General features: G+C 39.4%; 2 protein-coding genes across 4 annotated transcripts; both read left to right on the plus strand.

Annotated features, from left to right (window-relative positions):
* Window positions 1–802: 802 nt before the first annotated feature.
* Window positions 803–38,719, plus strand: EPRS1 (glutamyl-prolyl-tRNA synthetase 1). Of its 3 annotated transcripts, XM_053973568.1 has the most exons (34): window positions 803–892; window positions 3,147–3,231; window positions 7,636–7,735; window positions 9,598–9,754; window positions 10,887–11,026; window positions 11,671–11,771; window positions 13,011–13,137; window positions 13,334–13,526; window positions 13,906–14,077; window positions 14,594–14,827; window positions 15,855–15,939; window positions 16,290–16,349; window positions 18,733–18,843; window positions 20,355–20,491; window positions 21,204–21,411; window positions 21,844–21,956; window positions 22,586–22,703; window positions 22,800–23,174; window positions 24,028–24,258; window positions 24,930–25,178; window positions 25,742–25,972; window positions 26,323–26,588; window positions 27,601–27,652; window positions 28,534–28,743; window positions 28,889–28,961; window positions 29,736–29,815; window positions 30,143–30,244; window positions 30,805–30,960; window positions 31,079–31,276; window positions 31,640–31,813; window positions 34,052–34,212; window positions 35,659–35,737; window positions 38,006–38,070; window positions 38,344–38,719. In XM_053973568.1, exons 1-34 carry the CDS (start codon window positions 847–849, stop codon window positions 38,492–38,494), a joined length of 5,040 nt encoding a protein of 1,679 aa, XP_053829543.1. In that variant the 5' UTR covers window positions 803–846; the 3' UTR covers window positions 38,495–38,719. The 3 variants fall into 3 exon arrangements, with proteins under 3 accessions (XP_053829543.1, XP_053829545.1, XP_053829546.1); XM_053973570.1 differs by lacking the exon at window positions 24,028–24,258 and having other exon boundaries at window positions 804–892; XM_053973571.1 differs by lacking the exons at window positions 24,028–24,258; window positions 24,930–25,178 and having other exon boundaries at window positions 804–892.
* Window positions 38,720–55,441: 16,722 nt separating this feature from the next.
* SLC30A10 (solute carrier family 30 member 10) lies at window positions 55,442–63,873 on the plus strand. Its single transcript, XM_053973885.1, has 4 exons — window positions 55,442–56,031; window positions 56,462–56,545; window positions 60,006–60,242; window positions 60,991–63,873. Exons 1-4 carry the CDS (start codon window positions 55,518–55,520, stop codon window positions 61,464–61,466), a joined length of 1,311 nt encoding a protein of 436 aa, XP_053829860.1. The 5' UTR covers window positions 55,442–55,517; the 3' UTR covers window positions 61,467–63,873.
* The last annotated feature ends 7,361 nt before the right edge of the window (window positions 63,874–71,234 follow it).

Below are 71,234 nucleotides of genomic sequence, written 5' to 3' on the forward strand. Positions count from 1 at the left end.
TGAAAACTCGGTGACACAGCATTTTGTAATTCATTCCAAGGCTCCAGAAGGTGGCTGGGCACTGGGACAGGCTCTCCAGTGAAGTGGTCACGGTGCCAAGCCTGCCAGAGTTCTAAAGCGTTTGGACCACATTGGACAGGGCCAGGAGTTGAACTCAATGATCCTTGCGGGTCCCTTACCACTCGGGATATTCTAGGACTCATTTGACCCGCTGCATAATTCGCATGTTTGTCAGGAGTTTAACAAGTGACATCCTACAAAACCAGAGGAGTGAAACCACCGCACTCAGACGTCTCGGTGCGTGTTCCGCTGCTCGATTTGGATCATCACACATAAAAAAGGGGCTGGAGGCATCTCCACGGTTGCTGCCAGACATACAGCTAAGGGCTTTGGCAGGCAGCGCCCGCAAAGCCCTGGGGAAGGCTCAGCCAGAGAAGCCGTGAGAAGGGAAGCACCGGCATCTGGTTTGCTGAGGGGCAGGGCAGCCCTCACCCAGCACCGGTCCCTCATCCCGGCCGGCTCCCCAGGGCTCCACCGGCGCGGCCGAGAGGGCTCCGTGCGCCGCCCGCTCGTCACCTCTGGGCGGCTCCGGCCTCGCCGCCTCCTCCGGGCGGGCTCCGGGCCGCGGCAGCGCCCAGCAAGACTGACCGGCGCGAAAGAGACACACCGGGCACCCTCACCTCCCGCTCCACTGCCTCTACAGCTTCTCCCGCGGAAGTGACGAGCGCTTCCCCCGCCCCGGGGCGGGTCTTGCCGGGCCGCCCGGGCCGCACTGGCCCCTGCCGAGCTGGCAGCGCTGCGCGCCCCGCCCCGCTGCCTCCCTCGGTTCCGGCGCTGGCGGCGGGAATGGCGGCGCTGAGCCTCACCGTGGACGCGGGCAGTCCCCCGCTCGGTAAGTGCGGGCCGGGCCTCGCCCCGCGCCGCCCCGATCCCGCTCTACCGGGGGGTTCGGCGGGGCTCTGTCCCCTCCCCGCCTCCCTCGCTCCCTCCCGCCCGTGTTGCATCATGCGGCGCCGGCCGTGCCCGCGTGCGGGGCCGGGCGAGGCAGCACCGGGGGCCGTGCCCGTCCTTCCCATTCCTCCCGTCCTTCCCATCCCTGCCGCCCTTCCCGGGGCCGTGTGCCCGCTGCGGGTCCCTCTGGACAGCTGCTCGGGCCGTGGCGGAGCGGCCGGCACTGGGCATAACTCGGGCTGCAGGAACTCGGGCACGGGTGCAGCCTCGGGTGACTTGGCACGTTGAGGCTGAATGTTCAAGGCAGCCCTAGTTCACATCGCCTGTTCGTGAGCTCTGCAGCTGTGCTGCTATCTTTCATTTTCAGTTCTAATTTGCTGCTAAAATTCTCTGGGGTGCTGGCTCGAAGTTCTCAGTTGCTCACTGCCCTTCGATGTTATTTTGCCTTTAAAAATGTGAGAATCTCCTTCATTGCACTTCCACCCATCTGGAAACAATCTTTTGTATGTGTTCTATGAAATTTCTCCATTTTGTTATAGCTGTTCAAAATAAATTTTCTTCCTATTCTTCGTCATAGCTTATTGATTTCTTTTTCGTGCTGTTATTCCCAAATGCATTTCAGACTTGAATGCAACTTGCATGATTGCTGATTCAAGGTATAAAAACATATAAGTTTTAAATAAAATTTCTCCTGAGACTTGATTATACTGATTTGCTAGAAAAGAAAATGATACAATATGAGTTATGATTAACATCAGGTTTAGAGGCTTTGGAGACTTACTTTCTTTGACAACTGGTGTGTGGCACTGGAGTTTTATTTCAGGAGATTGCATGATTCTGTCAGAAATATTATATATTACAGATGAAACATTTATATGAAGGAGACAAGCACACTCATCTTACTCATCCCTACTTCGTATTCTTCATCATGTCTACTGTGCAGTGGGAAGAGTGTAGTAGTTTTTAATGTCATCAGTGTTAATTACACAGCTTGGTGCACATAATACTTGTCATTTTCAAAGCATTTCCGTGCATATTATTAAAATACTTACGTGTGTTACTAACATATTGCATAAGGGGTGTCATCCTGAATCTCACAGTTGGATAGCTGAGGGATGAGAAGAAGAACCTTGACTTACTCTTAATGCCACAAGAGGGTTTTCAGCTGAGCAGAGGTGAGAGCTAGGGAATTCCTAGCTCCAGTGGTTTGTATTTAGGCCAGTGTATTAATAGCTTATAGTATCATCTGCCTTGGTAACTGGAGTGTTGTTCTAGGGAAGGTAAAGTGCACAGCACACTGTGGAGGCTGTAACAGGTTAGGTGCCTTTCTAGACCTAGAGTACAGTCCTTGTTTTGCCTATGCAAAACCTTGCTGCCTTTGTACGTGAGTCTGAGCAAAGTTAAAGAACACAAGCTCCTCTGCTTATGCTCAGCAGGCTGAGTCTGGAGCAGAGCCAGTGCAGAAACGCAGCCAAGTGAGCTCGGTGCTTTGTTTGAGCTGCTGTGTGGTACTGTAGAGCCTCGAGATCAGAGCAGGTTTGCATCAAGGCTCTTGGAATGTGGGCAGAGCTGTCTCCCAGTCAATGATGTAGCCTAAAAACTTCAGTAATTCTTCTTTTTCTGGAGGCCTTTTTTTACTGTCACTGGTAACTACTTTGAGAACCCAGTGTAAGCTTCCTGTGCTTTTACATGGATAAAGTTTCTTGGCTTTGAATGGCTAGTCTTTTCATAAACTTTAAATCAGGTTAAAAACAGTCTCATCCTTGTTCAGAAAGTGCTGGTATATTCCGTAATTGATCTCTTTTGATGCATGTGTCAGGGCTGGGATGGAGTACATTAGTAATACTGTTCAATAATTAAGAGCTTTTTGATTACATTCTCCTCGTATACTGGGGGACTGGACTAATTTTTACCATACCCTTAGGAAGCAAAATGTATCACAGCTGACACTTGCTGAGCTCACTGCAGATCTCTGTGTGCTGGACATTATCAATTTGAAGCTGTAAGGATTGCCAAGAAGAAGCCTCTTGCATATGAGACTGAACATTGATTTTTTTGTTTCCCTGGGCATTCTCACTTGAAGGAGTCAGTTCAGTCACCTGGTCCTAGTGGATAGGAGATGTAAGTTGGTTGTAACTATGAAAGGTATCTCTCCTGGAAGGAAGTTCAGTATCTTTTTCTCTTGTTATTTCAAGGAGCTCTGCTGACAGTGGAGCATGTGAAGAATGATGTTGAAATTTCAGTGCAAGAAGGCAGAGAAACCATCCTCTCTGTGTCCGAGTAAGTGACTTTGCATCTCTCCTTCTACCTTTGGGTCAGCAGTTTTAAAAATCACATGGTTGTAGCATTGACAGTAACCTTTTGAGGTAGGAGGAACAGAAAAAAACCACAGTTTTATTCATCATTGCATTACTGATGTCTCTAGCACAGGCAAAACATTTACAGTATATTCTGAACTAGATCTTTATGGAAAAAACTTTTTATTTACATGTACCTATGTATATTTATGCTGTACCAGTCACTTTACTGTTCAGGACTTTTTGTGGTGCCATGGATTACCAACAGCAAGGCTGTTTTATATTAGAGAGGTTTGATATATAAGATTTCTTGGACTTGTACATGTGTGGTGGGCTGAAATTTGAATGTTTAGATGGCATTATTTTAGGCTCCCTCCTGAGTGTGTGTAAGCAAAAGCATGATGTTATGTCAGGAAAGTGCTAATTAACTGTGCAGCGCTATCCTGTGTATCCATCTGCACACTGTAGAAAGAATATTGGAAATTTTTGTAGTAATCTGTTGTCTGTCCTTCTAAAAATACTCTGCCATTGGAATGGATAACTTCAAGTTTGGGGCATGAAGATGGTTTTTACAATCTGAGTAAGATCAAATGCCTATCAGAAATGCAGGACTAACACTGTTAGTTTTGGGAAGCTGCATTGTCATCTTCAATTCCATGTGAGTTAAGACATCTGGATATATCAAGAGGAGAGATCCTGCTGTCTGACATATCAGTGGAAACTCTGGCATTTAGTATCTGCACTAAGGAGCATATTTGTACATATGAGCATTGCAGTTGTAACTTAAAGTATGGTAACACCATGATGAATTTGGAATTACTGATGGTAACTGTACTTTTTGAACATTGATTGTTTTTTTGAAGATTGGGGGGAATCTATTGTTCACAGACTTGCTGACAAACTCTCATTTTGTGAGTTAATTCAGTAGAAGATGCTGTTAGAGCCACCAATGCATCTCAAACTGGAACACCTGCTTGTCTGTAGAATGGCTATAGAAGCAACATATTTCATTTTGTATTGCAGTTACAGACTTGCTCCTCATAAATTAACACCAACTGAGCATTTCCATGTCTTCTAACCTTAGGTAATAAGCTTGCCACTATATACATATATTTGCAGAAAATCAAAGCACAGGAAGATTCACAGCCTTCAGTCATGGCTTTTTTACTGGTTGCAAATATTGTTTTCTGTTTAAAATGTTATACCTGAACTCAGATAGGGGTTCTTGCATAATCTGATATTGCTTGTTGTCTTTTGCTGTGCCTAATGATAGCACTGAATTTGTGGTTTTGAATGAAAGCAAGAGAAATATGACAGGTTGTATTGGGATTTAATTGGTACAGCTTTAATAATCTTCAGTGTGTGTTTTGCACATGTGGGATACAGCTTACATAACAGAAAGTTAATTGGATATTTTTTAATTGCCGGAGAAAGTTTTCCCCTTAAATAGCCTTAGTCAGGTTTAGATTTTGTTTTTCTTTGACTGTTTGGGCAGTGTATGGATATATGTATTAAAATATATACATATATATATATATATATATATATGTATATATGTATTTATACATATATGTGCTCCTGTGACACTTAGAATATTTTTAATCTATATAGTTTGCTTTGAAATAATATTTATTTCATTAAATAATTTAGCGTTGCCATGCCTTCTTCCTACTGTATTGCAAAACCACTCATTTTGGCTGTAATGGAACTTGTCAGAATTGTAACGCAAACACTCTTTTTCTGCACTTTGGCCCTGGGTAGATAATATCTAGAATCATGGGCCCATCAGATGGAAATTTTTGTGTGTTAGTGTCCTCTTATCCCTGGCATTGGCTTATGTTCAAGAAGTTATTCCAGACCTCAGTATTGCATTAATTTTCCCTTGCTTGCTGTACAATAATTTTAAAAATTGATTCTGTACCTTAAAGTCCGTTAAAAGTATATCTGCAATGTGAGAGGCATCAGCTGAACTTGTATCTCAACTAATGCTTTTGCTAAATGGATTTCATGGCATCAGTTCTGCTGAAGCATCGTGTTTTGGCATGATGTGAAAATCACTTGGGATGTTTCAGATTTTGGTTTTTTTTGGGGGGAATCCTTTAGTTCTAATGACTTCGCTTGAACAAGAAAGAACATTTTATTTGTGATTCTTCTAGGTTTGATTTTGAAGCTCAGTTAAAATCTGGTGACAAAATTTTCAGCTAACTAGCTGAAACTTAGCTGTCAGCCAGCTACATAAAAGGTTTATCGCTCATTTGAGATGATGAATTTTATTTTAAAGGTTATTTTTGAAGACTTCGCTTCAAAATTTCATGTAGTAATAGCTCCTAAGCAAGCTACTCTGCTGAGTGCTGATGGCTTTATGGAGAGTTTTGGTGTACCTGTGTCTTGTCAAAACAAGCTGCAGTACAGCTTTTGTGTGGTGAGCACATGCACATTTCAGAGTAGTTATTCCTCCTAGGCAGATCAAGCAAAAGCTTTTTACAAATCAGTTCAACATTGATTTATTATGGTTGGAAATAATTTGTGTTTTGGGGTTTTTTGTATTATGTGTTTGCTTTTATTTTTTGATCCCTTTTTCCCATCTTGTCTTCTTGAACATTTGCCCTGGTGTTTAATTATGTGGCATTTCATGTCACTCTCAATAGCCACTCTCTGCCTGTAACATTGCATTGTCCCTATTCATTCTCCCTTACTTAACCCTGGAGTTAACAAGCACTGGCTGCAAAGAGCCTTTTATAACTTTTCCAAAGAGGTCAGTTAGTGATGTTTGGGTGGGAGTATTTTGTTTTTCTGAGGAAAATAACAACTATTAAAGCATAAGTAAGATTTTACTCAGAATAACATTTTCCCACTTCATACATGTATTCAGTTTTGCTTGAGTAATCAAGAGGTATTTGTTTTGGTATGAACTAGTGAAAACAATAAAAGTGCATTTCACAGATTTTCAAGTGAAAATGTGTTGGAAATGTTTTGTTTTTCTCAGTTTAAAAAAGTTTCCTTAAAATCTAATAGTGGGAAATTAGAATAGGACACACTTTCAGTTACAAAGTAGGGTGTAATTTAAAGACCCTACTGTGACTTTTGGTTTTAGTTATATTTTATGGATATTTTATATATATACTGGATCCTAGATGCTTGGAAAGCAAGCAGAATTCAAAACAAGCAAACAAAAAAAACCCTCCCAATGAACTATATTCCTTAGGTTTTACTGCAATTAACCTAATGAGACTGGCTGGTCCATTTTTACTAAAAATGGGACACATTCTGTATAATTTCCAGAACTTTTATTGATTTTTGCAAGGCTTGAGGGCTATCAGAATTCTTTTAATTTTATAAAGGACACAGTAGGTAAAAAAGGAAATAGAGAGCAATGACAGAACGGAAGTGGAACTTTGGTTGGACAAGTTGGAGTATAGAATTTAGTCCATTGAATTGAGTAAATGTTCAAAAGAACACTTACAGAGACTCCTTTTGTTGATATCAATGCTTGATTTAAAAGCAATTGGAGCTCTGTTTTTGCAATCTGCATCTACGTGGGACTGTAGAGTAGAGATGAGTATTATCCAGAGACTGATGCTTCTGATGCATCATTCTTCCAAAGCTCTTTAGTAAATATTAATTTATCTTACATGAACTGGAAGCTAGATTTCTGACAGTGTGCAGCTTTTTTTGATACTGTACATAACGTAGAAAAGGGACATGAAAACAGAGAAGTACTACCTGGGGAGAGCCTTTCTTCTTCAGATCTGTTGAGGACTTTCGTAAGTGGAATGGGACAACAAATTCAAATTAGTCTACTATCTGGAGAAGACTGGGTAAAAAAACATACAGGCAGGCAAGTTTGTTCACCAGGGGATGGTTTCTGTGAAGTGTGAATTGAGTAAAGTGAGTAACAAATGAACAGGGATTTTTTTTCCCTGCTAGCCCTTTAAACCATGATGAAAAACTTAATTCTTCTGTTGATTGACTAGGAATCCTCTTCAAAGTGATCCTTCTTTTATGAAAAGAAAACAAATAGTGATTAGCTCCTTATAATCTGGAAAATCTGTAGCTCAGGTTATACATATGAATTCTGTTAGATATGGAGAGAGTTTTACTATTTGAAAGAATAATCAGAGTCTTATTCTTATTTTAGCTTAAACAAAATTCTTTCACGTTTAGAAAGTTATTATTCCACCTGGTGATAGAAAAGCAAGGACTTACTTATTCTTGTGCTAGGTTTATTTTATTTTTGTTTTTCTACTCTGGTGACCTGGTACCTGTTGGCTCGCCTGGAAGTTATTTTGTGTTGGCTTTGCACATTTTTCAACTATGTGTGTGCAATTAAATTTGAACTGACTGGAGGTAGTAATTTACCTTTGCCTTGCCCCTCTCTTTTTTTTAGGCAAGTTTCATTTACTGATGTGAATTCAATAGCTCGGTATCTGGCTCGAGTTGCTGCCTCTGCTGGGTTATATGGCTCGAATCTGTTGGAACACACTGAGGTGAGAAGGAATCACAGAATCATAATATGTTTTCGGTTGGAAGGGACCTTAAAGAACATCTATTTCCAACCCCAAAGACCATCTCTTTCCCATGGGTAGGGATACTTTCCACTAGACCAGGTTGCTCAAAGCCCTATCCACCTTGGCCTTGAATCATGCTCTTGTCTCTTGGGATTTTTTTTTTCCTTTTCCCTTTTTCCCTTTTTCTCTTTTGGCCTGTTCTTAGTTTGGGTTTTTTTTTTTTGACCTCGTGTCTATTGTTCTGCATTTTACTGTTTGACTGAGGTTCCAGCTATGTGGGATGCTGAGGGGTTTGTTTTGCTAAGCTTCCTCCTGCATATAAAGAAATATAAAGACTAAGAAATCTGTATAAAATATAAAGACTATGAAATCCGAACTTTGGAAGGGTTGCCCTTGCCCACCCCTGCAACAGCAACTCCTAAGCAGACAGCTCACTAATATAAAGTAATTCAGGTTGGAAGGTAAAACATGGTATTTTCCCTCCTTACTTTCTTCAGCTCTGTTGCCATCAGTTGCTATCTTGTAACACTTCAGCGCAATACCAAGGAACACTGTGTGGCATTGAAATGTTGAAGTAGTTTTTGCTGTGTATGATGGACAAAATCCTGACCCCAGTTTCTTCCTAGGTCTAGCTCAGAATAATCAATCATATGCTGCATTTTAAATTGATAACTGAAACGAGCAGACAAATTGAAATTTATTCCCTCTGAAATTTGGAAATTTGGGGAGGGATTGAAGGACTTGATTCAGGTCTTTTCTTCTTGAAGCCAGTGGTAATCACTCTTCAATCACTCTTCAGCCCTCATATCTGGTCTCAAGGGAAGTGTTGTCTTAGTACTTTGCCTGTGATGTGTTAAAAAGTTGTAAGTTATCTTGTGGCTATTTAAAATTTCTGTCCAAATCCCTTGTTTTTAAGTTAAGCCCAGACCTCAGCAAGCACATTTTCAGAGCTGGTATTTCTGATACAATACTTCTTTTCATTTCTGCCTCTTTCCAAAATAATACTGTACTTGGAGAAGTTCAGGGACAGCTGCATTTGTGGTGCACATATTTTGGCATGGAACTGCAAATGACTGAACTGAATTCTGTGGTGGTTGTAATTACATCTGTGCCTGCCACGTTGGCTTGAATGTTGGAAGGATTCCCATTGCAGCTTGCAGAACACTTACACATGAAATAGGACCAGAGGAGTAGAAGAGACACTCAGTTTCTTGCAGGACTGAGAGACTTGTTTATAGACAGGACTACATTATTAACCAGCCTAATTCTTAATTTTTTTTTTTTTTGTGCTTATGTACAAAGATAGATGGAAAAGACTTTTGCAGGAGCGGGGAGTAGGACTTGTGAAGGTCAGGGGTTTGATTTCTTCAAATCTAAAAGGAGATGAGGAAGAGAAAATAGAGACTGAGGGAAAATGGATATACTAACCAGCAGCAGCGCCAGGAAGAGGAAATAGATCACAAATATGATATGTAAATAGCTAAAGGACAGTGATGTTTTTTATATACTTTTGTGATAAGTGAGTACCTAAGAACTGCTTATTATTTTACCAATGGGAATAACTTCAGTGAAGTTGATGTTTTCAGCAGTTTGAATTCATGCTGAAGGAAGCAATTAAATTTCATCTTTTAGTGAAATTCTGGGTTTCTGGGTGAATTTTTCAGTATAATTTATTTTATACATTCTTTCAACATATGTTATGATCTGATATATTTAATTCTAATGTTCCTGTTAATATTTTCTATTCAGCTGTTAGATCAATTGAATATTATTCAGTTATTTAACAAGCTTAATTCTCATTCCTGTAGTAACTTTAACTATCTTTTGTCCCTTCAAACAAGATTGACCATTGGCTGGAGTTCAGTGCTACAAAGTTATCCACTGCCAGCCAGTTCCCTTCAGCCATCCAAGAGCTCAACCACTGTCTGTCTCTACGGACCTACTTGGTGGGAAACTCTTTGAGTCTTGCAGATTTGTGTGTCTGGGCTGTACTAAAAGGTATTGGTTTATGATCTCTGTTTCACTGGCTTGCAATAGCAATATATTGATACTCAATCAATATACATCAGGAATCCCCAATTTTTCTTCTTCGTGGATGCTAGTAGTGGCTCCTACCTGTATCACAAACTGTGTACTGTCATGCACACTGCTGTGACCTGTGGTGATGGCAATAGCATAGCTTAAGAAATCCTGGATTTCTCTTTTTTAAATTGTTGTTACATTTGGAAATTTATAAGTTGTAATCCCTAGGTGGAATTTTTTCTAACTTCTTTTGTATTAATAATTGTAAGAACATCTTTTATTACCTGTTGCGTCAATATGAAAATGTGCAACGTAAATTATATGCATAGACCTTTTTGTGACATTATCTTAGCAGAGGAAATTTCTTCGGTGTTTACATTGAATTATTAAAGGAGGTAGATGTTACTCTGCAAAATACCCTTTAGAGGTTAAAGAAGATTTGAAGATCTGTTTTTATGGATTTGGTTTTTATTTTCTCTTAGCTCTATATCTAAAGGTGATAAGTGACAATATACCATTCAGTATAACCCAATTCCACTTGAAAGTAAAGGGCATAATTAAGATTAAAAGCTAGTAGCTTTTGGTATTTTTTCAAAGTTGCTGCTCTTAAGAGCAATCTGAAGGGAGTGTCGTTTTTTTTTCCTCCTTTTCCCCATCAGAATCCTTCTAGTGGAGTTGTGTTCCTTGGAAATTAGATTGAGGGAATACAGCCCCTCAGAAATAAAGGGGGTATTGGCACATGTTTCACTTTTGATAAAGCTTAGAAAACATCAAATGTAAACAAAATAAAAGGATATCCTATATTTTTGTCTTGAAATAAAGTTGCTATAATTTTGAGGTGGATAATACAAGGAAAAATGTGTGTTGACTATTCCCCCTCACCTTCAGCCTTGATGAGTCCAAGAAGGAATGCAGTATGTTCTTGGTTTGAAGAGAATTTATTTAATTTACTTTTGAATCGCTTGTGTCCCCATGACTAAATCTCTGCAGAAGAGAGAGTGAGTAGATTTTTAAAATCATCTTTTCTTAGTCTCAAAAAGCTGCTGTTGATAAAAATAATTTTATTTTTATAATTTAATAATTTGAAAACTTCTTTGTTTTCTAACAGATAATAGTACGTGGCAAGAGCAGCTAGAACAAAACAAAGCTCCTGTGCATGCAAAGCGATGGTATAGCTTCCTTGAGGTACAACGTGCTTTCCAGTCAGTAGGAGCCAAGTGGGCTGCTGGTACACCAAAGTTTAAAATGGTAAGGTTTACTCAGATCCTCTGGAGAGAGTAGCTTTATTTCTGTGAATACACTGCAAGATTTTTTTTTCTTTTAAATTAGGGAATTAAAAACTGAAAGTAAGCAGTTTTACAGTGAACTAAACTTTTGTAAACTCTTGTTTACAGCTAAAGCTGTCGATTTCAAATTTAGAAAGGCATGAGTTTTCTAGTCCTGTGTTTAATTGGAATCGTGGAAATATGGCACCTCTTCTTTTAATCAGCACTGCTCTTTAGATATATTGTTTGCTTTTTCTAAAGACAGTTTGAGATCCTGATAGAATTTCAAAGATTGCTCTCTTCAGTTGACTGAATTTGTTAATCATATTCAGGTTAAGAACGCTAAGATGCAAAACCTTAACTAGAAATTGTTTCCTTCTATGGAATAAGTTAGACAACTTGGTGTGACTTTTCAGTCGTGAACAAGATTTGAAGACAAAATAACTTAAAACTCTAGAATTAATCTTTTTTTGGAGTGCCTTGAGTAATGTGAAAGTTGTGAAGAGATGATGCAGTCCAATATGGCAGCGTGTAGGTTTGAAAGGAGACTTTGATACAGCAGTTATTATCTAGAGTTTTAGACCTGATTTTATAGCTAATACAATCTGTAATTATGTCTTTTTCAAGGCAACAGAAAAAGAAAAGAAAGCAGATGTTGGGAAGTTTGTTGAACTTCCTGGTGCAGAGATGGGAAAGGTCATTGTGAGGTTTCCTCCTGAAGCAAGTGGGTAAGAAACATGAATACTTTGAGAAGGTTCTATTTTGTCTTAAAAAAAAGAAAAAGTGCTTTAGTGAGGATGTTAATCAGCTTCTCAGACAAGGCTGTTAAACCTCTAGTGGAGCTTTTTCTCCACTAGAGCTGTTTGTTCACTTCTCCTCTGTACTACGTTGCGCTGTTGCCTCAACTTGGAATAGGGAGTTTAGTTGTGAGGTGATGTTGTGCTGCTCAGCACTGGGATGAGGACAAGCAGGAGGATGGCATTTGTATGGATAATGGATGTGTGTGCCCTGCCAGGAGCTATGAGGTGGACATGCAGTCCTTAGAAACTGGGTCAAGAGACTTGGTGCTTCCCAAGGAAGCTTAGATTTGAGAAAGATGTGTGGGATAGACTTCCTTGGGGAAGCTTGACACCAGATGTATAATGGAGGGCCAGGGGTCCAGACTGTGGAATACCAAAGCACAAACTCCTTAAAAGACCACACAGAGGAGATGTGATGAGCCAGTATAATAAACTCAATTTTCGGCTGGCTTTTCATTTTCTGTTTCTTTTTGGAGTTGCCTGATGGCCTGTAAAATTTCCATGATTGAATTTGTTCATTGAACTTGCTGTTCAGCATCACATGACTTCTGTAGTTGTGTTTCTTACTCTATTAGTCCAATATAAACTGTTACACAAATACTGTAAATTATGTATATGTATGTCTATAACATATATTATTCTCAACTTACTTTAGTAGTTTTTAGTGTCTTAATCCTGGTCTTTTAAAACACTTCTTCAGGGACATGTTACTGTCTTGCGTTTGCAAGAGATTTTAATTTTGTGGATTTGGGGATTTATATTTAGTTTAAAATGTCAGTAGCTTTATAGTTTATATTAAAAAATACACAGCAATCAGAAAATTCCACTCTTGTGAATGTGGTAGGTTCAGATTATCTTGTAGCTGCTACTGGGTATCATCAGCAGTTGGTTTAAGTTAGTCTGTAAAAATGGAGATAATTGCAGTCCAATCTTTATATCCATAGCAACACTCTAATTTATCGATTTAGTTATTTTTAACAGTTAACTACTGAATTTGTGGTAGAAGAAACCTAATCTATTTTCATAAACATGTATTTCAGCAAATATTCTAGGTTTGCTGTTTGTTACACTTCGATATTGCTTTCCATTCTTTCTCCTTCCCTCACAAATAAAGAAGTCTAGCTGAAGTGGTTCTGGGGTATATATTTACTTTTAATTTCCTTTTAGATACTTGCATATTGGTCATGCCAAAGCTGCCCTGCTAAATCAGCACTACCAAGTTAATTTTAAAGGAAAACTTATTATGAGATTTGATGACACAAATCCAGAAAAAGAGAAAGAAGACTTTGAAAAGGTATGGTAAGATAGCAGAGTGATTATAGGCTGTGAAAGAATAAGTGCATGCCTCTCTTTTCTTTCATGCTTATTCTTATGCCTTATCCTTCCTGGACAATGGAGCATTAAAAACACTTCATCTTACATGAAGAGGATAAAGATGTAAGAAAACTACCTTTCCTGAATATTACAGTGTATATTTTCACATTTGGCAGGTTATTCTTGAGGACGTTGCCATGCTGCATATCAAACCAGATCAATTCACATATACCTCAGATCACTTTGAAACAATAATGAAATATGCTGAGAAGCTTATTCAAGAAGGGAAGGCATATGTGGATGATACTCCTGCAGAACAAATGAAAGCAGAGCGTGAGCAAAGAGTGGAATCTAAACACAGAAATAACTGTAAGATATTTTAAGCTTTGGTTTTGCTTTCTTACCTTTTTGATTTGGTATCAAAGCTTGATTTTTATTAACGAATATGAGTGAGATTACTAAATTGCGCATCTTCAAGGTCCTTATAGGGACTTGAAAGCATTTAGTGCTTTGTTCTGCAAGGCTGGATGGATTAAGTATACATTTAGACCAGGGCAGTAAACTTGGGTATGTATGAATTCATCACCATTCATTACCATTTAAAAAATTCAAAATGTAAAATGTGTGAAAATAAATTCCAGTGTCCAAAGAGGGGGGTGACACTGATTTTTGTTATGGCAGTAATGAAACTTGATTCTGTATGAGCTTCATAGCACCTTAGAAAATGGTTTCTTTTTGTTGTTCTTAGGTGTTAATAAAAATCTACAAATGTGGGAAGAAATGAAAAAGGGAACAGAATATGGACAAACTTGTTGTCTACGAGCAAAAATAGATATGAGTAGTAATAATGGATGTATGAGGGATCCAACTCTTTATCGTTGTAAAAACCAGCCTCACCCTCGGACAGGAAGTACCTACAAGTACGTCCACTTTCTCCTTGTGTAGCCTGTAGCTTTTGCTATTTTCAGGGCATTTACAATTCCTTAGTAAAGTTCTTTTAGTACTTGGAACCTTGCTAGCATTTTTCAACCAGAATATGTGATGAGTCTCTTGACTTTCTGAAACTTGTGCAAATTACTTTTAAAACCTGTGAGATGGCCATCATGGTCAACAGTGAATATTATTTCAGTTTTGGTCCTTATATATGTTTGAAAGAAACGTTAGCAGTGTAGGGTTGTTTCTTTAGGCTTGAAAATTAAGGCTGTGATCAGTTAATTTCTTGAAGGCTTTCTTCACCTTAAAAATGTATTGCCCCCTGGATCTTTCTGTGGACAATTCATTGTGTATTGTGTTATTTTAGTCTTGATCTGAAAGTTTTCTGGATCACAGCTTATAAATATTTATAATACATGGATATAAACTGCACTCAGTTTAAATGTTTAGATGTGAGGAAAGTGTTATGTTCTGCCCTGCTAATTAAAGATCTTTTTCATCAGGGTTTATCCCACGTACGACTTTGCCTGCCCCATTGTTGATAGTATTGAAGGCGTCACACATGCGCTGAGAACAACTGAATACCATGACAGAGATGAACAGTTCTACTGGATTATTGAGGCTCTGGGCATAAGGAAACCATATATATGGGAGTACAGCAGGCTAAACCTCAACAACACTGTGCTCTCTAAGAGAAAGCTCACGTGGTTTGTCAACGAGGGCCTTGTGGATGGATGGTATGTTCCATGGCTGTAGGTCAGCATTGTTCCCTAAGGTTCTTGTGACTGGCACATTCATTTTTTCTGTGGATAGTTTGAATGAATATTTAAACAATATTAAAAAATATAGATTAATTACACTGGCTTCTATATGTACAGTGTGTCTGTTTCCTACTCTGCAGTAGCTGTGTAGATACATATTCGTGTCCTGTAATAAACATGAGGCAGCTTATTTTTGTACTCTGGCTCTTGCTGTGGGTGGCATTTACATGTTTTCCACTCTTGAGTCATTGTTTGTTGTCATTGGAGTCATTCCTAAACAATGCCAGAAGAGGGCCTGGATTGCAGTGTTTCTGGTCCTGTCCATCTAGTCAAATCCATCCCACTTCTCTCCCACCTGCCCTCACCCTCCTTCTTTCTAATAATTTTTTCAGATTAATTCGATTTCTGCAAGACAGTGTTTGGTAGACTAGTTGTCAGTTGAGTTGGAAACTTAGATTCCTAGTTTATGCATGGAGCCACTTGACTAGAGCCAAATTTTATCCTTTCCTGCCCCTGCCTGTTTTTTTTCCCTAGAGGTGTAGCTGGTCTTATGATGGTTTTAACCTTTCCTTCCCTAAGCCTCCTTGTTAGGTCCTCAGCAAGGTTTGATTCATGTTCCCACCAAATTCAAATGTTACACTGCAGATCAGGCCTTTTTTTTTCTTCCATAAGAGAAAAAAAATCATAGAATTCTATCACTTACATCAAGAAGGTAGCATTGTTGCTTCTTTCCAGTAACATTTTCTGGGTGCCCTTGGAAGGGAAGTAATGGATAGGGACACTACTTTTACATTGCTAGTTTTTGAGAGACCTAACCTTCACCATACATTTTGTATGGATAAGAGCTCAGTCTTCTCAGTTAGGTGTTGTTACCTAGCTGTGAGTTCACAAAGTAAAATAGGGGCTGTGCCTTTTGTGTGTGGCAGTATTAGTAAAGTTCTTGATAAGTGAAGGATTTAGAAAATTTAGCGTACGGCACTAATGGAATACCTTTTTCCACTAGGGATGACCCAAGATTTCCCACTGTGCGTGGTGTACTGAGAAGAGGCATGACTGTTGAAGGGCTAAAACAGTTTATTGCTGCTCAGGTGGGTGTTTTCTTCTGATTCTTTGAATTTCCCTCGATAAGTTTCACAAATTTTTGTGAAGCTTCACTTAATGTACTTGTCACTGGGAGGTTTCTGCTTTTGAAGCTTTGCTACTTTCACGTGTATTGCTTCAACAATGGTAGCACCTGTGAGTAGGTGTTGGCAAAATGGACTTGCAGGTTTTTTACTTGGAGAGGGTTTATTTTTCAAGCTCAAAAACTGTTTTTGATGCAAACAAACCATAGAGGGTTTTCAGTTTAAAGAATGTTTTAAATGTTGTTTTAAATTAATCTAAGAGCTAGAATATTTATATTAATGTGGTGTTGGTTTGGGGTTTTTTTTCAATCCAGGGCTCCTCTCGATCTGTTGTGAATATGGAGTGGGATAAAATCTGGTCCTTTAACAAAAAGGTATGTGCTTATTCGGATTTGATGCTACTCCTGATATCCTCTTTCTAGGATATGTAGAGAATCCAGCGTTCATTGGAGTGCTTATCACAACAAGTAGCAGTTGCAGTATGCTGCATCATTTGGCACACTGTCAGGAAAATGGAATGTTCCCCCCTTCTAACCTGAAGAAGCACTAATCCTATTGATTCTCCTATACCAGTACTTACTTGCCTTCCTTAGTAGTACGGGAAAAGATAATGGTGTTTGCTGTAAATCTGATCTGAAAACTGCATTTCATTTTTCTGCTTTCAAGCTGCGAGCTATCTGTAAGAAGGTATTACTTAATGCTTTTTACCTTAGCATATAGCTTACAGTGCTGTAAGCATACATAGCATAAGCTATCATTTTGCAGCTTCATAGCACAGTCACACTTGCTTGTATAACAGGAGCTCTACAAACCCACTGAAAATGCATTATTCCTAGTTTTCAAAGGCTGCTCACCTCTGGTTTGGCTGATTTGTCAACACAAACACAAATTTTCCCCAGTTTGGTTCACGTTGGCTGCGTTCCCGTTCTGTGGCAAAAGGACGAACGCACTACGTGCTCTGCCTGGGGAGATCAAGCCAGCACTGCTGGAGTTTCTGACTGAATGGCAAATCAGGAATATTGCATCTTGACATTATGAGTTGCTTTTTGGCAGCAGATGCTTGGACACTATAATAAGGCGATTTGTTTTCATGAGGATTGCATATTTTGTGTGATTGTGGAAACACCTGTTATTTTGCATTGGGATTCCTGCTTGGTTTTGCTTAGATAGCACCCAGATCTGTTCATTTAAATAGTTTTTGCTTGTCTGGCATGTGTCTTGTACTTCTTCATGTATTTTGCATTTGATTTGCTACATGCACATAGGTTTATGAATTGGTTCTTTCTGTTGCTGCATAAATATATTTATGACTGACTAACAACTGGTTGGAGGGGAAGAATTTGCAATGGACTGTCAAGGCTCATTTTTTTTAAATTGGCTTTTAAACTGAGTTTCTTAGACCTCTGACTCTGTACAGCACCATATTTATTAGCCAATTTTATTTACATGTGGCTGTGCAGATTGAAAGCTGTCTGCAATATGAGAAAAACCAGTTGGCTGCTTACAGGTAGTTCTGAACTCAAAGACTATCAGTGTGACAACTCATATTTTTTACGTGATCCTGTAATTTTTAGCACCTGACAAGGGATTACGAGTTTTAATGAATAAAATAAAGAGCCTGGTAATAACACTATAAAATCATTTAATTATCAAAATTATGATATTAAATCATATAGTACACCTACCTTTTGAGATACATGCACAAGTCCTTTTTCAAAGTGTATGTCTGACATTTAGGTGTCTGACTTCAGTGACTACTAAATTATAAAAGTGTGTCTTCTTAAAAGTGTATCACCATATTACTTTATTATCTAATGTCAAGTAATTAGAAGCTAAATACTTTTCTCCAAAATATAGAAAAATATATAGCTATGTAGCTTTTCACTTGAGCAGGAATAAACCAAGGAGAGCAAAAGTCACTTTATATTAATAAAAGCAGGTGTTTTCCTTTGTGTTAGTTTCCAGTTAACCTGGTAGACCTCTGATACTCCTTTCGGTCTTAGATGACTGCTTTACTTGAATTGTATACTTAAGTGCCTCTGAACAGTTTCACAAACCAGTATTTCAGGTATAAAAAATGTTGTGAAAAACTACAGAAGCTAAGTTAGATAATGGGCCATAAAAATACAGGAAGACATCCTAGTGGTACCTTTTTCTTGTCAAACTCATGTAGAAATCCTAATGAAGTCAATGTTATGATATTGCCTTATTATAGTATCTAATGTGTCTGTAGTAAAATTGCAGACTTGATTGGTGCCTCCTCTTCAGCCAGTTCTGTCACTGATTCTGCTAGAGTACTGGCCTGGAAAATGAGTATGAGATCAGGTCTTGTGCTGCTGGAAAAAGAACAAACTGCACTTAAAAAATATTGCTTTAAATTTAGTTAACTAGAGAAAAAGTAGCTCAGATGTATTAGCTTATGTGCACAGTAAAACTGTATTAGAGTACATTTTTGTGTCTTCCATATAAGGCATTGGGTCATAATTTTGGTTACTTCTGCTGTCAGTAGTACCCAGTCCAGATTTTACTCAGAGTATTTTAGTGAAGATTGGAAATTGTAAAGTAATACCACTATTCTCTCACTATTCCGTAGCTTTGGATGAATGTGACATTAAAGCAAACATTGAAAAAATGCAGTAACATAAAGAATACCAGTTAATATTCCTTTTTTTTTTCTTTTTGTGGTTATTGTTTTGTAAGGCATCTTTACTCTGTCAGTGGCATATATTCATGATCCACCTCATTTGTTTCCTGTAGGTTATAGACCCAGTAGCACCTCGGTACACTGCTTTACTGAAAGAGGCAGTGGTCCCAGTAAATATTCCTGAAGCTCAAGAGGAGATGAAAGAAGTGGCTAAACATCCAAAGGTTCTTGCTTTACTCTCTTAATATTCTTGTAATGCAGCTCAGTAAGGTTGGGAAGTACCTTGCTATGAAACCGTCAGAAAGGAGAGCCCAGCTTTTAGCTGGCTCAGATAGCATCAGATTTATTCAAGGGGTGCCTTTTTTTGCCTCAGAATTGTCAAAAACTATGCAACTACTAAACATGTTTGCTCTTTCAAGAGGGAGCTCTTTTTGTAAATATATAGAGTGCATCTAAAAGGTGCCCTAAAAGGCCTTTCTGGAAGCTTTCAGAAGAGGTGAGTCATTACAAGCCTGGAGTGCTGCTCAAGCTGGTTTTCCTATTATTTGATGCTAACATTCACAGAGGTTAAATATTAAATTTTATTCAAGCTCTGTGGCTATAATACAGTAAACACTCTTTATCCGTTAACAGTGAGATGTTTTTTAAGTGGCTTATAAAATCAGGTTTTATGTGGAGAGGTAACATATTAACCTGTTGATTCTGTCAATCTCTAGGTTTTTAATATGGCTTTTAAATTTGTATAGCAAATAGTTCTTATCAAAAGCTAAGAAGTTGCTGATTTGATACTTTTAGTATCCAGTAAACAGAGTAATATCCTTTAAAAGGGGAGTGTGTTACTGATACGACTCTTTCTTGGTGCTACAAGTAACAAAGATACTTTCCTTTGAGTTCAATGTCTAAAATAGTGCTTAAATGCCACTGAAAGCATCCCTTAGTTATATTTATATACACTTACACTGAGAAATGAATGAATATTGCTGAGGCTTTGCTTAATTTCTTTGTTTTCACTTTGTTTCTCTGAGTGTTCCTGTAGCAATTTCTTGTAACTGAGAGGCGGACATTGGGTTTCCCCTCTTCCCCATGGCTGATGACAAGGAAACAGGTTTTAAGCAGATGCAAGTGAGAATTGTAACTCTTGAAGGCTCAAAGACTGTGAAGTTTGGTCAGATACAAGCCAGCATAGTAAAACATTGATAGTACCAGTAAATGCTGCCTCCAATATGTAATGAAATAAATACTGACCAGAAGAAACCAATTGAAAACTCCTGACCAGCTGAAAAAGCCTGAACTCACAGCCTTTTTAGAAAGTAAAAGTTTATCTCAATTGTTGAGATACTTTAAAGCTGAGTATTTTATAAGTGATGTAGTTCTGGTTTCTGTCTTTACAAATCTATGCAGCTGAAAGGAACTCCATATGTATTCCCATAGTAACTTTATAAAAAAGTTAAAAAGTGAGAGTTCTGAAATGAGTTTTGAAGGGAATTTGCATAGCAAAATGGAAACTTGAGAAAAACTTTGGGTTTACCTGTGAGATCTTAAAGATGTATGGACCTTAAGGAATTGGAATATGCTGTCAGTGGATTTTTTGAGTGTACTGTCAAGGGAATGTGGGCAACACCTGTGAACAAGAAACTGGAGAGAGCTGTGAAAAAACATTGTAGCTTTGCATCACTGTTATTGTCCATCTTCTGTCTTCATCTATTATCTTTGAAATGTAAACCATTGTTCACAGAATGCTGATGTTGGGTTGAAGCCTGTGTGGTACAGCTCCCGAGTCCTCATTGAGGGCGCAGATGCGGAGACCTTGGCGGAGGGAGAGGTGGTGACGTTCATAAATTGGGGCAATATCATCATCACCAAATTAAACAGGTAACCTGTTCAGTGGCAGATGAAATTAATTTTTGCTTTTCAGCTTTTTGTTGTCTTTTCTTTCAACAGGAAGCTTGTAACAGTAAAGAATTAATGGTTGGCCATATATGTCTATTCTATGATTCTATGTTTATAAATCTACTTCGAAATACACCATGAAATTGCATGTTAGCATAGGATGTCTATTTCTGTAGATTCGGGTTGGAAATCATTAGTCAGTCCTGATACTGCATGTCCTTTTCATCCAGTGCTCTCTCTCCATGATTCTGTGGTAATATTGCTACTGTAAAACAGCTTTTTCAGACAGAAAAAAACACCTGGAATATTAACAACTTTCACCCCGTAACAAATACTGCTTTTGCATACTGAGAAACTAAACCTGTCACAGTTTCAGTTGCACAACTGTTGAGGAGGGGAAGGAGACCATTTAATGTCCTCATGGTATCTTTGAAGTGGTTGTGTTGAGACAGTGCCAGAATGGGGTGAGCTCTGATAGAGAATATAAATATGCAAAGATTTTTTCCCCCATGCTTTCTACTTTATATTGATATTTAAGACAACAAAATTAGTGGAGAACTTAAATGGCAGTGAATGCACTCTTTCATTTTCTATGATTCACACTTCAAAAATGAACTCTGAACACTTGTTTTTGCAGTATTGAATCAGAACTGATCATTTAGGCTGTACCATTATAATTTCTGTTTTCCTGTAGAAATTCAAGTGGAAAAATTGTATCCATCAATGCTAAGTTGAACTTAGATAATAAGGACTTCAAAAAAACTACTAAGATCACTTGGTTGGCTGAAACTCCACGTGCACCCCTCATCCCAACTGTCTGTGTTAATTATGAGCATCTGATCACGAAGCCAGTTCTAGGTAAAGATGAAGACTTCAAGCAATATATCAACCGAAATAGCAAGGTGAGTTGTATTTTTGTCCCGTTTAATTCCACAAAAGTTAGTGTTGTCTGGGATTTTTGGTTTTGTTGGTTTTTTTTTTTTTTTAATTCACTGTTTCTAGTTCCCCTTTTTAAAATATAATTGGTTTTTTGTCAAACAGATAAATTGTGCTGGTGTATCTAGTTTCCGTGTTTCCATGTAACCTGTCATAATCTCAAAATTAAAATATGACTCTTGTTTATTCTCAGTTGTTACCAGGCTTTTATACATCTGAGACCAATAGTTTGAGTTTTGCATCTTCTTGCTAGTACTTGTTCTGCTGCTGCTGGAATTAAGTAACATTTTGACACTTTGAAAAGAAGGAAATCACCACTATCCTTCTACAATTCTGCTCTATTTCTTACTGTTCCTTTGCTCTGTTAGACATGGACTGATTTCTTTTAACACTTACAGCAAGAAGAACTGATGCTGGGTGATCCGTGCCTTAAGGAGTTAAAAAAAGGTGACATCATACAACTTCAGAGGAGAGGATTCTTTATTTGTGATCAGCCCTATGAGCCAGTGAGGTAAGTTGCCTGAGAATGGCCTAAACAGACTTCACAAAATTTGCTTTAGCTTGCTCTGTTTTAGTGTTCTCACACACGCACATTGGCAAGAGTAATATTGTCTGCAAATACTCTCCTCATTACCATGATCTTTGTGAGGAATATCTCGGTGGACTGGCATGGCTTTTATTTTCTATTACATTCTTGCCTCTTCAAACTGTCTTAAGCCAAGTATGATGCATTTGAGGTGCACCCCAGCTAACTTGGACTTGGTAATGAGGTCATGGTTTCATTGTGACTTGGAGTATAGAAATTAAATAGCAGTGCTACAGAATAAAACAGGCATTTTTCTAATTAGAGTGTGCACATACTACTTAATTGTAGCACGTTTTTAGCAAGCTATCAAAACATCTACATGCAATTATAACGTAAACATATAAATATTACAAAAAAAAGGAAAAGTTGCATATAAGAGGAATCATTGCAGATGCCCAATTATGTAAATGTAGGTAATTATAGCTGTGTATAAAGATAAACCTGCAATTGTGTGAGAGCATCTTTTAGAAAGAGTAGCTCATTTGTTTCAATACATGTTTGATATTTATCTTTTATTTCCATTACTGTTGTATTTTCTGTAAATCTTTTTATAGTCCTTACAGCTGTAAAGATGCCCCATGCATTTTGATTTACATCCCTGATGGACACACTAAAGAAATGCCAACATCTGGGTCAAAAGAGAAGGCCAAAGCTGAAACTGCAAAAAAAGAGGTAAACTGGTGATTTGGGAAAGTACCATAAAATGTATTACTATACATCTATTTCTGTACAAGATTGCATGCTGAATACTTGGCTTTTTTTTTTAAGGCTAGTTCAGCTGTGAAAGGAAAATCTGCTCCAGTTGTTGGTCATGCCTCTACTCCAGCCTGTACTGAATCATCTGAAGGTCACTTGATCATCTACAACAAGGTGGCTGCACAGGGTGATGTAGTTCGTGACTTGAAGGCTAAGAAGGCAGCAAAGGAAGATATTGATAAAGCTGTGAAACAACTCCTGGCCTTGAAAGCAGAATACAAAGAGAAGACAGGCCAGGATTATAAGCCAGGAAATCCTCCAGTATCTGGAACTGCACAGTCATCAAAGCTTGAGACCTCTGGTACCTTGGACAGTAAAGCTCTGTATGATAAAGTAGCAGAGCAAGGAGAAGTGGTCCGAAAACTGAAAGCTGAGAAAGCATCTAAGGTGATGGTTAAAATAATCCTGTGGTTTTGTCTGGGTTTGCATAGCCCATTGTTCCCTCTCTGTGGAGGTGAATGGGTGCTTATGGATCCAGGGTTTTTATAGTGGTTGTCATTTGGACTGGGCTCTGTTCTGTCAAGACTTGTGCTTTCCAATACTTACGTCTTCAGTTAGATTTGCATGACCAAATTTGTACTGGTGAATTCCCATATTCCGTAGGCTGGTGCTGTGAAACATGGACAGAATTTACCCAACAGCAAGAGTTGATTAAGTATCGAAATCAAGTCCTTAAGATTAAAATGCCTTGGCAATTTCTTCATTTGTTTAACTTGGTATGGTCAAATTATGTGACATCACAGGATTGAATTGTTGCTGTTTAGACCTTAAAACGAAGCTCCAAAACCAGAAATGAAAGATCCAAATGCCACAGATGTTTTTGAGACACCTTCCTCTCTGTAACTGTACATAGCAAACATTGCTACTATTAGCTGTGTTATTTCCTTTCTTTCTAATGCAGAACAAGAAGAGAGGGAAAATAACATAGTTTGCCCAGTGGTTAAATAATGTTGATAGTAGTAGTATCTTGATGCCACCATAAAATCTAAATTAATTTATTATTATAATTTTACTTTAGCACAGTTAGGGTTTTAAATCCCTTAAGAGGAGTTACTTTGTTAAAATAGGAAATTAGTAGAGAAAACTTCTCTGAATAACTCTACTAAGTACTTAGGAAAATGGAATGGGTACATATAAAATGCAAGTCTTTTTATGAAAGTATTTATGGTACTCTTGAGAGTCTTATGTCTCTATATCTTTGTTCCTCCCTCTTTCTGCCACATTTCCTTTCTTCTTTCAGGATGAGATAGGTGCTGCTGTGGAAGTCCTTTTATCCCTAAAGGCAGAATATAAGCGACAGACAGGCCAGGAGTACAAGCCTGGAAGCCCACCAGTGGCCTTTGTCCCTCCTCAGTGTTCTCCTGTTCCCACTCCTCCATCCCCATGTCCTGTAGACAGCAAGGCTCTGTACAGCAAAGTAGCTCAACAAGGAGAAGTGGTCCGCAAGCTCAAATCGGAGAAAGCTTCAAAGGTGTTCTACCTGTGGATACTTCTGAGTGGAACAGTGTCTCCAGTGTAGGCTAAAACCCAATGGCAGATTTTGTGAAATTTGAGGAGCAAAACATAAGCTAGTTCCATGAAGTGCTTTCCCAAATTCTCTTGAGCTGATGATATATCTGACTGCATGAATTCTGTGTTAGTGCATGGAAAATAAATAAGTTATTTTTTTAGTCATACAAGATAAGTGAAGCAGGGTATAGGCAGTAACTTGAAAGAAGGGCTGTAACTTGGAGCCAGAATGGCAGCAATAAATTCGGGAATTACCTGATCATGACCAAAGAACCATTATTTTTTCAGAGTCTGTGTATTTGCCGCTATTCTCCAGCGTGCAGCTCATGCATTGCTATAACTGGAGGGGGACTAAGCCACCTAAATGGGAGGCTTTTATAGCACAGAAGTCAGCCCTTACCTGCACTACCTGATTTGGTCCTTTGGTGTACAACTTGTAGGTGTTCTGGCTAAAACATTTTACCACAGAACTTAGTAATAATAGCTTATACTCACAGGATAGCTCTAGAAGTTTTATTACAACAGCTCTGTTAGTGCTGTTCTAGAAAAGCTTGTGTTATCTCAGCTATTGTGTTACACCTCTGTTATTTCTACCCTTATCTGCAACTGCTGTTTTTTTCTCTCTTGCTTCAGGAGCAAATAGATGAGGCTGTGAAAATTCTTTTAAACCTAAAAGCAGAATATAAACAAAAGACAGGTCAAGAGTACAAGCCTGGAAATCCACCCTCAATGCCTCCTTGTCTCTCTTCCACTGCACTTGCATCTCCTGTCTGCTGCAGTAACTTGGCAAGCTGTAGCCTAGTGGATGGCAAAGCACTTTATGATACTGTAGCTGAGCAAGGGGAAGTGGTACGCAGACTCAAGGCAGAGAAAGCTTCCAAGGTACAACAGGCATTAGAGTGAGCAATTGTAATTGTAATCACATTTGGCCACTGGGGGGAAATCTTTCACCAAGCAGTGATCAAGCTCCCCTATCTCCAGGTCATGCATGCTCTGATAAGGCAAAAAAAACACTTTCTGGTGCTGGATACTTTCCTGACTCAGATCTACAAAGTCAAATTAACCTTTCATATCTAGGTGAATAGGCACAAGCATGGCAGATACCGACCTTGGAAAAATGTTTGATATATTTTACTATCTCTTGCTGTATTTGGGACAAGTGACTGTTCAACTATCTAGTGCGCTGCAGCAATAGCAAGACTTCTCAAAACTAGACAGATTCAGTGATGGTTGTGAGAGAGAAACCTGCAGTTTTTTAGGTGCTTCTGTGGGGGGTGGTTTCTGCCTGTATTTCCACCTTGCAAAATTAGTTTTGATGTTAGGTTGTTTTTTGGGGGCTTTTTTGTTGGTTGGTTAGGTTGGTTTCGTAGCATGATAATCAATGCTTCTGGCCAGTTCTCTCTTTAATTCTCACCAGTAAATCTTGCTATTTGTCCTCCACACAGGATCAAATAGATGAAGCAGTAAAACTCCTCCTTTCTCTAAAAGCTGACTACAAGGAAAAGACTGGGCAGGAGTACAAGCCAGGACACCCACCAGCAGCTCAGGGGGCTTTGCCTCAGACATCAAACACAGTAGCCAGCGGTCCAGACACTCCTGAAGCTAAAGCCCTTTTTAGCAAAGTAGCTCTTCAAGGAGATGAAGTTAGGAAATTAAAAGCAGAAAAAGCAGACAAGGTAATAACATATACACTGTAGTGTAAGAATGTAATATATGTATTTAAATCTAAAAATTTCTTTGAAATTCAGTGTGATTGTGGGAATTAGAAATGTACCTTTAAAATAGGCAACATTTGAATTCTGAGATCTGAAACATTTTTTTAAAATTAGATATGCTGTCAGATATGGTCCTTTAAAATGTCAGCACATTAAAGTTAAGTACTGGCTTATGCAGATTTTTCTGCCAACAGTCTGTAAATGTCCATAATGCCATATAGATTTTTTTTTTTCTTTTTTTTTTAAATAGAGCTATATTATTCCAGTGATTTCTCTATAAATTTCTTTTTTTTTTTTTTCTTTTCTTCAAGGAAAAGATAGATGTGGCTGTTAAAGAACTTCTTCAGTTGAAGGCCCAGTATAAGTCTGTTGCAGGAGTTGATTATAAACCAGTGTCTGCTAGTGGTGTAGATGACAAAGATAAAAAGAAGAAAGAGAAGGAGAACAAGTCTGAAAAGCAGACTAAGCAACAGAAGCAAAATGATGGCCCCAGAAAAGAACCTTTGCAAGGACAGAGTGGTAATGAGCGTTCCTCAAATGGATCAGGAGAGGGCCAAGGCCCTAAGAAACAAACCAGGTAAAGATGCAATCTTTAATCTTATTGGATAGAAACATCAACTGTCTACCTCTGTTCAGATTTAGAGTTTGATATGTGTCTCATTTCACTTAAAGTGTGGACATTTGCAAAACAACTGGGTTGATTTTCATTTTCAAGATTGAGCCAAAAGCAAGTCACCAAAGTTTATTTAGTGTCAGTTGTACCTCAGCATCTTGTATTGTTACTGTCACTGAAAAGTTTTTGTGCTTATTATTATTTGCTTCTGTAAATGTGCTACTGTGTCTTGCTCAAAGTTTAAATGTCTTTTTATAGTGTATATTATGCAGCACCATATATTTCCTGCTTCATATACATAAATCATATATTAGAGACAGAGGTGTGATTTTTGTATAGAAATAATGCCAGAAAAAATGTATTTCCCTCCTTTAAAACTTACGTGTTTGTAGAGATAAAAAATCTTTACTTTTGTGTTCTGTCATTTGAGTCTGGCGAGTTTAACCTTCTTTAGAATCCTGTAGTTATATTGGTTATCTTTATTTTGAGGTAGGGTCAATTTTCTGTCACAAACAGTGTGACTGACATTCACATGAATGGTGAATTTGACTTGCATGTCTTTCCTGAAATTGTAGCTACTGGCTAGGTAGGAAATGTTTAAAATAAAGAGTAAAACAGCTTACCCAGAGGTCTGGTTAATCTTAGGTTCTTACTGGACTGCTTACTGGTGATTGGATTTTTTAATTTGTTGATGTGAGGTTCTTTGATATAGCCGTAGTGAGAATTAGAAGTGTTCACACCGTACTAAAAAATTGGAGCCGTTCTTATTAAATATTTGTGTTAGGGTAAGGAAATACTAGCAACCCCCACCAGCCAAAACTTAGCCTTTTGATGTAAAACTAAAACATTCTCTTCCAAACTAAAATATTCTTATTATGCCATACCTCCTGCCCCAAAAGAAAAAAGAAAAGGGTTATGATAAGTTTCATGGCTAAATGCTGAACAGCACAAATCTGATTCTTTTGTCATACCATAGGCTGGGTCTAGAAGCTAAAAAAGAAGAAAATCTTTCAGAGTGGTTCTCTCAGGTAAGTGCAAATCAGTTTGATTTAATTGTTTCATTCTGTTATAAATCAATGTCTGTTTGGGATTTACATCTTTCTGTTTGAGTTTCTTTTTTTTTTTTTCAATCCAAAGTGTTTGCTCTTTTCTATGTCTCATGTTGTTATCATGGTCTTAAATAGAAGTGCCTTGGAGGAAAGAGCTGAATAAATTTAATAAGCTGTAAAAAGGGTGAGTGTCAACCACCCAACCTCATATATATAGTATATATATGATTTTCTTCATTCATACCTGGATTCCTCTTTTGTCAAGAGTAAAAAACTTAATTGAAATTTTAGGAATTTCACAGACATGAGCGTTTTATTTCAGCTGAAGGTGATGCATAACAAAATTTAGTATATGTTGATACGGAACAATTTTGCTGGCTTGTGAGATTGAAAACAACCCAGGTAGAGATGATTAGTTAAGATTAGTCTTGTTATGAGTGATTGTAAGTAGCTGTCAGTGGTGTACATTTCCTGTCAGTAGTATTTTTGCCTGTACTCGAAGGAACAAAAGCCTCTTCTGACATGAGCTGGAGACATTTCTTACAGAGGTGCAGTTTTTGTGTTCCTGGAAAGTAACTATAGTCTCTTACTTGGATTCATGAAATTCAGGTTTAGGTAAGAGTTTACAGTATTCAGACCTGTTATTAAACTTAATGTTTCTGGTTAACCTTCTTTAGGTAACACAAGTGACCTAATATATACTCTTATAGTGACCCCTATAAGAGTATATATCTTAGCTGCTAACAATTTGAGCAGTTTTAAGTAGGAGACTTCTCTTGAATTGCATGACACACACCTGAATTACTGAATGTTCTCTGTGTACAAACTGAAACTTCAGCCTGTGATGAATCTTTTGCAAGGTGATCACAAAATCAGAGATGATTGAATACTACGATGTCAGTGGCTGTTACATTCTTCGTCCTTGGGCTCACGCTATTTGGGAAGCCATCAAAGACTTCTTCGATGCAGAGATCAAGAAACTTGGAGTGGAAAACTGCTACTTCCCCATGTTTGTGTCCCAGGCTGCCCTAGAGACAGAGAAGTCTCATATTGCTGACTTTGCTCCTGAGGTATGCTTCAAAACTTCATTTTAGTCTGACTGTAAGAAAAGCCAACCCCTTAGTCTGCAGCTGTCTATGAAAGTAAGTTTGGGGATAGAGGATTTTTTCCCAAACTTGTTTTGTTTGATTTTTTTTTATTTTCTCCTTTTTTTAGGTTGCTTGGGTCACAAGATCTGGGAAAACAGAACTGGCTGAACCAATTGCTATACGTCCCACAAGTGAAACAGGTGAATCTCTTTTTATGTAGCTTGGCTGTAAACTTATATGTGAAGTTCTGTGTATAGTGTAGCTGATAGACAAGAGTCCCTTCTGAAAGCTGGAAGCCCCCATTTTTCAGAATGTTTTCTGTAACTCCTCAGGAAAATTTTTTAATCTTGTTGCTGCTCATAGCAAATCCACATTATATGTTCCCTTAAATAGACACTTTTAGGAAATGCAGATTTCTTCTGGAATTTTTTCATTAATATCCTGAAGACTGACTTACTTAGTCTGAAAACACATTTGATTATTTGGTTTATAGTGTTAATAAGAAATATTTTTCAACTCATAATTCACTTCAGTTTTGCATGTGTTTTGACTGTAACTGTTACTCTGAGTAATTTAAACAAGCATTTTAAGACCTAAGGCTGGATGAGTTTTTAATTGAGTCAGGTCTAGTGTAGCATCCTGAAATCTTGAGGTCAGGGACTTCCTATTTAAATACACCCAGATGTATTTACCTTACTGTAAGCCAATGATTCAAACCCAGTGTCATTAAATAATAAGCTTTGGATTGTACTTTGACCGGCAGCAAACAAGCTCTTTTGCAGAGACTTGGGATGAATTGGAAGTACTCTGGTGAAAATACTATGTATTAAGACAAAAAAATGTATTTTCAAGGAAATGAAACATAAAAGCATAATTCTCACAGCAGAGAATGTTAAGCTTACATGTAGCAAAAGGAAAAGTTTGACATAAATGTCTTTATTGTGTGGAGACTGAAAGCTGCTTTCTTTTTACAGTCATGTATCCTTCCTATGCAAAGTGGGTGCAGTCACACAGGGATCTTCCTATCAAGCTTAATCAGTGGTGCAGTGTTGTGGTATGTGCACACAATTCTTGAGTACCTCTTCTTATCACAAGTGCAGTGTAGGAAAGGTATTCTCTGTGGACTTGGCATGATTATAATGGTCACAGCACATATTTCAAGGCAAAATTATTACCATGGTTTATATGATATGTTTTTCTCAGTGTTTTTAATAAAACATTCTTTATCAATGTGCATGGTTGGTTGTATTAAGTAGAAATCTGTAACTAGTTGGCTTTTTTATCTTTATTGAGAGCTTTCTAATACTTGCTTATAAATATTATTTTTAAGAATAATTTGACACTTCATAGTGTTAAATTTTTTTTGTTTCTGCCCCTCCAGCGCTGGGAGTTCAAGCATCCCCAGCCTTTCCTTCGCACTCGTGAGTTCCTTTGGCAGGAGGGTCACACAGCATTTGCAACATATGAAGAAGCAGCAGAGGAGGTAAAAGCAAATGCACTGGTGCTTCTCCTTTCAGGAAGTTATTTTACTCCATAGCAACACAAATCTTTGTACTAAGACCTTGAGGACATCTTTTTTTTGAGAGCCCTTGTGAAAAATGCTAAGTTTATTAGAACCCATTTTTTTCTCAGATGTAACCCATTTCTGAGGCTTTAGTCTCTACAAACAATATTGGGAGTTTGAAGAGTTTGATATATAGTGTCTGCTTTCCTTAAAATTATTTTTCTTAAAAATACTTAAAATCAATTTTCCTTAAAAATTTAAATAATGCATGCACGTATTTACTGCTAGAAGTTTTAAAACTTTCTTTGCTCAGTTTTAAAACTGTCTTTTTGTTTTCTGTCATGACTTAGAGTTGTTGCTTTTTGATTCAGGGAAAATAACATCCAAAGTTTAAAGTAATTGAAGAAATCATAGTTTCTAAACAAAGTATTGAGAAAGTGTCAAATTTTTAAGATTTCAGACTCTGTCATCTAAAAATATTTCATGATGTAACAAATGCAAAATACTGAGTAATTCTGAAGATAGTTTGTTCATCATAGGTGCTGCAGATACTTGATCTCTATGCTCGGGTGTATGAAGATCTCTTGGCAATACCTGTTGTGAAGGGAAGGAAGACAGAGAAGGAGAAGTTTGCTGGGGGGGATTATACAACCACTTTAGAGGCATTTATATCTGCCAGTGGAAGAGCTATCCAGGTATTTACCTATTAAAATAATTATTTTTTTCATTAAATACAGGAAGATGAAATATTTAAACTTGCTTGATAGACTTAGCTTTCCATTGAATAGAATTTTCTGTGTGCATCTATTTCAGGGAGCAACGTCACATCATCTAGGGCAGAATTTCTCAAAAATGTTTGAAATTGTGTTTGAAGATCCCAAGAAGCCAGGAGAAAAACAGTTTGCTTATCAGAATTCCTGGGGCATTACAACTCGGACTATTGGTGTAATGACAATGATTCATGGAGATAACATGGGATTGGTACTCCCACCTCGTGTAGCCTGTATTCAGGTGTGTAAAAATGCCTTAAACTGCTTTAGTTTCCTTTCTTGTCTTGGAATTCATGAGCATTTCATAACAGGTAGCTGGAAGACTTAATATAGGATGGAGCTATCTAGTTACAGAGTAGCTGTGTGAAGTTAATACAAATCATTAGGATACTTGCGGTGGACCAGTCCCCTTTGATAGTTCATCCATTTGAAGTAATGTTATCTGTGCCATTAGTATGAAAAGGGAAATGTATCCTTCATTTCTGAGAGCATGAAGGAAATTACTGAAATACAGGGCTACAATATTGGTTTCAAGTTTTTTATAACTATGAGCTAATTTTCTTCTTTTTTTGTAGCATAAAGTACATGTCCTGTTCTATTGCAGGTTGTAATTATTCCCTGTGGTATCACAAACTCCCTTTCTGAAGAGGACAGAGAGTCTCTGTTGAAGAAATGTAATGAATATCGTAGCAGGCTGCTTGCTGTGAACATCCGTGTGCGGGCTGATTTAAGAGACAACTACTCGCCTGGCTGGAAGTTCAACCACTGGGAACTTAAGGTACATTTCCTTCTAGGAGGTGTTTTGAAGCCTAGGTAAGGGGTATATATGAGGTATGCTATGTATGCCCTGTGTTCTGAAGGCAAATGTGTTCTGTAAGTTAAGAATTGCTGCCTGATAATCAGTGATTGCTTTTGTGAATAAATGAAGAAAAGGTGTTTTCCGACTTGTTCTGTTTGCTAGGATTTGCATGTCATTAGGGATTTTCAAACCTTCAGGGCTCTACTTATATATCTAAAAATTTAAATTAGGAACATAAATTACTTGCATTTTTTTAAAATGTGTACTAATACTTCAGTGTGTCCTGACTCACAGCAGAGCCTTCTGTGCATACAGCAGAACAGAGAAGATAGACCTGTGATGTCAGCAAAGAAAGGAGCAATTTTTTTTGTTTCAAAATTGCCATGTTCCCAACATATAGCACTTTAGAGGAACAGTTCTGCTTCCTCTCATATAAGAGGCTTTAATAAAACAGAAATAGTGAGCAGAATAAAACAATGGTAATAATGGAAATTAAAAATTGAATGATGTGTTGAGTGTTGCTATGGAATCATATTTTTATTCTGAATTCAAAATCAGTTTCAGTATCTTAATGTTCAAAGTAACCTGATAGAAATGACCCAAATTGTTCAAAGTTCCCATTGTCTCAAAGTTCTCTTCCCTTTGTGTAACCTTTTTTTTTTAATGGAGCTCTAGTACCATGTTGGAAAAATTTCTAAATAAAATTAGATTTTTCAAGGAGGCACACAGTACAGGGTAAACTTGATGTTTTTCATAAAATCTACTAATGTGTCCAGCATAGTACCTAAACTGCATCTTCAGGCTTATTGCAGGAACAATACACTCATTTTATTGAGTGTATAAGGAATTTCATAGGGTAAAAAATACAAAGATGCTGGAATAAGAAGTACAAGAATTAACAGGAAAATATTTTGCCTTATGTACTTTCCAGCTTACAGACTTCTGATGTTACTTCCTAAAAAAACCAAGTCACTGGTACTTCTTTTGTATTGTCTCGTATTAGTTCTGTTGCTTTCTTGGGAGATCTTTGAGGGACTATGAAGTATTCTGTCACTCAGTAGTATTACAATTAGAAGTATTGGATACTCTCTTCCAGGTTTTTATTATGGAGCCAATGTTTTGTGGGCATAAACTAGAATGTTCAGTTTGAATTGCTTGTTGATAACAGTTATGAATAGCTTTTTATGTAGCTTTGCAGCAGTACTAGATAGTTCATTGATCAGATGGATTTTACTGTATTATTCACCTTTTTAGCATAATTAAGGTAGTGGGGGCAAAGGGAGTGTAGGGAGTCATTTGGAAGCTGTGAACCTGAGGAGATTCCAGCATACACAATGCATAAAAAGCTTGGGTACAGATTTTGATTCTCCTGTTCATCTCTTGAACACTGTGCAATGGTTTTAGCTTATAAGCTTACTGATTGAATTTCCTTGCAGGGGGAACGATCCTCCGGAATGTATTTGCATTCACTCTTCTAATTTTCTGTGAAAGAATGTGGATACTCTGGGACACATGTTAGGATGTAGAGAAAATAAGTTACACGATAGACTCGTAACTGACTCTTTTCAGTAACATGGAAAATCTTTTTGTCTGATGGTATATGTGGGATGAGAAATTACATCTTACCACCAAAGTTTATAAACTTTGATATGATAAACTCTGATTTACTTGAAATTACTTGCTTTGCTAAAGCAATTAGCTGTTTGTAGTGAATTATCCTATGCAATTAATGTTGATATTAGGCTGTATTTAACAGAACTTTTGCTGTTAAAAAAATACCTGTTGAATGCTATTGAAATCATTCTTTGAAAACAGAATTAAATGTATTACTGGGTGAACTAGAACATTATAATTTTTGTAGAAGTCTTAATTGTTCAGACTTAAAAAATCTGATTTGCAATATGTGGGATAACTTAGTGCAGTTTCAGCGGTGCTTCAGTATTACTTCCATGCTGGCACTGATACAGTCTCCAAGCTAGTGAAGCAAGGTAGAAGGCACAAGTGAAGAGAATGTGGATGGGAAAGACAGAAATCATAAAAGCTTTGTAATATATCGTGATTTTTTTTTTCCAAGGAAACTTAAATGTATCAAGTGAGCGTATATGAAGACTGGACTTTAAAACAAAAAAAAAAAAAGGCTCAGAGAGAGAGAAAATTAACTCTTCTGAGAATTACTTCATCACCAGAACGTCTAATTTTTTTTTTTTTCCCATGAAGGGCGTGCCAGTCAGGGTTGAAGTAGGACCACGAGACATGAAGAGCCAACAGTTTGTAGCTGTTAGAAGAGACACGGGGCAGAAGCTGACATTGTCTGAACATGAAGCAGAAGAGAAACTTAAGCAGATCTTGGAGGAGATCCATGCAAACCTTTACAGCAGGTAAACTAATAGTTACAGTAAATGGCTCTTCTAATCACAGATGCCCTTCATCTGTCAGAAGAACTTCTCACGTTAATGGTTTATCTGTGGAGAAAGACAAGTTAGGCTCATCTTCCTGTTTGTGTCATGTAATTTTCTGCCTCTTAAATTCCTTCACATTCAGCGATAGAAGCTGCCTGTTTTTCTTATGAAACGGAAGGTAAAAGGTTGTGAATTTACTTTAAAAAATACATCCACGAGTTCACATGTAATATTAATAAATAAATACACCATAAATAGGTGTGACCCATTGGTCATTATATGACCAATGACCTTAACACTGCCCAAGGAAAGGCAGCAGAGCTGGTAAAGGGTGTAGAGCACAAATCCTGTGAGGAGTGGCTGAGGGAGTGGAGGGGTGTTTCTTCAGGAGAAACGTAAGCTCAGGGGAGACCGTATCAGTCTTTACAACTACCTGGAAGGAGGGTGTAGCCAGGTGAGAGTTGGTCTCTTCTCCCAGGTAACGTGACAGAATAAGAGGAAATGATCTCAGGTTGAGCAGGGGAGATTTAGATTGGGCACTGGAAAAAATGTATTCACTGCAAGTGTGGTCAAGCATTGAAACAGGCTGCCCAGCACAGTAATGGAATACTCATCCATGGAAGTATTCAGAAAACATATAAATGTGCTTATGGACATGGTTTAGTGGTGGGCCTGGCAGTGTTGGCTTAGTGGATGGACTCAATGACCTTTGAGATCTTTTCCAGCCTAAATAATTCCGTGATCCTTTGTACAGGATTCATTTGTGAAAGATGCTTTTGGTGCAGAATTTTGAAAGACACAAAGCTGTCCAAGTAGCTTCAGTAGCTGAAGTTCTGTGTCCAGAAGTGTATTTTAAAACCCTATTGACCTTCACAGGATTGTTTTCTTGTATGCAATCAAATACTTTTGAAACTGTTTTTGGCCCTTATTGCAAATGCCAAAATCCCTCACAGGTCTGTTACTGCCAATTGTTGCTTATAAGTCCACCAAGAGAACAGAGTGTTGACACAGCAGTGTGGCAGATGAGCTTTTCTATTTCCTTCTCTGGTGATCAAAATTGCTTACAGGCAGAATATTTTTACCTAGTTCAAAAGCATCTTGTGATTTAGATTTAGAAGATAATTTAAAAAGCAAAATATACATCTATAGTGTTTATTTCTGTCTGCTTCAGGTCAGTGTTTAACTGATGGGCACAATAGTGTGAATGAGCCCAGTGAAACGTGCAGCAGCCCATCAGCAATTAATCAAAGTTTTACCTCCTTGAGGATCAGTGGTAGAAAGACATAACCTGATTAGGAAGATTCTAATGAATATATAGCTCTTTTTGTAACCTTTTGTTTTGACTGGCTCTGAAAACTCAGCTCATTGGGCCAATGAGTTTATGTGAATAAATCTGCCCTGACTGATTTTTTTTCCTTTTCTTAGAGCATCCGAGGACCTAAAAAGTCATATGGTGGTGGCCAGTAATATGGAGGACTTTCAAAAAGAGCTTGATTCAGGAAAGGTAAGGGGATTTACCACTTCTATTCTTGTGCTTCAAACCCTTTTTATCTCTTACAAATAATGGTTTTATCAGAATATATTTTTAAGAGAGAGTAATGTAAGCATTTGTGTTACAATAACTTCACTGTCATTATTCTAATGCAGTGACAAAACACTTATTAAGTCTTGTATAAAGGTCCAGGTAAGAGTTTAAAGTACAAGTTATTTACGTCAAGGAAGTTTTACCTTTATGACCTGAGTTGAAGCCATTGGGTTCATTAAGAATTACTGCAAGTCAGAAACTTCCTTGGATTTATAGTAAAAACAACCCATCACATGGATGAGTGAGCTCTACTGATCTAAACATCTGTGAAATAGTGTTGAAGTTGAGATGAGAGATTAGGCCTTCAGCACAGAATTGAGCTGCTGTTTCTTTTACAAAGAGCTGCTGACAGAATTTTTTAACCCTGAAGTTCTGTCAGATATCAGGTTGGGAAATTGTTCATGTGTTTAGATTAGTATGTTCAAGAGGTAGGATCCCCAACATTAGTTAGTAAGGTTGTGTATTTTATAAAGAGAGATCGGGGGGTTGTGTATGAATTAGATCCACTCTGAAAACTTCAAAATTCCTGATGAAAAATGTACAAGTGCCAAGACTCTATAAATACTCTGTTAAACTTCAAAAATAATTTTAAGTTATTCCTGGTTAGGCTTGACCTTCCATTATACTATTTTCTTGTATTTCTATTGCACTTATATTTAATTTAGAACAAAATTTAAAGGAATAATGATGAACTTCAGAGGAGGGACTGATTTAGCAATGTCCAGCACTCACTGTTGTGTGCAGCTAGATTTTAGATATGACAAAGAGAATTGAGCTGTTTTTAAAATGCTTAGAATTCTAATGTAATTAAGTTAAGCTTGGAAATGTGAACAAATAATTTTACATTCCATGTTGGATACTTCCACTGTTTTGGTACTTATGTTGTATGAATTTATTATGAGCTGCATATCTGAATGGGAAAAAAAAGAAAAAAATTGCCATTTGGTGTTTGTTTCACTCTCTACCTATTTTTCTTGTATTAACATAATTTTATAGCATATGTATTCTGAATTACTTGAAATTACACTCTGTTAGTACTGACTACTGTTTAAGAGGAAATTTTTTAAGATTAAGTAAATGCTCCTGTTTAATTCCTGCTGCTGTTTTTCCCTTAATGGAATTGCAGACTCTTAGCTCTTTAAAAATGTGCACTCTTTTTCATTTCACTAACAAAAGTTTAATGCAAGAACAGTGTAGTAGAGTGGTAATAGTTCCTTTTTTCAATTGCAAGAAGGTGAAGCTATAAAGTGAAGTCTACTAAAGGTGTGTTCCAGTTAATGGCAAATTGATAATTTTGCAGTGAGAATGTAAATTAGGTGAAAGAAAGATGCACTGAGTAAACCTTATTCACAGTTTGGATAGAATTAAAATGAATGAAGGCTGAATTTAGTAGCTGAGGTTGCCCTCAGCTATCAGCATTTCATGAGTGTTCAAATGTGTGTAAGGGGTGTCTTTTTAGCAGTAATGCTACCTCTTGGTAGCAAACTGAATTTTCTCTGTGGAAGTCCATTAAAAATAAAAAAAAGTCAGTAAAATTGAATATAAAACTAGGGGCAAGAGATGTGCTACAATAGTTAAGAGTTGTACAAGGAGGAATGCGTGACATTATTATTTCAGCCTTACTCTCTCAATTTTCTTCAGTTAAGCTAAGTGAAGGAAACAGCAGGAAGCTGCACACCCACCCTTATGCCCCCCAGAAAAATGTGCTGTTGGCAGTACTATTTTCTTAAAATGATTTATGCTCAGAAAAAAAGAAAATTCATAGTAATGGAATTAAAATGGGAACTTTGTTAGGGCACTGTCTTACAGTGTATAAGGCGAGCATTTGTTCAGTAGTTTGAAAATTTTGAACTTCTCCTGAAAAACAGAACATTTAACAAAAAAGGAATGTTTATACTTTTCACAGAATGTTTATACTTTTCACTGGTTTAAGAAAAAAAATTAAATTTAAATGATGCTTTGGGTTTGTGTAGGATTTTCTGTACTGCACTGTGGAGGGATAACTGTGCTTATCTATTGTTCTGATGAAGAAGAGCTATTCAAATTCAATTGTATCAATTGGAACTTTTCCCAGTTTGAGATCTGTGTATGAGATCTGAAGGTTTAGGAATCTTCCAAAGACAAAGATGATTTTTTTACATGTATAACTGTTGGGTTTTTCTCTCTCCCCTCCTCTCCTCCCTTCAGATTGTACAAATCCCTTTCTGTGGGGAAATTGAGTGTGAGGATTGGATCAAGAAGACCACTGCCAGGTAAAATATAACTGAACTGCAGAGTATTTACCAAGATCAAAATCAAAATGTTTTGAATATAAAACAAGAATGCAGGATATCTTTGGGTACATTTACATACAGACTCTTGCTGTCCTACATAATTCAGTATATTTACATCCTTAGCTCTGGAAGTTTCAGAATAATTAATGTGATTTTAAGATTTCATGTATAACAGACTTCGTTGCGCTTTTATTTTTTAACAGAAATATTTATTTATGAATGCATTTATTTATTAATATCCTTTTGTTTCAGGGATCAAGATCTTGAGCCTGGTGCTCCATCCATGGGAGCAAAAAGCCTCTGCATACCTTTCCAGCCACTCCGTGAGCTCCAGCCTGGAGCAAGATGTGTGTGCAGCAAAAACCCTGCCAAGTTCTACACCCTCTTTGGTCGTAGTTACTAAATCACTAGTGAAAGAACCTTCTCCTTTATCTGTGAATTGAACTTTTTTTAATAAGACTGAAATAGGCCCTTAAACTTCAATCGGTTTTGTGACCTTTTTAAATAATTCAAAGACAAAGCCATAAACCATAACCCAGCTCCCCAATGGTCAGTCTTAAGCTAGCAGTAATTCACAGACTTTTCTGTAAACATCTCCAATAAAATAAAGATGTATTGTGAGCTGTAACATGCTGTGGTGGGTTTTTTCTGTGTTGCCCAGTAGGGAGGAATAGGTATCCTTTGCTTGTGTCTTTTTTTCTGGTTTGGTGCATATATTTCCTTGTACATTGACAAAATGCCTGAAAGGTTGGAGAGAATGTTGTAAAAACTACAGTACACTTTAGCATGCTGACATCTACTTTTTAGATAAAACATCTGCTTTTAATTTTGCCTTCAAAATTTTCAGTAGAGACTTGCAGCTAACCTGTAGGCATAGTAATTACTACCTTTAGAAAACTCCCTTCTGAAGCCAGATCTTTCAAGGAATATTTTCATAAAAACATAAAATCATAAATGGCTTGGAAGGGGCCTTAAAGATCATCTCACTCCAACTCCCCTGCCGTTACAGGGACACCTTCCACTAGATCAGTTTGCTCAGAGCCCCATCCCGCCTGGCCTTGAACAATTCCAGGCATGGAGCATCCACAGCTTCCCTGGACAAACTGTTCCAATGCCTCACCACACTCACAGTCAAGAGTTCCCTCCTAATATCTCACCTGAGCCTGCCCTCTTTCAACTTAAAGCCATTGCCCCTTATCCTATCACTATCTGCCCTTGTAAGTCCCTCTACAGGTTTCTCGTAGGCTCCTTTAGGTACTGGAAGGTGCTCTAAGGTCTCCCTGAAGCCTTCTCTGCTCCAGGCTGAGCAACCCCAAGTCTCAGCCTGTCTGCACAGGAGAGGTGCTCCATACCTCTGGGTCTCTTTATCACCCTTCTCTGGACTCATTCCAATAGCTCTACATTGTTCTTATGTTGATGGCCCCAGAGCTGGACACACCACTCTGGGTGGGGTCTCACAAGAGGTAGAGGGAAAGAATCACCTCCCAGATTTTCACCCCTTGTACAGCAAGTTTGAAAGACTAAATGACACCTTCTAGCAAGGTGTGGGTGGTGGCCATTTCTTGCAGACAGTTTGCCAAGCTCTGTTTTTCTTATTTTGCAAACTGGGCTTTATGGCTGTCTGACAGTGATACTGCAATGAGTAATGCAAAGGCAGTCTGAAGAGAGTTAAGATCAGTGCTAGAGATTTTAGCCTGTGGTTATATCTACAGCATGTTTCATAAACCATTTTTGCTTTTCCTACACTTACCAAGTGTTGCTTTAGCAGAGGAGGCTGGATGTTACAGAGTTGCAAAATCATTTTTAAAATAGCATCACTTCCACTCTGAGCACAAGATTGGCTTTAAAAAATAAAGAGGTGGCCCTGGCACAAAACAGTGGCTAGATGACACATGCTTGATTTATTACTTTTTTTCTTCCTGTATGTTTGAAGGCCCTCTACATGAACACCTTCCCCTGAAAAGAGTATAGTGAAAACTTGATCATTAAAAAGTTGGACTAGTAAGATCCTCCCCAAACGCTTCCTGGCCCACCACTATATGGCTGCCTGTTTCCAAAAACCTGGTGTTACGTAGCAGCCTGTCGTGGTTTGACAGCATGCAGGAGACTTAGAGTGCTATTGCCAGATCTCTGTTTTTCTAAGACATGCAGAATATTTGCTTTTCCCCAGATTCCTGTGGTCAGCCTTCCTAGTCAAAATTTTGAATATTAAAATTTCAACTTGGCCTGTCCAATTTAGGACTGTGTGCCTTGTGCCCCAGTTTTTCTACAGAAAAGTACAAAAATTTTTAAAAATTTTAGATCAGCTTTCTCAGAGTGCTTGAAACTTGGAAATTCTCTGTAATATTCTTTGGATTATGGTTAGTCCTGAAGGGTTTGCTTCAATTGCATCTTAAAATTATCTATCTTGCATTTGTGTAGATATTTTCTCAGGTGTAGTAATGGACAAAGGATTTAGGGAAGGATTTGTCTGTGCATTTATCTTTGGATTACGTTGACAAAGCAGATGAGTGGCCCTAAGGTTTGTGTCCTGGTGTGCTGCCTCTAATGCTGGCTGGGACTGTACTTTGAGAAAGAGGGTGAGCAATAACACCAGAGTGATGTTTTCACATCCTGAAATGGTGGGTGACTAAAAGTAGCTTGGAGAGGGATGTCTTAGGGTATAAGAGGCAGGAATGTGCCAAGATTTTTTGGCAGAGCAAACCAGATTTTTGAGAATAGATGAGCACTCACAGCTCCCACTGAAATGCTCTACAACACCCATATTTTAAAAATCAGTTGTGGAAGCTCTTAGTAAATCAGAACAAAGGAAAGGCAAAACTAAATGCATCCTCTGACTTTATCAGTTTGAACAAACAGTCAACCTTCAACCAGTTGACTGGATCAAATCCTTGAGTAAACATGTTGACACACTGTTCTTAGAAATGAGTTGCTCTGAGCCTACAAATTGGTTTGTTTGAAGACAGATTTCACAGAAGGCCAGCTTTCTTTTTATTTCTTTTTTTCCCCCTCATACTTTTCCTTAACATATTTCATCCTGGTCATAATAAGGCTTGAAGGGTCTGAAATGTTGATACCTGACATGCAGATATCCCTGTGATGATCTTCCACAAGGAGGCTAATATTTGCCTGGGAGAGGTAACATCCATGTCAACTCTCCTTTTGCCAAAACTACAATATGAGCTATCTGTGAAGCATTATAGAAGAAAAACTTTCAGACCCTGAGTAGATTCTGTCTGTTAGAAAAATAAGTTTATGAATTGGAATAATACACTGCTGTTGATTAAATGATGCTGCTTTGTGTTTATAATGGAATTGCGAAATTCCTGGTGTTCTTTAGTTCTTATGTACTGATAAATTTGGGTTAAATTGTAAGGGGGGTGTAAGGGAAGTGCCTTAATGTCATAGTAGCAGGTCCTTATTGGAAATAGAGCACAGGTGAACATTTTAGCTCTGCTGTGCTGCAAAGGGACTGCTTCATTTATCTCTTGTTTTGGTAATCACAACCTTGTGTAAGGTAGGGCTTTTGAGACCACTGAAGTTTGACCTCAGTCTGTACCCACTGAAAGGAGAATAACTTGAAAAAAATTTCTCACCATTCATGCTCTGTAATTCTGGTAATAAAATAAGTAGTTAAACATCACTTTAATACAAGAAGGAAAAAAAGTGCTGTGGAAATAGCTGGGATAGAAGTGGTGACACTGATGAGAAGATGAAAAGGAAGATGAGTAAGTGTCAGTTTTCAATGTTGTAATTAATTCTAGTAATCCACCCTTCCAGGCTTAATGGTGTTCTTAAAATGGCAGGAGGAGGGGAACCCTTGAGTTGCAGCTGCAGATCTGCAGTTTGTGGGTAGGCAAATGACCAAATGTTAAAAATTATGTATGTTGGCAGGAAAGACTTCTAACAAACTGGACTTTGAACATAAATATTTTGGCTGTTGAAACCCTGTGAGCAAAAATCCAGATGTAGGGGTGTGTGTTTGTTTTTAACCTAAGGTTAATTCACCTTGGGAAGCCTAAGGCCAGCAGGGACAATTGGTCAGCTCAGGTTATCAATATTATCTTATCTCTCCATGGCTGTATTGCATGTAATTAATGTAATTTCCTTCTGTCCTACTTCATAACTAACTGTGTGCATATATGTACACAGATGGGCATTTTAAATAAAAAGTTAGATCATAAAATTTTCAAGGAAGACACCTGGTTTTATGGCCTGTACTGCCTGGTGTGCCATTAGTGGTAGTTTGTGAGTTTGTGTTAATATGTGCACACTCAGAGCTCAACAGGTACTGCAATGAGTGACAAAAAATGTTACTGCTTCAGGATCTATTTTCCAGAAATGGCACAAAGTACAAGCTACGATGTCAGCAGATTGAACTTCTGGTTGTGCTTTCCCCAACTCTTTTATGTGCAAGCGTGTAAGAATTACTTTGAGATTTTGAGACAGGTTTTCAAAATTGGAACAAACCAATGTGCTTTGGGTTTATTGTTAAGCCTCAACTTCCATGTCTACTGGCAGTTTGTTTAGAAAATGGCCTCCCAAATTTCTCCATATACATGAGCAATGTTAAAATATGCCAAAAAGTACAAGAAGTTGTTGTATAGTTGTGGTATTAGGTTGCTAAAATGGAAGATCAGTTCAGTTATCTTTGAACAACAACTTCAATGAGTCTCACAAGCAGTTCATGTTTGTTGTGTTCTTAAAAATCATGTCCACCCAACATGTCTTTTTGCACAGGTGTGTAGTAAGATTTTTTTCAGTACTAAAATTACTGGCAACAGAAATGGCAGGAATAGACATGAGAAGAGAGTTTTATGCAAAGAGAGGTCTTTTCTAACCATTTAAAATTGTGAGCCACCTTCTTATGCTCTCCTGTCTGGGCCTTACTCAGTTTTTCAGGAGTGAGTAGCAAGTGCTGGTGCTCCCAGTAGTCTTCCTAGGTTTATTTTTGGCTTTGTAGGAAAAAATGCCTCCTGAGGGTGGGACACCTGCAGGACTGGAGCCCTCATGGTGTCTTCACATGACAAATCTCACCGAAGTGCCCTTTAAACTGATTTATTGTTTTACTGCTTCCTATAAAAGTGGCTCCCAGGCGTGAGCAGCAGTGACAGCTGAAGGGCAGGATTGCAGGCAGGGAGCTGCTCCCCGCTCGGCGCTGTCTCCGCAGATTCCGGGAGCGAGGGGCAGGGAGCCGCAGGAATGGGCCGCTACTCAGGCCGCAGCAGCCGCCTCATCCTCATGTGCGTGGTGAGCCTCGGCGTTTTCGCCATTGAGATCTCGGTCGCCTACGTGGGCAATTCTCTCTCCTTGGCCTCAGATGCCTTTGCTGTTCTCTCCCACTTGATCTCCATGATCATCGGGCTGGTTGGCGTCCGGTTCAGCCGTGTCAAGTGGCACAAGGCCAGCACGTTCGGCTTCAGCCGGGCAGATGTGCTGGGGGCTTTCGGCAACTCCGTCTTTGCCACCGCGCTCATGTTCAGCATCTTCGTGGAGGCTGTCAAGAGGTTTATCAACCCTCAGAAGACTGAGAAAGCACTGCTCGTCCTCATTATTGGGGTTTCAGGTCTGTTCTTCAACCTGTTGAACTACGTTATCTTCATGGAGTGCTGCTATTGTCGTGCAGCGCCCGGAGACACCGAAACAGGTAAAGAATCTCAGTTGGCTGCTCCGCCCCTGGCACTTCTGCTTGGTTATAGGGACTATTTACTGCTTCTCTAGGATGGGTGAGGCAAATGTAGTTTTCTTCACTCTTGTTAGCAAGGGTGATGGATTTTATGCCTGAACCTCTGCATGTCTCCAGCTCTCGCCACAGGTGTTTATCAGTAAATAAAGGGCAAGCAGTTTAAGTGTTGTCTTTCCAAAGCATACAGTGATCTGCAAGGGAAATTTCCTCCCTAATCCACTGGCTGGCCAAACATGGGACAAAGTGTGCTACCACCCTAAGGAGATACTTGTTATAAAATACCTAATCCTGAAATACCAGTCATCCCCAACCTCCACCTCTCAATATTTTAGTAGTTCTTCTGTAATTTTTATCAGCGACCTGGTTATCCGTAGAGCAGTGTTCACTATTTGCAGGAGACAAAAGAATAGCAAAAGGAGAGTCTCACCCTTTCTTGTTTTGGGAATATGTTGTGAAAATATTTGGATGCTGACTGAAAAGACCTATGACTACAGTGCCTAGGATTCTTTACTGATGTTTGTTAACCTGTGCTTGGGAGAGCATGCAGAGGAGAAATGGGCCTACTCAGCCATAGAAATATTTTGCAGGAGTTTTCTTCAGTGCACAGAGTTTTGGCCTTTCCCTTTATTTTTCTTAGCATAGGATTTCAAAATTTCTACATTTGGGAGGAGAGACAGGGACTGATTTTTTTATTCCCAGAGAAATTTCTGACTTTATTTGATGTAAGATACATGTGAGCTTTTTTCTCTCTCTGAATGTTTTTATATACACATACAATTGTATTTCTTAAAACTAGAAATATTTCAGTTGGAATAGCAGCCAAATATTTGCAAAGTATTAACTGGATGTGCTGGGGGGAAGCTGAGAGCCTGGCTGAAAAAGCAGCTGCTGTTACATAGTACTCTAGGTGAGGTAAGGTAAGTCTTATGTTTGACTTTCAGGCTGGACAGGACTTTGGAATTGGAAATTAAAAATTTGTTAGTTTGTGTTATAGTGGTTGATGTGTTTTCTGATGGACTTTTTATTGGAAAATATTTCTGAGGTATCTCCAGATTATATTAAAGCTTTAACTTTGTTGCAGCTTAACATTAAAGCCAGATGCATAACTGATTTTGGTGCCTGCTTGTTTATATGCCCACCTGTTTAAAATTGAAGCTTCTCTTACTCTAAATTTCTAGTGATATGTAATTTTCTGGGGGATTTGATTGGCTTTTGTGCTGAGAACGGTCAGCAATTCATGCCAAAGTCTCTATTTATGATGACTTATTGGACGGCAGCTTCTGAATTTGTGCTTCTGACTGAAGTCAGGGAGGAGGAACATATCACCACTTACAAAGGAATTAAGTGAAATTAATCACAATTGTGTAGCTAATGATGATCTCACGAAATTTCCAGGATCCTACTCCTAATAACTTTCTGGGACAACACATCCATCCCTCTCCCTCTAAGAGACTCATGTCCAAAGACCTGGTAACTCGACTTTGTTTTCAACTGAATTTAAGTTGCATGAGCCAGGGATGAATTTTGTACTATCCCATAAATATAGTGTGTAGATTTGCTGGTGCTTTTGCCTCTCTGTTTCTGGTACAGTGAAACTTCTCTGCTTCCAGTAGTGCATTCAGGCAAGATAATGCTGCTTTATACAGTAGAGGAAATGCTTTTTTCTTCTGGACTTAATTTTGCAATTCCCAGTTAGGTAAAATTCCACATTTGTTTCTTCTAATTCTCTTTATATTCAATCTGATTGGGATTTTATTACATTTCTTTCAAAAGAAAGAACAGATAGCTGTAGTCTGAAAAGTATACTTGCATGTTTTACATATATTTCAAGGATATATTAAAAAACATGAAAAAAAGAGGAATTCCATCCCTCTGCCTTTTGTTGTCCTGCATATGAGGAAAATATGCTCTTTCCTGGAGCTGTAAGGCAAGGTGAATTTTCTAGTGTGTCAGCACCACTAGCAGAAATTCAAGCAGATGGACATGGTCTCTGAGTGCTGCTGGTGCTGTCCAGCTTTCCATAGGCAACACCTTTGGAGACACCTGGCCAGGCTCCTGACATCAGTGATGATTTGCTGGAAGGTAAAGGTTTGTAGAGTAGCTCTCTACCTCTAAAACTTTCTAGGGAAAGGGGACAATTGCCTTCACATCTCTCTTCCGCAGGCAGAGAATGGATTTAAACCACCCTCTTGTCTCTTGTTTGCATCACTTTGAAAAAACCAAAGCAAAAATTGAAGAGAGCAGGTCCATCCTCTAATGCTGAACTGTGTGTGCTGGGCAATGGTGGCATCTGAATCCACTGAAGCAAATTCTTCAGTGTGTATTAGTGCCACAATTAACCACCACAGGCAGCAGTTCATCTCATTGCTCTGTTGCAAGGCTGACCATCAGGGATGGAACAATTAGCTGGTGGGCTTTTCCTGGATACTACTGACAGCAGGGGCAGAGTGAGATGTGTCTATAACGAGCCCAGTGGACTCTGAGGGAGGTGTTTACAGGTGCCAACTCAGCTCTCCATTTTTTGTTTTGTTCTACAGCTGTAGTCCTCATTTAACTCATTGCAACATCCACTCCCCAAGTTCTCATCTTAGTACGAATATTCTTGTTGAGTGAGTATAATTTTTTTCCAAGTTACCATCCATGCTTACCCAGACAGAGCCAATTTCCTCCATCATCCATTTTCTAGGTTTCTTTTGCTTCTCACCCCTCACTCTTCAATCCCTCACCCTTCATTTTTCTGGGTTTTGCTACCCTTTTGCTCTGTGTCTTACTCCCTAAGTCTTCATCTGCTGCCATTCCCCTTTGCCTCTCTTTCTCTCTCTCAGTTGTTCAAATTACAGCTGTCCAGCTCTAAACACCTCTCTCTTCCCACCAGGTTGAATTCAGGTCTCTCTGTCCTCTAGGTCCATCCTTGCACTTGATTCAGACAAATGCTCTTCCCCACACCAAGTCAGGACTAACAGGAGAGCTCAGCAAGAGAACAGGGAGGACATGCCCCTATTCTTTCTTTTGGTGCTGGCCCAGACCAGCCACTACAGGTATTTCTATACTCTCTGAAGGAAGTGCTGTGTAGAAGAGTTTGAGCCAGCTGGGCCATCAGCAAAGGGCTGATGATCACGGACTAGTTAGTGCTCCAGCTTAAAATCCAGGAAATACTTGTTAAAACACAGAAATATTAAAGCTTCCCTAAGAAACTTTTCCCAGAAATTGAAATTCACCGAAAACTTTTCTTGCTGTTGCTGTTGGAAATGACAGAGCACCTTCAGCTAGGGCTTTCTGACACTTTTGAGGTTTTGTATCTTGCGCAGAAAGTTCTGGCACAAAGATGAAGAACGTGGTTAAATAACAAACAGATGAAAATAAAACCCATCATGCTCTCATAAAAAATACCAGACAATTTTAATACTGGCCATACACCTTACAATCAGTCATAAAAATAAAGAAGCCTGTTTTACTGCACACAGAGACCCAATTACTCTTGTCCATTTAGGTCAGTGCAATTGTCTCTTCTGCTCATTTATACACAGTTTTAAACTGTTAGAGGAACCACAGTTTGAAAAGCACCACATTAGTCTGATCATAGTAATTCTCTCTTGTTTGTCTTGAGAAAATAAATAAAGGTTTAACCTGGAGTAAACATTTGTTCTGTTGTCTTGTGATCTGTACAGGGAGGTGGGGAGGGAAGTAGGAAATGAAGATGTCACCTAGCCCAACCCACTTGATGCTGATCCACCCATAAAATGTCTCAGACTGGGAGAAACAGCTCTCATCTTCTCATGAGAGACCTCATGATCTTTGCACAGCTCATTAAATAAAACATCTTCTATGTTAGCAGCCAAGTGCCTTTTGATTTTAATGCCCCTGTTTGTGCAATTTAGCAGGTATGTGAGTTTTTGGTGTGGCCTCACTGCTGGATCTTGATTCTCCTCTTTCAGTGTGCACCAACAGCCTGCCTCTCAGATAAGAGCTGGAAAGTAAGCTACCAGTCACATAAATGGAAAACACACCTTCTTCCTCCTTATGGACCTATGCAGAGTGAGTTTCTTTATTCTGAGGCTTGCTGTGAAGTAAATCTTTTTTCCAGGCTTTGTATGTAGGAGATATTTGGGGGCAGATGTGTGAATGAAGAGAGGCACTCACCTTTATTGGCTGGGTGATTTGGGAAGACTTTGTTGCTGTAATATTCTGGACTAAATAGTCACATCTGTTGGTGCAAACATGCTGATCCCAGGGGAAGTGAAAACATTTATACAACAAAATAAGTGAATAAATGGCTTCTTAATCTGTATCTTAATGTCACAGACCTTCCCAGTGGAGACCCGGTGAGCTAAAATGTGCAGGTATCAAAAAACAATTGTATTTGTAGCTGTGCTCTCTGATTCAACAATTGCAAAAATGCATCCTGCAGGTGGCAAAAATGGCCTGGGAATTAAAGTTCCAGAACGCAAAATTTTCCAAAGCTTTTCTGAGCAGCCACTGAAAAGGTAACCAGATTTGTGTTAATTCATGTTCAGAGGACCTCTAATACAAAGAGTTTAAAAAGAAAAGAGAAGACACTGTGAAAGTTTATTTAACAATGTCCTTCTCTAAATTTTCTTCAGAATTTTGATTGCTCTTCAAAGAAACTTCAGAAGATAATCTGAGGATTAGTTGTCAATGAGAAAATTGTGCATCAAAGCGAGTAAAAGCCAATGTTTTAGAGCTACATTGTGTCCAAAATGGAAAGTGCAGAATGAAAAAGTAAAGTCTCTGGGTAAAGCAGGCAAAGCATCCCTGGATGGTTTATTCCACAAGATAAAGGGGAGATTAAACTCTCTGAACCTAGATTCCAACAGTGCTAGTGCTAGTGAACTTTGGGTGCCTGCCTTCACTCTCAGCCTTGAACCAATTCCTTCGTAAGGGCATGGACAGACTCTGAGTTATATCACAGTATCTGGGGTGAGCTGTAAGGAAATAAAAGGACTCTAAGATGACTGAGTTCAAAGTCATAAACCGTTTCAATACAATGGGATTTTTTAGGGCTGACAAGTTTTATACGTTAACTGCAATTGCTTTATTTGGATGTTCTGCAGACAGTTTGACACAGGCTTAAGTCTGTTATCAGTTTCAGTCTAGAAATGCTGCTGATATAGAAAATGAAGCTTTTGCAGTAGGACTCAATGCAATTTACAGTGATTAAATCAGTGAGTGGCTTTCTCATCGTCATATTCTTTGCAATGAGCTGTGCTACCTGGAAAAGGTCATATGTAGATACAAATATACACAAAAGTACATTTATATGAGAAACATAACAGAATTACACTTTTTTTTTTTTAAAGTGAAGTATTCTAAATATTTCAGGAAGCTTTATCCAGGTGATAGAGAAGACACTGACTGAAGTATGCAAGAAGTTTTTTATGCTGGGTATTAAGTGCAGAGAATGGTGATTTGTAACTAAAAAACTGAACAAGCATCTTAAAATAGGGGAAAATATAACAAAAATAATTCATTCCAGCCTAGGAATTAAATAATCCCACCGGCTCATAATTTCAGATAGACCCACCAATATATTCAAGTGAAATTTAGGAGAGTATGAAAAATACATTCTCAGGGCAAACTCCAGGACAGAGATTCTCTGCAGGACAGTTTCAGGACTGTCATGAAGAGTAAAAGCTGTGATTAAAAATCCAGCAACATTCACCTCTTACTCTGCCAAGGACATTGATAAAGCTTTCCCCCAGACTGAAGTCTTGCTAGTCTAGGCTTCTACTCCCTGGGTTGAAGCAGACCCAAAGACTTCCCAGCCATTCCACCTTTCAGTCTATCCCAAGAAACCCCATCTTCCTCTTTTAGGTGTGAGAGGGAGACACAAATAAAATGAGCAAGGAATGAGGAGCAAACCACCTTCCACAAGTAGGTCTGTTGGCCGGTGCATATTTTGTTCTTCATTTTGTGGTTGAATTTATCTGTGGCAGAAGCCAAACACATGGTTTCCATTTTGATTTGCTATAATTTGGTCCATGATTCCCAGTCTAAAGAAACAAGCTTCACAGTCAAGGCTGCCACCAGATTCTCTTGAAATGAACCTCAAAGGCCCCCTCACAGCCACCTGTTGCATTTCAGGCTAGGGATAATGCCTTTAAATGTCATGTGCCCAAGATCAGCCTCAGCTTTTAAATACAAATGTAATATTTCCTCCCCACAGCCTTAGAGCTTAGCAACTCCTTCATTACATACAGCAGTGTGTGAGCGTTGGATTCTTCCATTCTCTAGTTTCTTCCAGCTCATTCCTGAAATGTTGTTGTAAATAATTTTTATAATTTTTGTTGTAAATCATTTTTATGATGGGTTAAAAAATAAAGTCTGACAGGACTTTGATAAGCAGAATGAAGAGAGATCTCTCCTAATGGTAATGCTAATGATTCCTTATTTTTATGAATCTTTTTGCTATCCAAATTCTACAGAAGCATGAGACTATGAGTGACCTTATTTTCATTCAGCAGTAGAAGAAAATGACCATCATTGCTGCTGTTATTGTTGTCATATTTCATAACTACAGAGATACCCTACTTTCAAAGGTTGGTGATGGCTTCTCTTGAAGGAATTTGGTAGATTTTTACCTGCCACTTTGAAATTTAATAACTTAAGGAGGATGTGGCACAAATCTGCAAAGCCAAGTATAGCATAGAGAAGGTCAGTAGCCATTGAATGTTTGTCCTGTCTTCTGAAACAAGAACATGTTAAGTGGAACTAGCAGGATTCAGATTCAAAACAAGGAGAAAGAGGCAATAGGCTGAGAGAGTTGAAGTTGTTCAGCCTGGAGAAGGGAAGGCTCTGGGGAGACTTTAATGCACCTTCCATTATCCAAAGAAGCCCACAAGAGAGCAAGAGAAGGACTTTTTACAAGGGCAGGTAGTGACAGGACAAGGGGGAATGGTTTTAAACTGGCAGAGGGTAGGTTTGGATTAGATATTAGGAAGAAATTCTTTACTCTGTGGGTGGTGAGGCACTGGAGTACATTCCAGTTCCCATCTACACATCTGGGAGACGAGGGAACCAAACCTGCACAGTCTTCAAAATGCAGGGCAGATACAGAGGAACAGGGCATACACAGATACAGAGGGCAGAGCTCCTCTTAGAGGAGCTGTGGATGCCCCATCCTTGGAAGTGTTCCTAGCCAGGTTGGATGGGGCTTTGAGCAATCTGCCTGTGTCTCTTCCTGTGGCAGGGAGGTTCCAAACTAAACTATCCTATGGTTCTTGTTTCCAATTCATGTTGAAGTCTGCATTTCTTAGTGAGAACCTGGACTAGGACATGAAAGAAAAATCCATTGAGGGCTACTAGATACAGATATCTAGCTCAGGAACTCACTTGAGTTGAAAATACTTGAAGAACAAGACTATTAAGGGAAAGTTTAATACATACTCACCCTGCTTTACTATTACTTAAGCATCCCCTTATGGCCACAGGTTGGGATAGACTCTTGGCTGAGTGTTAAAAATTGGTATGTTGAGTACTTTGAAAGCTTGGTACACAGAGATCTTGAAGTATACAGGAGTGCATTACATCTTTGGTGTTCAGAAGGGAAGTTTTCTTGTTTGTAATAATTTTAGGAGTTCTGAAGATTTTTTCTAATTTCTGTTCCTGATTAGGATGAGAAAACTGCAGCTTTTCTAGCAGCATGGTAGCTGAAACTAAAGTTGGCAAATCATTCAGAAAACTAAAGTGCTGGACAACCTTTTCTGTGTCTCATAAGAACTTGTTGCAACTCAGCATAGTCAGAAATGGAGAGCCTGGGATATTTAGGCTGCTTCTTTGTTTAATAGTATGTAGCTTCTTCAGGACATCTCAGGACTGGATGAATAAGTGAAATCATAATATTCTACTGTTAATGACTACAGTCAGTGTAAAACACACACGGATGCCAAGCACACTGCAGAGCAATCATATACATGGTTCCTTTCTGAAAGGGCTTGAGACCAAATGTTCTGATACTGCAGGTGGATTTGTGCAGGCAGAGTGAAAGTGCCAGAAAGGGGGAAGAGCCTGAGTGAAAACACTGGTAGTGTGGTCAGTGACTCCTATGTTCAGGATCATGGCTTTCTTTTGGACTGTGTGGAAGGAGATGAAAGCAGAAAAGAGCTACAGGGACAACACATATTATATTCTGAAGATTCACCTGAATTAATTATTCTTCTTATTGAAAGCAACAATTTCTTGAATGAGAATGAATGAGGTAACTTTGCTCACCTGGCAGTTTTAGGAGCCGTTTGTCTTTAAGTGATTGTGGCACCTGGATAAAGAGGGGACAAGGAGGTTTGGATGCATAATGAGAAGAGTAAAAGCTTGGATGTCCAAAAGCCTTCTAAGCAGCCATAGTGCAAAGGTGCTTGCATGGATGAAGAGCTGGTCAGAAGCTGTCCTGATTTTGGCTGAGATAGTTAATTTTCTTCACAGAAACTGGTACAGTACTTTATTTTGGATTCAGCATGAAAAAAAATGTTGATAGCATTTTGATGTTTCAGTTGTTGATGAGTAGAGCTTACTCCAAGTCAAAGAGTTTTTGGTTTTCCATGCTCTGCAAATGAGGACCTGCACAAGAAGCTGAGAGGGAGCACAGCCAGGATAGGCAGGACCTGAACTGGCCAAAGAGTAATTTCCAGACCATAAGCTCAGAGGAGTTGGCCAGGAGTCACTGATTGCTGCTGGAGGATGAGCTGGGCATCAATCAGAGGGTGGTGAGCAACTGTTTGTGCATCATTTGTTTCCTTGATTTATTTTTGGTTTGTTTTGTTTCTGTGGGTTTGTTTGTTTTTACTTTGCTTCAATTATTAAACTGCTCTTATTTCAACCCACAAGGTTTTTTTACATTTTTTTCCGATTCTTCTCCTCATCCCACTGTGGGTGGGAGAGAGTGAGCAAGTTGCTGTGTGGCACTGAGTTGCCAGCTGGGCTTAAACTGTGATTAAAGATGAAAAACAGAGTGATTCATCAGTTCCCTAAAAATGTGTGCTAAATGTTCAGAACAGAAAAGTTAATCAAATGTGAGACCATACAAGGAAAGGACTAAAGGAGACAGTCAGGACTTTTGCTGTTCTTCTGTATCTGTGTATGTCCTGTTCCTCTGTATCTGCCCTGCATTTTGAAGACTGTGCAGGTTTGGTTCCCTCATCTCCCAAATGCGTAGATGGGAACTGGAAACAGTCCAGACATGGATCTGTGGTCTGACCCAGCAGACACTGCTTTGTTCCTGTGTTAGTGTGTGGCTGCTTTGTGACAAGCAGATGGAGATGTGTGAGCTTGACAGAAGGAATAATCAGTGGATCAGCAGATTCAGTGTCAGAGCTGAGGCTCTGAACACATACAGTTTCTGACACCTTCAGAGAGTCAGCTGTATTGTGCTCCCTGTCAGAAGACTTAGTCACAGCCTTATTTGCTGAAAACAATATTTTTAAAACTATTTCTTCAAAATTTATGTTTTGAAGTGAGTTCAGGGCTATGAAACTTCCTTTTTTTTTTTTATAAAGGGGATTGATGTATATTTTTTCATAGGAGGATTAATGATGTTTCAGCTACTGTATTATGTCTTCCGAAAATAAAAGTCACTGGAAATTCCTTTCAGTTCTATGAAGGTGCAATTCAGAGAGCTGTGGTTTTTTTTTTGTTTTTGTTTTTGTTTTTTTTTTTTTTTTTGTTTTTTTTTTATTGGAATTGAAGTGCCAGAGGCAGAATTTTCTATCATTAATTATAGTAAAGAAGATATAGTCTGCTATTTTAAAATTTATACCTGACTATTTCACTTCCTATAACTCATATTTTTCTTCTTATTGTTCTACCTAAGTACTTCTGATTTGGCACAACCATTAAACATCTCTTATCCTATGTCAGTAGTTGCAGTTCTAGAGCTGAAATGTGTGTTGATGTAAGTTATTCTATCCTCTCCCACAACTCTGTTTATTTTTATGGTAAGGTTCATTTCAATACATTTATTTTCATGCATTTGTTAATTTGCATATTACAGGCTATCGAGTGTGTGAATCTCTGCTTAACTGGGAGTTGTGTGTTAATTTCCTGCAGGGGAGACCACCCCCTGAAAGGCTGCTCAAGTCCACTCCAGAGTTTAATACACATCTTGGGTTCTGTGCACAGAATTAGGTGAAATGGAGAAGCCTCATGTAAAAGATGTATTCAAGCAAGGGATCGACTCAATCAACAGCAGTAACAATGCAATTGCTTCAGAGTTAGAACAAAGAGGAAATCCCTGAGGTTCTTAAGGAATTTCTGGTTATAGAGAAAACTGCCTTAGGTAGGTGGGACAAGTGTACCCTGTGTTCCCTGGCCTTACTGGTTCAAAATCTGACAGCAATGGGTGCTTTGTCAAGTGTGGTGAAATGTGTGATGTAGCACTTCAGTGTGAATTGTAGCTGCTGAAGTGGTACCTCTGCACTGGTTTGTCTCTGGCATAGCTGAAAGGCTCCAAACTCTCACAGGATAACTTTTTAAGAACATAATTTTCTCTAGGTCTTACATATTTTATTTATTATTTTTGGGCCCAGTTCTGATACTGAGAACCCCACAGTAGAGGATGACTTGATTTCACAGCAGCTCCATTAGCTCTTCAATTTGAAATTATGTATTAGTAGTCTAGCTCTGTATTTTTTCCATTTGCGAGTGGGGCTGTCATTTTTGCAAGAACTCTCATAAAAATAACAGCAACAAAACATCTGCAAATAAAAGATAGAGGTTTACTACCTTTTCATGGTTCTTGTAGACTATCCTGTAGGTTAAAAAGTGCATGCAATTATTTTTCTTATAGGGTAATGATAGACTCATGAACACTAAGGTACTATTTTCATAGAACCATAAAATGTTAAGGGTTGGAAAGGACCATAAAGATCAAGTTCCAACTCCCTGCCATGGCAGGGACACCTCTCACTAGACCAGGTTACCCAGAGCCCCATTCCACCTGGCCTTGAACACCGACAGGGATGGGGCATCCACAACCTCCTTGGGCAACCTGTGCCAGTATCTTACCACCCTAAATTTGCCTCTTTCAGTTTGTAACCATTACTCCTTGTTCTGTAACTACCATTCCTGATGAAGAATTCCTCTCTGGCTCCCCTGTAGCCCCGCTTCAGATACTGGAAGGTTGCTATGAAGTCTCTCCACAGTCTTCTCCACAATGAACAGCCCCAACATTCTCAGCCTGTCTTCACAGGTGAGGTGCCCCAGTCCTTATCAAATTTGTGGCTTCCTCTGGACTTTGTCCAACAGCTCCGTGTTCTTCCTATGTTGGAGTCACCAAATCTGGACTGGATGCAGCCCAGGATTCCCTTGGCTTTTTGACACGCCTTTTTAAAGGCTGGTGGCTGGAAATGAGCTGGCTCAGTAGATGGCACTCTGTCCTTCGGTTTGGCACTTTCGTCGCCAGTAAAGCACCAAAGGCTCGTAATTAATTGGATCCTTCGCTGGATCTTCACCGTCTCGGCGTGGCAGGAACGCAGGCAGCACAGCCTTGGGTAGCTCTGCCTGCCCGAGAGGGCGCTTCTCCCGCCGCCGCGCCGGCTCCGCGCCTCCCCGCGGCCCATCTAGCGTCTCTTTATTCTGGGTTTGGTTGATTTCGTGTCGCCCGCCGTCGCTGCCCGGGGCGGGGCGGGGCGGTGGCCCCGGGCGGGGCGGTGCGGTGCGGGCCGGCCGCACTTATTGCAGGCGAGCGGCGGAGCTGGCGCGGAGCGTTACCGGCCGGCAGCGCACGGCCGCCATGGGGCGGTACTCGGGCAAGACGTGCCGCCTCATCTTCATGCTGGTGCTCACCGTCGGCTTCTTCGTGGCCGAGCTGGTGTCCGGATACCTGGGCAACTCCATCGCGCTGGTGTCCGACTCCTTCAACATGCTCTCGGATCTCATCTCCCTCTGCGTGGGGCTCTCCACCGGGCGCATTGCCCGCCGCAGCCGCCGCGGTCCCCGCGCCACCTACGGCTACAGCCGCGCCGAGGCGGTGGGAGCGCTCAGCAACGCCGTCTTCCTCACCGCCCTCTGCTTCACCATCCTCGTGGACTCCGTCCTGCGCCTCGCCCGGCCCGAGCCCATCGACGACGCCCAGCTGGTGCTCATCGTCGGCACCCTCGGCCTCGCCGTCAACGTCGTGGGGCTCCTCGTCTTCCAGGACTGGGGCGCCTGCTGTCGTAGGCGACGCCCGTCCCCCACTCCGCCCGCGGCCGCCGCGCTGCGGGACGTGCCCGGTGGCATCCCGAACGGCGAGGAAGATGAAGCAGGTGCCTTTCGGCTGCGCTTCGCCTTCCCCTCGTGTCCCGCATGTCTCCCCACCCCTCCTTCCAGCATCCCTCTCACCCTTCCGCACCCTTCCCCATCCCCTCTCTCCGTCTCGTTTTCCCTCGGGACCCGAGCTGTTGGCCCAATCCTCTGGGGCCTTTCATAGCCCCAAGGCCACTCGTGGGCCCCGGGGGGTTACACTGAACTCACTCAGGCACCCGGAGCCTCTTTCACCTTGTACTTTACCCTGGGCTGCTGGGCGTGCCCCCGGGATGGGGGAAGGAGGTGTCGCCGAGGGAGCTGCATGGGGAATGTTTGGATTGGTTTTGTTTTTCTTCTTGTCATCTTTAAAGTAAGTTGGTTTTGAGAAGGTTGATGTTTTTTCTGTTTGTAGAACTTATACACAACACAGCGTTTCTTCTTTGAATGCAGGTGATTCACCAAACGACCAAAAGAGCCCTGAAGAGGGGTTTGAGCAGAAAAAAGAGAAAAAGTCTGAAGCTTTGAACATCAGAGGTATGGCATAGGAGTATACTGCTAATGTTAACTTCAAACACTTTATGGTTTCCATTTCAGATTTACATACACACCCACAAATATCAGTAAGAAAGGGAGAAGTCCAGGACTCATCCATGTAATTGGATCCAGTTATCTCTAGCAGAAAGATTTTGATTATATGGAATAGCATAAGTAGTAACAAAATAGTGTCATGCTGATTTGGCTTTGAGTGTACTCACGTTTTGATTTTTATTCTTAGAACAGTGCAGCTGGACATTTGGAAAGGACACAAACCCTGCTGCACTAAGCTCAAGTTATTAGAGGCTTTACAGGAATGTAACACAAGTAGCTATGAGGTGTGTCTTTGAGTGTCACTGATGTAGTAGTAGTTGAGCAGTTTTCAACCTTAAAATGCTTTTGGGCAGAAAACATAAATCCTTCTAAATCCCAAGGTTGATAATGTTTTTTGTCAGCATAAGGAAAAGGGTTCTAAAACTGGTGCTTCAGCATGATGTTTTTGCAGGTGTGAACTGAGTCCTGTAAGAGTGTGTGACAGGATCAGCCTTTCCTACGTTGCAATTTGGCAGCTCTCTGGGAATGTGTGGAGTGAAACATAAAGCTACTCCTAGGAATAAATTACCCACATGTCTCTCCCTGTCTATGTAGGTGTTTCTCTGCATACACGTTTATGTACCTACTCTGAGCAGAGCCAAAAGCAAATGTCTTTGAGGATATGAAGTATTGAGTTTGTCCTCAAGGAAAGGACTGTCAGAAACCTCAAGCAGAACAGTAGTTTCAGGTCTCTTGTGGTCACTGATCAGCAGCTGATATTCCCCCAAGGCTGTGTGAGTTTGCTTTGCATGAATTCAGCTTGAGACGTCAATGTGGCAGTCAGGCACTTGGGTTTGCTGGGGCTTTTTTGTGTGTGTGCGTGTGTCTGTCTGTCTGTCTTTCAAAAGTGTTTGCAGAACTACACAAATGCATCTATAAGGGAAGATGCTTTGGAAAATCAAACCATGTGCTAGAGCCACAATGCTTGCTTGAAGGTCTAGAAGTTTGTGTCACTGGATATTATGGCATTACAGTGGTAAGATTTTTGGAGCAGGACAAGCAAACTGTCACACTCAGGGATGGAGGGGAGAAGAGTAAGGAACCAATTACTTTAGAGAAGGCCTTGCTTGCCTGAACCACAGTGCTTAGGTATAAAGCTGCTGGAAGCTTACAAAAAATGTCTGAAGGATAAGGAATTTTGTGACAGTTGTTTTAAGATCTATGTCATCTTTGATTTTTAAAAATAAATTTGTAAGTGTTACTTTAGTATGTCACTTTGCAAAGTCTATTTTTATTGTCTTTATGACTACAGAAGCAAGGAATATTTATAAAGATATGTGTCTTTGAAATTCTGATTCAATCCATACTTTTCCTTTTAAGTTAGTTACAAGCTGTACTTACTTCATAGTCACTTGGCAAAAAATTCTTTTGTTGTGGAATGGGAGTCTCCCTGAAAAACATGGCTGGACAAAATGGATTGGCAGAGTAATGGATTCCTTAATTTTATAACTGGTAGGAACAGGAATCCATTGATTCTGCCTGGCAGGATTAGTTATTGTAGTGTGAAATGATTCCTTTTACTGCTTGAGCCTATGCAGAGTAGTTCAGTTAGACTTTGGAATGCAAGCTGTTGGAAACTGCTACATATGGTCTTACCATACTGACTTCATTTAGTAAAAATTAATTTTTTACTCCAGTTTATAATCATAGCTTTTGGGATTTGATAGGGAATTGGACATATTTCTGTCTGAGCTCTAATTTTGCATTACCAGGGTGCATGAATTAATGATGTTAAGAATGTAAAATAATTATTTTTCCAAATTCTGAACTCTCAGTTACTAATTCATCAAAATTCTGACATAGTTTTTTTTTCCTTAACTCTAACGAAGGCTTTCTGAAACATTTTCCTGTTCTTTATAAGCTGTGCTCTCTTGTTAGTTGCCTGGGCAATGCAACTGCATCCTGCCTGTCCCTCTTGTTAGTGCAACAGCTGATAGCCCGTGCTGAATTAGGACTATTTGTAAATGAAAAGGAAACACTGCAACACTGTTAGGAAGAGTAAAACCCCGTGGTAGTCTGCCAAATGGGGCAGAACATGCCCGACTCCAGCAGAAAGAGCTGGACTCACCAGGAGCATGTACTTTCTTATCTGACCCAAGTGATTTGGAGGAACTCCAGAGGCTGTGGCCTTCATTTCTCGCACAGATCAAGGTGTGTGTACAGAGCTGGTAAGAAACACCAGCATGGGCAGAGTTCTAGGGCTAATCCAGTATCCAGCACCATCGAAACTCTTTGCTGTGTTGTTAGTGAGTTTTGGGGGAGCCTTTTACAGCTTCTCACTTGAAAGTGTATGTGATAGGGTTGTTAAAAAGAGATGGTTCATTTTCTTCTCTCGCAGCCCCCAAACAAAAAATATTGACAAAGAAATTCACTTCATATAGAGAGAGATGTTCTGAATTCAGGCATGGGCTGGAATAAAATCTGAGTCTGAGCAGTAAAATCTCACAAAACTGGAATATGTTTGAGCACTGATGGGAAGAGAGAAGTTTATGTAAAGTAGTAAAAAGATATAAAAGAAAAAGGCATTTCTTGGATTATTGCAACTCTAGCAGAAAGACTGCTTTGGTCTTTGTAGTTTAAAGAGCAGCTAAATATGTTAGAGCAGCTAAGTACTGTAAGAGCCTGTTTTGTGTCTTTACCTTTTGTACAAAACCATCTCTATAAGATGTAAAAAGAGGTACCCAGAGTTCCTCTCAGAGTAGTCCAGGCACTAAAACATGTGACTGACTCTAGAACCAGATTCTGATTTTTGGCAGGTCTGAAGACTAGTAGAATTGATGGAACAAGGTTTAATATGACTGGTAATCTAGTTTGATCTAAAACTTGGAGTCTGAGGGTATTTGGAGCCAGCTTAGATTTCACTTAGGCAATTTTTCAGATTTCAGCAGTGTCACAGAAACTGGAAGGGGAAGGTAACTGTTACCGGGGGGGGGGGAGGGTCTGCAGCTCTCAACTTCCAGGGTAGAATGGATAGATTTAATCATCAATTTTTAATTTAGATTTAATGTGCCAGGATCTGGCAGAATTAATAATCTTCATGCATTTAAGCGAGCACATTTTGTGTTACCATGGCATTGCAGTTGGACAGCAGTCGCTAGCATACCCTACATGCTTAATAATGCATCCCACTCAAACAGCGGTGCTTCAGAGTCAGTATTTCTCTTGCTGTTTTTTCCAAAAGCTGTTACTGAAAACTTTGGTCATGATTTTAATGGCTGGAATATTGCATTCTTCCTGTCAAGTGAAACATACTTGAAAAACATAGGATTACACTTCCCCCTAAGAAAAAAAAAAAAGAAGAAAAAAAAAAACAAAGCAAAAAACCCCAAACCCACTCCACTAATGGAAATTGTGCCATTTGTTTCAGGTGTTCTTTTGCATGTTATGGGAGATGCACTTGGATCTGTGGTCGTGGTAGTTACTGCTACTATCTTCTATGTACGTCCTCTGGAGGATGCTACGTGTAATTGGCAGTGCTACATTGATCCAAGCCTGACAATAGTTATGGTGGTCATCATCTTGTCTTCTGCATTCCCACTTATAAAGGAGACCTCAACTATTTTGTTGCAGATGGTCCCCAAAGGTGTTGATATGCAACTACTGAGTAAGTCAAATTTATTGTTGAAATGCTGTTAATTTTAATGGTGTATTTCAATGCATATGTTATTTGTGGAATGACATGTTTGGATTATTTATTTATAATAGCTCTAAATTCTCCAGAACTCTGAGAAACAGTCACATGCCTGTGTCCTAGCAACGTGACTCAAATCTCTGTGGATTAGTTAAAGCATGCATTTTGAGAATGTGGTACTCCAACAATACATCAAACATACCAGGTCTTGAGCTGTTAGTGCTTTGTGTGGGTTATTTGTGAAAGAAACAACTTTGAGTTACAATCTTTTCCAACCTTGCAATGGCTGCTTCCGAAAAGCTTCCAAAACATCTTAGAAATTTCCACTAGGGTTGGCTAACTTTATAGCTCTTAGGTGCTGTTCACACTGGTTAATTGTGGAGTAACATTGGGTATTTCTGGAATTCCCTCATGCTCAGGGCTTAAAGAAACCAGAAGATGTGGGGTTTTGATGGAGGAAGTGATGCTGTAATATTTCCTCTGTGAACAGCTGGTCAATTGCCATTAGGGAGCCTGAGGGATGGGTGAATCCAAAAGGAAGCATGCCATGTTCACCTGGAGGCTGAACTGAAGGCAGCTGGGAGTAGACACATTGTACCAAGTATATCTCCTCTCAAATGATAGCTTTGACCCTGCTGCTTTTGGATAGGGTGCCTGGTGAGGCAGCTGATAATTAGCCAGTGCCCCAAAGCCCCTAATACCTTTTTCTTATGCCTTCCAGCTGGCAGACTAGCTTGTGTCCCAGGGGTGAGCAGCCTCCATGAGGTGCACGTCTGGGAGCTTGCAAGTGGGAGGAACATCGCCACTCTTCATATCAAGTGCCAAACCCCTTCTGATTACCAAGGTGCTGCTTACCAAATACGGAAGGTTTTCCACGAGGCAGGAGTCCATTCCGTGACCATCCAGCCCGAGTATGCCAACCACAAGACCTCACATCTACTGTGCAGCTCACCCTGCATCTCAAAAGCCTGTGACTCTCATCTGTGCTGCAGCCAGAGGGAGCCCCCCCGGGCTGAAACGAATGGCTACGTGGAGAAAAGTGAAAGCTCCCTTTCTGCACAGCACAAAGACAATGGTTCAAGGAAAAGTGACATTGAAATCCCTATGGAGGACCCAGTGACAGAGGAGAGTGTGAAAAGCATGAAAAATAGTGATGTGTCTGATGACAAATCACAGTCGGGTAGTACACGATTTTAGGCAACTAGCTCTGCTCTGTGTCGTGCTCTTATGGAGCAAACATATCCTGGCTGGGAAGGGGGGCATCAGTGGTTGTAGCTGAAGTTGGTGTGGCAAAAGATTTCTGTGCTTTAGCTGTAAACCAAAATACGCCTAAGACCCCCTTGTACCTGAAATAAGGATTAAGATTTCCACCGAGGCCGTTGCATTCATGTGATTTTTGTGATGCAACCGTACCCAGTTCTTTACCAAACTAAGGCTGAATTCCTACTGTTAGAGTGGATGGGGTATGTCGCTCTCTGTCTGCACTGATGTTTGCAGTTCATGGCCAGTAGCACTGGGAAAGAACCTCTGGCCTTGCCTGCTGGAGCGAGCTGTTTCTTGAAAGCCCTGTGGCCAGTTAATGATTGAACTGGGCTGAGGTACTGTATATTTATAAAGGACTTCAGTAGAGATGCTTTACTGAGCCTTAGACCCCATTTTTGCATGGACAGTTCATTTTTAACAGTAACAATTATGGCCAGTGGAGTTTGTGAATGAAATTAAGAGTGTCTAAGGGGAAGCACTCAGGAATTTTGACTTGTGTTATTTTCTTGATTGACTCCTGTATTTAGGAGCAGAGCAGAAGCTGGTCTTGCTTCTCTACAAGTAATACTGGAGTCCCAGCCTAATCACAGATGAGTGTGCTAAGGAATAGACTGCTTGTCATGAAAGTAAATAAGTACCTACTAATGTTGTCTGTACTGATTCTAACAAATGGAAATGCAGGCAGTCATCCAATTAACTTTTATCTTTTTCACTGTTGTGATTGTTCAACTCAGTCTTTTAAAATTCTTATTAGCCTTCTCCTGATAACACAAGTTCTAAGAGCCATGGTCTTATTTCATCATTGTGCAGGATAGTTGCATTATTTTTAACAATGAGTCTGTCATTATTCATGCTGAATAAATAAGCTAATGTGTTTATTACAAACAGTTGAAATTCTGCAATTCTATTATTAAGGCATAATTTAATATTGTATTAATTAAGGAAGCACCTTTAAAGTCTTGTATGCAGTATTATCACTTAGAAGGAGCTTGGAAGAAATTAAACCAGGAAATTTTTCCTGATTTAGTCTCAATCATTTTTTGTTGGCTGGTTTTAAAGGTCTTGATGCCTTGAACCCTACCCTCTGCCTTGGCCCTCCTCCCCCTGCCCAAACGTGTATCTCAAAGTGTATTTAGTGGAGCAGTTCTCTACCTTTTTTACTCCTTGCTCTTTTTGAAGGTATGTGAGGGTGCTCTAAGGAAAACAAGGTGATGAGCCCTGTCACCAGTGCTGGATTTCAGTCAAGTGTGTTCCACAGTTTTCTGTGAGGGGAAACCCACTACTCAATCCACACTGAGTCTAGTGCTTGGTCTCCCTGGCTATGCAGATCAAATCCAGAAGACTGCAAATATATTTTACTGACAAAAGCAGCCTTCCAATGGTCTGTGTGGCCTGGACAGGCTATTTTATCAATTTTTTCATAGGGACACCTTTGTAAAATAGTGGTGTCTTTACCCTAGTGACATCTTAACAGAAAGGGCAAATTGATTTCCTGCCTGGGCTGGGAAAATACCAGGACCTCCTTGTAAGGATGGCTTAAAAGCAGCCAACTCCTATTAATAAAAGATGATTGCAATAATTCAATGAATATTGAAACACACAGCAGGATATTTTACTGCTTGGAATGTAGTATTTACTGAAGTAGTGATTTCAGTCTAACTAGAACATTTCTAGAATTATAATTGCCCCTTTAAAACTGATTTTTGGATGAATTAAGATATTTTATACCATTTCATTGTAAGTTTGTATCATATAAATTCACCTATTTGTTAATATGATTAAGAGCTTGATCCTCCAGCCTCTTTGATTCCGTTGACAGAACCAGGATCTTGGCAGTTATTGCACGAGTTAATGCAAATCAGGAAACATTGTAAGAATTGCTCTGTCTTTTAAAAGCGTGTGCCATGAAGTAAGACAGCCCTTTCTTCTGTTCTTTTTTTTTTTTACCCTCTTTATTTTCATCTACGATGATGCTTAGATGTAAATAACAAATGTATTTATTGTGTTTTTGAGAACTGGAATAGAATATCTCCCAAAATAACAACAGAGAACTTTCTTCCCAGATATCCTCTAAAACAAGCACCCTTTCATAATTTATTTGTATCTTAAATCAGGTTGTTTGATTTATATATATATATATACATATTTTATTAAATGGTTGAGAGCTGGAATTGCAGCATTTACTCTGGGATTAAATAAAACTAGTATATGTGATGTTTGGGCATTTGTCAAAATCGACAATTTTTATTCTTCCAGTGTTAAAACTGTGGCTATGTATTTTTTAAAACTTTTAAAAGTGTTGTAACCTGAAAATACAATGAAATAACATTCTTAAACTTTGTTTTTTCTTGTCTGGTTGAATGTACTGTAACCACTGCCTGTGAATAAATGGGAAAATACTATGGATTATAGAAATCTTCACACCTAGAAAACAAACATTTTAAATCTGCTTTATTACTTAAGCAAGCAAAACCAACAGAGCTATTTTTTTAATGTTTTAATGAGATAAACCTTGCTTTTTTTTTTTTTTTTTTTTTTTTTTTTTTTTTTTTTTTTTTTTTGGGACTTTCAGGGCATTCAGCTAAGGTTTCTGACCAGCATCTTTGCCTTCCTTTGAGTAACAAAATATTTTTCTCCTGCACTGTGTGTCCCCTCTCTACTTCTGTGGGAGACTTCATTCCAATCTGTGTGTATTTTGTATTGGCCTATTCCCCTTCAGTTCTTGGCATATCTCTTCTAATTCTGTTGAAGCAGGCTTCCCTCATTTTGAGATACAGTATATTTCCATGTTAGCCCTTATCTATGGGCACTTGTTCTAAATTCAGTTTTGTAGTCTGTTGCACTGTCATAAAAGCTCTGTTCTGGCCTCTTTAGCTGGTTAATTGTGTTGCTCTGTCCTCTTCAAGCACTGCCTTATGATTGTCTCTCTTGGTTTTTGGTTTCTCTTGCAGTGATTGTCCCTTCTGTCTATTACTGTTGGTGGCAAAGGAAATCTGCTTAAATTATGTGTGACTTTCAACTGTTTGTCGAGCTCCTGTGGATGTGATCTCTAGCCAGTCATGCATGTGACCTAGTAGGATGATGACAAAACCTTTGCTAGGCTTGCTAGGTCATTCTGCAGTAAAAGTGAAACCTGGAATAAGTTAACATGGCACCAAAAGCAAAAGCAATTTACTGGCCTTCATCAGTTGTGTGCCTTCTCTTAAAGGGAATCAATTCTTGGTCACTTTTTCATATGTGCCAAAAGTGCCAATTTGATTTTTAATTTTTTTCTTCTTCTGAAGCCCTCTAAATGCAGGTGTTGTATTTATTCTTCATTATAAAGAAAACTGCTACTATTTTCTGGAGTATTCCCTTTGTTTTGCTGTTTTTCAGTTGATTTCCTTTTCCTTGTCTTCTTTTCAATACTTACCTTGACTCATAGTGCACGTGTGTTTTTTTCCCTCTTAATGTTTTTTCTTGTCTCTTCCATAAAAGCAGGATGGTTTTGATAGCCTGGTCATGGTGATCTACCAATAATACAATTTAGAAATATCTTTTTTGCACTGGTTTAATTTTTGCACTCCATTCTAATAAAATACACCCACTTTCTGGTTTTGCTATGTGACACACCTTACCATTGCAAACCAGTTTTTGACCTTCTTTATTTTTTTTCTATTCTTTCCCTCTCCCATTCCTGATTATAATGTTTACTGTCCCGAATACTCCCTTTTATTCTGAATTTTGAAGGGAACATGCCAGCACCTGAATTTTTCCCAAAGAGAAGTTCACTACCCAAATTCTGTGGATGGCTTGATGTGAGCTACTCTGAGGACTATTTTGTGTCCTGTGGTCTGTGTAGAAGTGTTATCTAAGTAGTCATCCTGAGATACGAGCATATGTGTTTATGTATAATTAAATTCTTTATCAGCTCTGAATCAGCTTCATAAGAAAGGTGGATTTCTAAACCTGGGAAGAGATGAAATCAGGAGGGTTCATTGGTCATTCGTTAACATCTTGAGGGAAAGCTTGGTAAAAGATAATTCAAAAGCCATGAACATTCTTATAAGTTCTACTACTTACTCTGCTGTAAGGTGGAAGCACTTTCTAGATTAAATACTTTATTTGAACAGTGATACCTGATGTGAGGATGTCACTGTATAAGGTTGTTACATTTATGGAGCTGTGTTGCTTAAAAGTTTCCTCCAGTTTTTCTGTTCCTTAATTTAATGTGCCAAAATGTAATTTCCATGATTGCTGAATCTCACTGTGGTTTTATTAACCATTAGTGAGAAATGACTTAAGCTTTTATGTACAGCTATATTTTTATCAAAATGAAGTTTGAATTTCTTGTAAATAAAGTGTATTTTTAAATAAAACTTTGTTCTGAGCTTGATGTATGGTAGCACTAGGGAGCTTGTGTCTCTGGATAATTTTAAGACATTTGTGTGAATGAAAGTTGTTCTCATCCTGTGAGACAGTTAACGTTGCAAATTTTCTGTGTATTTAGAAGAAAAGGGGATCAACACCCAAAAGCTTTTCTTCTGCAAGCAGCCTTGCATTTTGCCACATGGAGAAAGTCAAATGTGTATATTGTGATTCTCACTCCTGGGCTTCATGACCTGAATGTACATGCTAGAAATGGGATGAGGTCTAACACTACAAGTTTAGGTGCTGGTTTTGGAGCAGCAGTCCTGGAGGTGCCCTCATAAGTTTCTCTCTTAGCATCAGTATCAAGTGTCTGCCACCTGGTTCCTACCCTGTTGTGTCCAATTGTCCAGTTGTTCATGTCCCTACTTATTTAGTTTACAGTAATCAATAAGGAGGCAGTGGTCATTGTCATTGTGCTTGGCTTTTGGGTTTTTTTTTTTTTTTTTTTTTTTTTTTTTTTAATTCTTTGAGTCTGTCTGAGTGGCAGATCCTACATAAGAAGTTCAGTTCATGTTTGGCCAATATATTGCCTGTGCTTTTGTGTGTGGTTGGTGTTACTCAGCTTCTAGATGATGGATGACTAGTGATTTGAAAGACAGAACTGAAACATTTTAAAAGAAATTCCTGACAAAGTTAAAATTATACATAGATTCACAGAATGTTAAGGGGTTGGAATGGACCTTAAGCATTACTTAGTCCTGCCCCTCCTGGCATGTGCAGGGATACCTCCCACTTAACCAGGTTGCTTGAGGCCTTACCTAACTTTGGAGTCTGGAGTCTTGAACTCCAGATTTGGGGCATCCAACAAATTTCATGGGCAACCTGTTCTAATGTCTAATCATCCTCACAATAAAGAATTTGTTTGTAATATCTAACCTAAATTTCCCCTCTTTCAATTTGTACCCACTATTCCTTGTCCTATGACTGCAGTTCCTGAGGAAGAGTCTCTCTCCAGCTTCCCTGTAGCCCCACTTCAGATTCTGGAAGGCTGCTATGAGGTGTCTCCACAACTTGCTCTTCTCCATGATGAACAGCCCAAACATTCTCAGCCTGTCTTCCTAGGCCAGGAGGTCCAGTCCTCCTATCAACTTTGTGGCCTCCTCAGAATTCCCCAACAGCTCCATGTCTTTCTTATGCTGGGGACCCCAGATCTGGATGCAGCACTGCAGGTGGGGTGTGGTATTCACATACCCTCTGAATTAGCTTTCTCAGGATTTTTCCTGGGAGAAGGTGTGAGAGAAGCAGAGAAAAAACAATTCTTATCTCATTCGCTGTTTGTGCCCATATGGAATGTGGTATGGAGATTGTTTACCCAAGGTGATTGATTGGATTCTGGTGATGGTGTTTTGGATTCATTGACCAATTGGATCCGCATGTGTGTCTCAGGAGAGAGTCATGGGTTTTCTAGTTAGTTAGTTAGTGATAGTTCTTGTTAGTGTAATATAGTGTAATAAAGTTATAGTATAATATAATATAATATAATATAATATAATATAATATAATATAATATAATATAATATAATATAATATAATATAATATAATATAATATAGTAATTAATTAGCTTTCTGAAATCACTGGAGTCAGAGCTCATTCTTCCCCGATATTGGGGGCCGCTTTTACAATAGTGGGGTCTCACCAGAGCAGAGTAGAGGGGGAGAATCACCTCTTTGACCGGCTGGCCACACAACTTTGGATGCAGCCCAGGATAGCTTTTGCTTTCTGGGCTGCAAGCACACATTGCCAGCTCTTGTTGAATTTTTCACCCACCATCACCTCCAAGTCTTTCTCTACATGGCTGCTCTCAACTACTTCTCTGCTCAAACTGATACCTTGAGAAGGCTAACCCAGAACAGAGGCTAGATGGAGTTAAAGAATAAAGTAGGTATTTATTAAAAGGCTTCAATGGATACACCTTGGGCAATACAAGAGCCCAGCCAGGGCTACACTCAAGATGAACCCAAAATGGTCACAAAATGGACAACCAGTCATGACGTCTCTCACTTTTATAAGTTCCGGTCCATTAGCATATTGGAGTTAATTGTCCAGTTATGGCTTTAGCCTATGGAGTCCCATTTTTCTTGTTTTTCTCTCTTCAGTCTGCCGTTGTTTATGCTCTTGGGCCTGAAATTTGTATTGGTTGTCCCTGGTCCCCAGCTAGAGAAGGAATTGTTTTATCTATCTACCCTGTGAAGAGAGCTTACCATCTCTTAATATGAAGCTCAGAACTACACACTAAAGCTGCACAGAATCTGAAAAATTTAAAAGCTAAAACCTAAGGCATCGTTTCCTGTGGGTGTGTCTGGGATTACCATGACCCAGGCATAGGACCTTGTGTAGGATCAGTTTCCCTGCTGCACAGACTGACTTAAGGGACTTGAAATTCCAGGACTCCTCTACATCGGGTCCCTTATTTTGTATCTCGGTCCTTTTGGAGCAGAAGGTGTTTTTCCACCTTAGAGGGCTGCTATTGTTTTGGTACTTTTGTACTCTCCAAGAAGCCACAGAAATAGGATGAGTTTGGGCTAGATGTGGTAGATTTTTAAAAACAGCTTCTAAAAAAAAAAGTCCACAATCTGTACAGCTTCTTATACATTCAATATTAATTTATGCAAAATGTTTATGCATTCAAGTTACAATATATATTTGCAATTACAGTTTGTTGTTTTTCCAAATGTGTAGTTTTAAACCCAAACCTTTCTGCATGGACATTTTAGGTGTCTGCTGTGGATTCCCCACAAATGGATGCATGTTTATCTGCTGAGGGAAAGTGCTTTCTGATCTGGTGGAAATCTTGTTCTGACCGAAAGCTGTAGTAAGAAGTGAGGGAATAGCAGTGATCACAAATGGGGATGAAGGGTCACTTAAATTCTCTGGCAAATTTAGAATATATCTGGGGGGGGGGAGGGCAGTGAGTGAATCTTACAGTTAGGATAAGGTGGAGGTTCAGTAAAAAATACTCGGAAATATGCAATGAAATGCCAGTGGAAGTTAATGAGGTATTCATCAGGGATGAGTAAGCCTCTATCACTTCAAGGACACAAGCTTTGCCCTCTGATTCAAATGTGGAATTTATTGTTGAGCCCTAGTTGTATTGTACAGGCAGAGAGCTATTTTGCTATAAAACAGTAGCTGGAAAAGCATAATTGCAATGCTTACCATCAGCTCTCTAGAGAGCCACTAGAGGTTTGTGGTTGAACTTGTCTCTGCTCAAGTGACATTGTCTGTCTGATGAAAGAAGCACATATCTTGGTCAACAGAGATAGTAGGCATTTGAACAACCATGAATTGTTATCAACTACTTGTATATTAGTCAATTACTTATACCTGGGGACATTCCCAGGCACAGAGTACAGCCAGCATACAAAAGCTTGTATCTATGCTAGGGAGATATTCTGGGAGAGGGTGGCTCCCTGCTGAGGGCCAGCTCAGGTTAAGTCCTTGACTCTGGACTGTGCCTGGGAATGACTGGGAGAGCAGTAATTGGCACAGGCTTTGAAATGCTTCAACACCTTACTAATACAGACAATCATGGTTCATTCCCAGTTTTGGTTTCATTTGCCAATATTGGTGAGGGCCTTAGTCCCTGAGCCTCCACTCTATTTTGCAAGGTAGCAGAACCTGCAGGTAGAAAACAAGATGAGGCTGCTGGTGGTTTCTTGGGCTCTAGGGTGGAAAGGTTTCATGTCTTTCCTCTGCATCAGTGCACAGGGCAAGCTGGGTGGGGAGAGGCTGCCCTGATCAGCAGTGCAGTCAGCAGATAACGCTATCACCCCAGCTACTTGCACGGCTCTGGAAATTAAAGGTGCAAGGCAAGTGGCATGTTTGATATGGCACTGCCCTTTGCTTTACCTTCTTCCAGTTCTAGTACCTTCTTATCTTTTTTTCAATGTTCACCCTCATTTAATAAAGCTCTGTGTCTGTTTAACCATGCATTGCTGGCCACCCTGTGGTGAGGAGGAGGGAACAAAACAATGGTAAGGAACTTCAGGGAACGTGTGGGGAAATGACCCAGTGATGACATTACACAAGTCATTGACATGACACAGTAGGTCCACAGCCTAGAGTACAGAAAATTTTTCAAGAAAAGGATTGCATAATTCAAGTAGAAGAAAGTGACTCTTTTTAAAATAAACACCTTAAAAATCAGTCTTGTAAAAAGCAAGATGATGTGGATGAGCCGATCCCCCAAGCTGTAAAGCAGGAAGTACAACAGGCAGTGGGAAATCAGCAGAGTGAATACCATGACATCTTGCAGAGCAGCATTCTCTTTAATTAGCTGCATCTTTTTAGAGCTCCCATATGAAGTAGGGATGGTAGCCTTTCTGAAGTAGGGATGGTACCCCAGTTTCCTTTGCCCAAATTGGTCACAGAAAGTGTTTTTTTAATGTCTGGGCTTTAACTGCCCAGCAGTGTGTAGGGTCTATGCTGTGACAAAACACTTACCAGCAGCATAGCACCTGCAGCTCTTTGTGCTGGTTGGTGCACGCTTCAGACAATTGCCCCCAAATGATTTTGGTGACATTGCCATCTGGGGAACACCCTTCTACTCATGAACATCTCTGATGTGCAATTTCTAGGAGTGTAAATGGGTGTTCAGTGAGCCCTATATTTTCTGGGTGTAGCTTGATAACTCATGAGAGAAGGAGAGAAAGGTCCCTAAGGCCTTTGCATGGTGCTCAGAGCAGCTGCTCCCCAGCCCTCACTGAGGAGGAAGAAGCTTCTCTCCCACAGCCACTCCAGCACTGTGGGAGAAGACCTGTGGTGGATCATCCTCTCCACACTGTGCCTGTACTGTGGCAAAGGGATATCCTGCATCCCCCAGGACAAAATGGGGATGGGGAAGGATCAGCTGTTGATGGGGAAGGATTTGTTGAGGCTTTCAGAGAGGAAAGAGTGGGAGCCTGGAGAGCTCCCTCAGTAGTTCCCACAAATCCTGTTCTCTGAGTGCCACCTGTGCTTTCCAGCATAGTTTCTGAGGTCATCTAGAAGTGTGAAGCGGTGTAGGCATCTTTCTGCCTCCTGCTCCTGATGCTTCTTTCTTGAAGGGAAGTGGCTTGCTTGAAAATGTGTTGAGGATTTTTTACAGTTTCCCTTGATTCCCATTGTCTCCACACACAGATTTTTCACTTGTTTGCAGAAGCTCCTCTTTTGCCTCTGCCCTTTATTATATGAAATATGAAATCTGATCTTAACCAGCTAGCTCCTTACACTCACAATGACAGCAAGTCCATCTACCCCTAAAAGTAACATTGGCACAACTTTTATGGTAATGTGCTGGCACTGTGTGTGT

The sequence above is a fragment of the Vidua macroura genome, chromosome 3, assembly GCF_024509145.1.
Source record: "Vidua macroura isolate BioBank_ID:100142 chromosome 3, ASM2450914v1, whole genome shotgun sequence".
In the NCBI taxonomy this organism is placed as follows: domain Eukaryota; kingdom Metazoa; phylum Chordata; class Aves; order Passeriformes; family Viduidae; genus Vidua; species Vidua macroura.

Bases quoted from the DNA above. Each gene is read 5' to 3' on its own strand.
- EPRS1 (XM_053973568.1), top strand. From the start codon at position 847: ATGGCGGCGCTGAGCCTCACCGTGGACGCGGGCAGTCCCCCGCTCG. The intron at 13,527-13,905 runs GTAAGATATTTT...TGTTGTTCTTAG, and splicing joins ATCTAAACACAGAAATAACT to GTGTTAATAAAAATCTACAA. The intron at 15,940-16,289 runs GTGGGTGTTTTC...TTTTCAATCCAG, and splicing joins AACAGTTTATTGCTGCTCAG to GGCTCCTCTCGATCTGTTGT.
- SLC30A10 (XM_053973885.1), top strand. From the start codon at position 55,518: ATGGGGCGGTACTCGGGCAAGACGTGCCGCCTCATCTTCATGCTGGTG. The intron at 56,032-56,461 runs GTGCCTTTCGGC...CTTTGAATGCAG, and splicing joins CGGCGAGGAAGATGAAGCAG to GTGATTCACCAAACGACCAA. The intron at 60,243-60,990 runs GTAAGTCAAATT...TATGCCTTCCAG, and splicing joins TGTTGATATGCAACTACTGA to CTGGCAGACTAGCTTGTGTC.